The sequence below is a fragment of the Vipera ursinii genome, assembly GCF_947247035.1.
Source record: "Vipera ursinii genome assembly, chromosome: 2".
In the NCBI taxonomy this organism is placed as follows: domain Eukaryota; kingdom Metazoa; phylum Chordata; class Lepidosauria; order Squamata; family Viperidae; genus Vipera; species Vipera ursinii.
Genome location: NC_139513.1, coordinates 261034470 through 261095417, shown reverse-complemented (window position 1 = coordinate 261095417; position 60948 = coordinate 261034470). Strand labels below are relative to the sequence as shown.

The 60948-nt window shown below is 38.4% G+C and overlaps 1 protein-coding gene across 3 annotated transcripts; it reads right to left on the bottom strand.

Moving 5' to 3' along the window:
• Window positions 1-561: 561 nt before the first annotated feature.
• Window positions 562-49754, bottom strand: TNPO1 (transportin 1; the record flags this gene model as incomplete). Of its 3 annotated transcripts, XM_083357275.1 has the most annotated exons (25): window positions 49657-49754; window positions 49366-49479; window positions 44454-44529; window positions 42427-42576; window positions 40244-40350; window positions 38463-38596; window positions 35439-35520; window positions 34410-34532; window positions 27427-27545; window positions 25147-25207; window positions 24209-24377; window positions 23419-23571; window positions 20874-21099; window positions 20306-20477; window positions 19580-19666; window positions 18986-19093; window positions 18650-18808; window positions 18480-18567; window positions 14191-14289; window positions 13940-14035; window positions 10611-10686; window positions 9627-9726; window positions 9271-9345; window positions 8279-8421; window positions 562-6894 (listed from the first exon to the last, which is right to left on the bottom strand). In XM_083357275.1, exons 2-24 carry the CDS (start codon window positions 49468-49470, stop codon window positions 8314-8316), a joined length of 2673 nt encoding a protein of 890 aa, XP_083213401.1. In that variant the 5' UTR covers window positions 49471-49479; window positions 49657-49754. The 3 variants fall into 3 exon arrangements, with proteins under 3 accessions (XP_083213401.1, XP_083213402.1, XP_083213403.1); XM_083357276.1 differs by lacking the exon at window positions 49657-49754 and having other exon boundaries at window positions 49366-49648; XM_083357277.1 differs by lacking the exons at window positions 562-6894; window positions 8279-8421; window positions 9271-9345; ... (14 more) ...; window positions 34410-34532; window positions 35439-35520 and having other exon boundaries at window positions 38459-38596.
• Window positions 49755-60948: the final 11194 nt, after the last annotated feature.

The window sequence follows — 60948 nt, the reverse complement described above, 5'->3', positions numbered from 1 at the left end:
CTGCCAGCCCCAACTGCCAATCTATTAAACTCTAACAGCCTTCCATAAGCTTTTTTATATATCCTGCTACAACAATTTCCAGTTTAAATTATTCTGATTTCCTTTTGCTGAATTGCATTGTTATTAAGCAAAGTAAGAACAAGATTAATAGACATCCCTAGCTCAGATTTTTTTTTGGGGGGATAGAGCACTTTCAAAATCAATTACCACATCTCACAATATCTAAAAGCCAGCAGAAATCAAGAATGTAGACAAGTAGTTCATAGAATAAAAACAACTGGTCTGCTGATACAAAACTTTAATGTTCAGTATAATTACATCACCAATATTTTAAAGGATTTTTCTGGTGCTATATGTATTTTCTCTATGATGTCTTTACACTGTTAGCTTTTGTAGCTTGAAACAATATAAAGATGCAAAAAACCTGATATACTAGGTAGTTTTTTTTATTATTTTCACTTGTATGTATTTTAACGTGTGCATCTCTGGTAATTTTTTCATTTGTAACTTACAAAAGAGAAGATGTGCTTTTATATATCCACTGATTTCCATCTAAATGGGTTTTGCAAACTAGACTTAATATTATCCCCAATATTCCTGGATATGCCTATCTCAGATTTCATTCCTCTCACTGCCCATTAAAAAGATTTAGCCTTATATCCCAATTTCTAAATAACATATTTATTCATCAACCAAGACTATAGAGTCTTGTAAGGATTACTGTTTAAGGTACTCTGGATTTTTTTTTGTTTTGATTAAATATTCAGGAAAGGTCTATTGAAAAGGATCATCTAGCAGGACCCAGGTTGTAACATCATTCCTCCAGATTCTGGATTGGCCCTGACCCTCTCTGACTTTAGGAAGCTACTGAAGACAAAGCTTTGCCATCAGCACTGGTGGAGTTTTTGCAATGGCTGTGCTGAATTACATTTTGCCACTGATCATAGTTATTTTAGTTTTAAAGTAATATTGAAGGTTTTACAATTCATTTTTCTTGTTTTTAACTGCTGTGAACCACTCAATTACTTAGGTGAGATGAGTGGCTGTCCAAATGGAATAAATAAAAATTAAATAGTACTGCAGTGTATTTTGTATATTTATGAAAATGGCTAGGAAAACTTAATATTTTGATAATCAGAAGATCAGATTATGTACAATATTGCCAATGTATTTTCAGATTCAAACCTAGTTGCTAGCTTGGATCTATAACAAGATCGTGTTACCTTAGGAAGTGCCAAAATGGATATGCAATCTGTGATAACGGAAGAGTACTTTATAAATTGCAATTTATTGGGAAGCCAGACCAGAAATGGAACCTTTTTTTTTTTTAAATGGAACCATTTTTGAAATGCCTTTAAAGATCTGTGGAAAGCCAGACTTTGGACATTCTCCACCTTCTTTTATAGCTCAGAATTCTTTATATGCTTGTACTGTTTTTTAAAGTTTATGTTAGTTATTTAAGACAATAAATGTGCAATTCTTCCTGAGTTATCCTAAAGCTTTTATTTTTTGCAAGTGTCATATTAAATTCATCTATGACAAAACCCCAGTGACTTCATTTAAGTCACTTATTATCTAAGAAATGCCACTGTCTTGATGCCAGATATTAACCATGGCAACATTTCTGTTGCAAATATAAATAAAATATATTAATTTAGTAATTTAATATTCAGTTGGAAAATAACTTTGTCCAGATCCTAAAATAAAGTTCAATTCATATCAAAACCTAGTTGATTTTGCCTATTTGCTGCTACAAAGCCAAAGAAAAAGCAACGTGTATACATATTTAAACATAGTATTCTATGTTAATTAAATCTTTTAAATGTTTTTTCCTGTAGCCAATAATTTCTTCCCAAATATCAAGACAAACTGGAAGCTACATAAATGAATAATTCAATTAAAACAAATCAGTTTTCAATGGCTCCTTCTCTTTTCATTAAGAATCAGAGTGCAGCATCTATTTAAACAAATTTTATTAACATAATCAAGCAGTGATTAACATTCACATCTATTATCACATCATACAAATGTAAATACAAAATTACTACATTACAATATATATTCTCTGCATGATCCAAAATATTTGGTGGCCCCAAAAATTCTTTAGAATTCAGCAGCTTATCAAAAATTGAAACCATATTGTGTTTAAAATGAAGCTTTGTTGGCAGAGGCAGACAAGAAAAATCAACTTAATAAAGTTTGAGAAGTTGCTGAAGGATATGTTTGAAGGGAATATTCTAACACATATGGAAAACACATCCAATTTAATGCTTCCAAGCAAAACTCATACAACCTAAGTTGTCAGCAGAAAGATTTGGCTACTTTATTATTTTAACTATTGTTAGTAATCCAATTTAAATAAACAACTTTATGACGAAGTAGATTAGGAGAAAAAGTGTAGTATCTTTAGGGGAAAGAAGACAAAAATGTGCCATCCAAAATGTTTTAAATGGACACACAAAAGTAGTACTGATTCTAAAATGAACTGTCACACAAGAATCAAGTTATTAGGTTGGAAAAGTTAGGGGAAATACCATATCATCAATACTATAATTAATTTGTAGTTTAACTGTCTTGTTTAAAAGTGCATCTATCCAGCAAAATAAGATTGAATAATTACTTTAATATAACCATTAAAGTTTCTCTGTTAGGTTTTTCACTCAGTCTTTTAGTGATGAAACTACACTATATGCCCTTATCAAAATTTCAGTCAGGACAGCTTAAACAGATTTGATTTGACAAGTAAGTATAAAGAGTATAGCTTAAACTGCAGACATTTTTAATTAAGAACATCAGAAATTTTAATGCAGTATTAAACTGTATTTAAATGTCAAATTGTTAATCTAATCACTTCAAAATCAAAATATCCTAAAGAGCCAAATGCTTACCACAGTACAACATACGTATTAAACAGCAATGTTAATTTAAGAGATTACTGCTTGGCATGTAGTAGTTTACAGCAGAAAAAAAGGATAATTTTTGTGTTTATTCTCTAGGCATTCATTATTCCAAAAAAGCCTAGGCTACTTAGATATGAACATATTCCAGGTCATAATCTCTTTTGTTTTACATCAGAAACATAACTTTGCACTGCACAATATAAAGTCTTTTTTATGGTGATAATTGGGTACTATTCATACAGATGCACTCATCTCTTAAAAAGAATGTTATACATCCTTGTTAATACATTCAATATGAATAAAATAAGCAATTGCTGTCCCATAGTAACTCAATTTAGATATGAAAGTTTAAGACATTAGGCAGTTCTATATGAACAACAAACTGGTACTCTTATGAAATAAGCCTCTATCTAAACAAAAGGGTACAAGATTATTTACCTGAGATAAAACTAGTATGAATATTTCTTATCTAAATAACAGAAATTTCAGCTTTGGAAATCCTCTTACAATAGTATAAATCTACAGTATTTATGTAGCTTAAATACTTCAATGCCAATGCTAAAGAAAAAAGTATCACAGTGTCAATATTGTTTATTACAAAAGTAACATTACTTTTAAAAAACCTATTGGCTATGTATTTTATGAATGTTATCATGACTTCATCTTCAGCATGGCAATAAACAAAGACTACAGTCCTAAGCATACTTACTTGGAAATGAGCCCTCTGAAATGTATAGTACTTCAAATTAAATACCATTAAACACTGAAATCTAGATCAAAGACCTGATTTCTACATACCAGCTTAGAAAAAAATAAGATAAAAATTTTACAAAGTGTTATCCATTCCCCTTCAATTGAAAGAAATGCAACAAAGACCTTAGGTAAGCTTTTTTCCCCTTAATTGTCACAAACTCAACAATCAAAAACTCTTTTCTACGTTAGCCAAGTTGAACTGCAAAGGAGATACTTTTATTTATATTTTTTTAAAATATACTTTCTGTTACCAACTTAGGTTGATTAGCAGCTTTGTTCATTGTTAGAATCCTTCAAAAAGCAAAGGGGCCTTCAACACGAAAACCAAGCCATATATAAAACAGTAAACACTGACCTCCTGAGGTTCCTACAACAAAAATATTCAAGTAGAAAATCTACATCACTTAGCAGCGGCTATTTCTGTAGTTTAGCACACTAAGCACTTAATTCACTGTGTAAGGAGAAGATTTAGTTAAGCCGTGCCTATAGCATGCCAAGAGGCAGAGAACACTGGAATGTAACAAAGACAAACATACAATTCTACAGAATAACATTCAATCAACATTCAAAACTGTCAAGAATACACAAAAAGAATTAAGATGTTTTATATATCCCATGATGCAATATATTTGATTTACAATTTAGTGTTGTATTAGAATTACTTCAAATTCTATACCAAGCAGCTTCTGCAAGTATATTGTAATTTTACTATGAATATGGTTTGCTATGAAGCCTTAATTTGTTAATTCTAACTACAGTATTGCTTTGTTATTTTTCTGCGAAATCAGTTACATTACAATAAAAGTCATATCCCTTTATATTAACCCATGTAATAAAATTATCTCTCCTATATAAGTAGCTTCTATGCACGAAACTTTAATGTTATCGGCAACTAGAGAAGGGCCAAAATAAATAAAGTTTTGTCTTTGAGAATTCCATATAGAAATGTAAACTCTTGCCAAAAGGCAAGTTCTGGCCTTAATAAATGTTAAGATTTACTTTCTTTGTAATTCGTATCTACTTCCTTGATTGAAAAAGCTACAGCAAACGTCAGCTGAAAGTTCTGGTTTTCAATACAAGAAATTAGTTGAAAGTAGATCACTCTATGCAATTTTATTCCAGTGGCTTTAATGGCATAGTAGCATAAACCTGTTCATAGACGTTTATACAGGACATATTGTAATAAATCATTTTCAAACATACTTGACCCCAATGAAATTTACAAAGGAAAAAAAGGAATGTATAGGACTTGTGCATGCTCCCATGCATTAAAAAAGCCTGAAATAAGATTTAATAAATTCACACTCATACAAGGTTGGTGTTCAGTGCAATGGCTAAATCGTACAATAGACCTTAAAAAGAATCAAAATCATACAGTCATTCTCTACAAAACGGTTATCCAGTATGTATTTTTTTCAATGTAAAGATGAGAAGCTAAAATGTAAGGCGGTTGTTATGGCTTTTCTTTTCTTTTTTTGCACAGATTATTAATTTTGCAGCACTTAAGGGAAAATGGAAAAGTGTGGCTTTATCTCTGACCAGCAGAGTTATTGTCTTTCCATTTTTCCTTTATCATCATGGGATACTCTTTATGCAGTCTAAATTAATCACACTTTCACTTTTATAGTAACACAAAATCAAGTGTACCAGTTAGATTTTCACATTCACAGTACATAAGAAAATACACATGGAAAGAAAAAGTAAAAGGTAAACTTAACAAGGATTTATTCACAGAAATACAAGCAAATAGAAAAGGGAAGCAGAAAAGCTAAACAAATGAAATGAAAAGGATCCAAACGAACATTCACTCTGTAGCTTTTTACCTGCACCCTTTTGTGGTCTCCCTAAGACACAATGGGCCCCCAACATGCGCTGACACTGTGTAGACACCCTGCTTTACATATACTAACTTATGTATCTCTTAAGATCATGCTTTATGGAGGAGAGAACAATAAAATATGTTGGGTGTGAATAAACACTGAAATGTAGCAATCATGTCATCAATTTTCTACAATTGTTTTTAGGCATCAACTAACATTTATGTAACCTTTAACAGGTCTTACCTTATAACTCATTTTAGAAGATTTGATAAAAATCACTAATAGTATAACCATGCAGAAAGCACATCACACTGACAGCACAGAGGCAATACTTCGCACAGCTATATCTGCTTTCCACATTGTGCAGGTTACACATTACAATATCAATCATATTCCTAAGAGATCCTAAAAATTATTTTGAGGCCTAATTGTCACTACAGTATTTTATACTTATATCTTAATAGAAATAAAATCCACAGAATTTTAAAGGAATTTTAAATGCAGGGTTATACTGCACGAATTGGTAAACTGCAACACAAAACTGGCGCAAGGTAAGTAATATTTACCACTCTCACTCCTTGATGCAAGCATGCTACTTTCCCACTAAAAATATGCTTGATCACTAGGACCCAAAATGCATGCCCGAACCCTAAACTGCACATTAATAATTATGCCTTACTCTAGAAATTAAATCTAATGAAGCACAACCATCAAATCATATCTACTACCCTTTAAATGGAAAATTAAAGATTAATCTTTTCTCTGAAATGCCCGTTTCCCCCCCCCCACTAAAAATAAAAAGGAGCGACTCATTTGGCATCTTGCAGGTTGCTTCATTTGTTTGCTTTAGCCTTTATTACTTCATTATGGGGTTATTTAAATTTGTATACTGCAAGTGCTTACTCCTAATATAGGTAGCAAGCTTCACCTTAACTGTACTAACTTCATTTGTTTAGTTCTTCATCAACATGCAATACTTAGGAATCCCATCAAGATGAAACAATACAGAAACCCCTTGTTATCCCTTTAACTGTCTGTAATTGCCATTCTTCTGTTTCCTTTATCGCATGAACACAATGTATTTTCTCTTTACATATCCCCTATGGATCTATTTTATAATTTCATTTTGGTACAATTCCCCATAATATTGCAGAATGTGCTGTTGTGAACAAACTTTTTTGCGCATCTTCACATCCAGTGCAGAATTGTAACAGGAGACAGATTTCCACCCACAAAAGCTCCAGATGTTAAAACATTTGCCAACATCGGCTTAATACAGTGACGGCAACACCTCCCTCCCGCCCCTCCCAGTAGGCTTGGGATTGTACTGTATTCCCTACTGGTTTACCCTTCCCCCCAGTAAAGGGTAACATTTTTCCCTGGGTGCAGAGGCTTCCTCCCAGTCTTCCAGACTGAAGGACCTGAAAGAAACAAATACAAGTTTTTATTCAGAAAGCAAATTGTTTAATAATTTTATGATTAATACACGCTTCTTAACATAGATAGGAAATACAAATTAGTGTTGCTCTGTAGTATGCAGCATAACAGAGCACCACTGTAGTATTTTTAGAGTGAAGTTAACTGCTATTTCTTGAACATTTTTTGTATTAATTTTTCATCAACAGACCTCATGTTTCTAGTTCCATTTATACCTGAAATAATAAGCTCAATTAAATCATACAAATTACTAATATTTAGGTACAACATTGTGTAGGTAGGCCCGTTGTCTCTGCTAATGTTTATTAAAAGCTTATGTAATGTGCAGAAATTACAATTCAGGTATCACTCTTTTACCTCCCAAAGTCAGTTCTACAAAACTAATAAAGTACACACAAAGACAGTTTTAATTATGCAAAAATTATACAAAAATTTGCTGATGATTGAAATCTTGGTCACTGAGTGAAGCAGTCACTAAGTAAGACATCACATGACCGTTTCATTCAACAACTGTTACCCTGTTACGATTTTGTGGTTGTTAAGCGGATGGGTAAGGACTGTGGGATGCCCCTGGAGGCTGAATGAACATCTTTCTGCTCAGGAACTCAAAATCTTCTCTGCCAAAATCCAAGCAAATATTCAGCCTCTGAGCAGATATACTTATGCATGGTCTGCCCTAGGCCCCCAGGGCCCCCACCCCACCTTGGAGACACCTTGCACTCTGTACCTTACTGTTGCCCCTCTGCTCAGGAGATGAAAATCCAAGTAATATTTGCTTTGAGAGACAATTATGTGCTTGGGTGTCCTGAAGCATCCTGCACTCCTTTCTTTACTGTGTGCATCTATACTCAGAGGCTGAAAATCTTACTTGGATTACAACTTCCTCTCACCCCTTAGAGTTGGCTGAAAGAACTGTGTGCCAAAGGATTTCAATTCTGTGCCTGCTTGGATTTGAACAGGGACCTCTTTCAGCCAGCATCCAGATATGAGTAGGAGTCCTCTTGGCAGGTAGCAGCAGCTTGCAATATTTCCTGGCAGCTCCCCCACTTGTTTTTCTTTTATCGAGGCTGATAGTGAAGATTGCAAATGGTGATCCCGTTTTCAGGCCGCTTGGCAACTGATCACAATCACATGACCACAGAGGCATGTGTGTGTGTTCGCAATGTTTTGTGAGTTAGAAGTGCTTTACAAACCATAAAATACTCTTTTTGAGGCCATCACTATTTCAAACCATCATTAAACAGTCTTAAGTTGAAGACTATCTGTAGTTAAATATATAGTGTGCCCAATAAAAAGACAACAGAACAATTCATGTATTGGAAAAGACCTAAAGGCAGCTCATAAATAGTTCAAAGATAAATAATTTACCTCTAATTATGGTACTGCAGCTTGAATACATGAGGTTAAACTCCATAGTAAGCTGCAAGGCGCTCTTTTAGAGGAACAGGAAACTGGTCTGAGAAACGCCTCCAATTTTCATCTCCCACTTGATTTTTAAATCCATGAAGGATCTGAAATTTAACTGAAATTTAACTTTTTTCAAAGAGACATTTGCAAAATAAATGCCCAAATATTAGGGGCTTGTAAATCCTTTAGAAGATATGTTTTGGAATGCATGACAACAGATACATTTTAAAACATCCAGTAATTTTTGCAGATTGCTATAGCTGTTTGGAAGCTGCTCTCAGTTATCTATGCATATGCAAACACAGCCATTCTGCTTTAATATAACAAATGAAAAAGCTGGTTTTCAAATGTTGCCCTTAGAAATAGAATAAAACCACAGTGTCTTGAAATGATGAATTCTAAAGGTGATTTTCCTCTGAACTTAGATGAATACCTTTTGTATACCTATACAATCTCTCCAACATGGAAGATGAGTAATAATGAAATATTTTATTTAACCATTCTAACGTGTCCAGAGAATGTGACAGACTTTCTGGGCCATCATAAGCCATGACAGTCCCTTAGAAAGAAGAAAGGAAAGGAAAAGACAAATTGTAGCAAAAAAATTGAAAAGGAATGGAGACAAAAAGTAAACAGTAAAATTTCTCCAAAAGCTCTAAAAAAGGTAGCACCAAGGATCTAGTGGGAAATGCTGTTTGTTGCCACCTAAAGCTACAAAGGAAACATTCTTTGTAGACATTCTTTGGTCCTGCCTAGTGGTGCAAGGAGAAAAGCTAGCTAACTGAGGAACTTTTAGCAACAGCAGGAGGAAAAATGGAATCTTCTCAAATTACTGACCCACAAATAACATACGGTATTTGCATCAAAATACAGTGGCTTGGAACCATATAAAACACCGTTACCTCACTTTTTTTTTAAAAAAAAAATAATATATTCCTTTTTAAAAAAATTACCTTACAGAACATGTCTCGAAGATCATCTTTTGGGCTAATCCATGATGCAACAGCATCACAAAAAAATATAAAGTCCTGCAAATGTTTATAGAAATTGAAAATTAGAAATGTTCATTAACAGAAATGCAATAAATTATTTCAAAAATAAGTATACTTTTCTGCCCCACAAAAATACATTCCAAATAAATTGCAATTATCTTTCGTATTGATATCTTATATAGTTAGCACATTCCCCTTTCCAAACCTTAAGTCAGATCGTATATATTTATTTCTTTGTTAATCAATCATATTTGATTATTCAAATATTTAAATTCAATTCAATTCACTTTTTTTATTAAGACCAAAGTAAGACTTACTTGGACTACTCCACTAGGGTTGACAGTAATCATGGTACAAATCCCACGGAATGCTGAATCCTTTTCCTCGTTGTCCCTTATGTTTCGCAGAGAAGTGCACCTAATACAACAAAAAACCCAGTTTTAGATTATTATTTTTTGTTTTTAATTTAAATTTTAATAGTATTTGATGGAATAAGTGTCACAGTGAAGACTTAAAAACTAAGTAATGCAACCATCATTAATCTTACATACTTTCTACCTTTTTTATATATTAAGTCCTATTTATTTCCCCAAGGGTTGTCAATATAAATCAGCTACTTTTCTATGTTCCACAGCTGATATTGAATGTGACCTGTATTCCATTAAATACTTCTATTAACATAAATGTGTGTGTGTGTATATATATATGTGTGTGTGTGTGTGTGTGTGTATATATATACACACACACACACATACATATACACACACATATGTATGTATGTATGTATAGAACTGTCCCATCACTAAAAGCAGTATATACTGCAACAATATAAAAATTATAATGTATCATAATGTTTTTAACTTGTTACAGCAGCAAGCAAGCAATTTGGTACAAATCTAGAAACATGTACCTCAAACAGCAAGTCAAATTGCAAATGATTTGAAGTAATGTAATGCGGTGTTTCATGTTTTATGCTATTGGCATGCATATTACCATTCTGGTGGATTTTAAATGCTTTTTTAATAATCAAGCTTTGACACATCAAGCATGTGACAATCTTATCCCATGCATCAATTAGTTGTTAGCTACAACATGAAATATATACACAACAGTACTGCTAAAAAAACCTCACAAACCTGATAGGACAAGATTAGTCACATGGTTGGCAATGATTAAAAATAGTGATATTTGTAACCAACTGAAAAGTATATCTAGAAGTGAGAATACAGGAAAGAAAGGAAGGAAGGAAGGAAGAAGAAATTGAAGAAAAATGAATTAAAAAAAGATTGAATAATACACACCAGGGTCTTATAAACTGCTGTAGCATGGGGGCCACCTCTTGAGGACAAACGTAACCAAGACGACCAATTGTTATTGCTAAGGTAACGCAATCACGGTTATACACCACCAAACGCCAACCAAGACATGAGCAAATGAGGGGGGAAGGAGAAAAATAAAGAAAAAACAACAAATAACTCAGAAACAGAAACCAACAGAACCTGTGTATGATAATAAACATAAGATTTCACCAGTGCTGTTCATTACTACCCCTAAAAATAAGGGGCAGCAATATGTGGCATACTATTTGGCGGAGGGCAGGGAAATAAAGGAAAAAGGAATAAAGTGAATGAGAGAACACCAAAATTATGATTAAAATCAAATGAATAGTCTCAATCAGTATTTTAATACTGTTTAATTGCAACAACTATTTCTATTTAGGGAATTTGAAACATATTTATTAACACAATGAATATTTCTGTGTAATATTTCAAATTAACATTTAATGGGGTAAATATTTATTTGAAAATCCGAACAGAATTATATCAGAAGCAATTAGTCATTTCATAATGCTATTTCTATTATTTAAAATTAAATAGGAAAGAGGATAGTATGCGCATAGCTTCTCACAGTAAAATTTGTTTTATTAGATATTACATCATTTATCTCTTAAGAAGAGTTTCAGAGCTAAAGATATGACAAAATGTAATAAGAGCAACCTACTATCTGAATATTTTCATGTCTTTAGTATGAAAATTTGCCTTGAAAGGGGCCATAAAAATGTTTTAATGGTGTTCTCTCAGCTCACAGAGCAATTCTGCAGAAAGGGGAAAGTGTGGGTATGTTTAAGGATTATTTGAAGCAAACTACATGAATACTAAAATCCAGATTTGTATGAAGCAGAGAAGCCTATGCTTAAAAGACATTATGCAACACTCCAAAACAGGCATTTGTGTGAACAAATCTCATGAACACATGCAGTAAAGCTGATGATGCTCTTTTTCACTGTAAGGTTTGGTGTAGGATATGCCAACATTATAAAAGACAAATTTTCTTATAAGACTACAGTATATGGATAAAATTAAATATTTAGCTTTGTTTATTATTAAATCAAACTGTTCATGAAACCTTGGTATTAGTAATCAAGTTGCTTTTTTGTTCAAAAACCAAACTGGATAAATTTCTTTACAGTAACATTGGTCAAAATTTATATACTGGCTGAGATGTATGCACCACTTATGTTTAGCAGGTATTATTACTTTGTGTAATTACTGTATTGTGCCAGGATAACTAAAGCTAAGAATTCTGAATTGTGATTTCAGTATTATATTATTTTAACAGAATATCCCACAACAAATCTAATGTGCAACACATTCAACATTTATTTATAGTATATAGTATGTCTGGGGTGTCCATTTTTGAAAATTTAAATTGTAATTTTCAGGAAACTGATTTCTTTTAATTTCTGCATACAGAAACCTAGTGTAGCAATAATGGTTTAAAAAGGGTATAGTCTTCATTTCCTGTAATGATTTGGGATATTTCTTTCATTCAAAAGGATTATTCCAAAAGATAGAATTATTGAAAACACTCTTACTGAATGCTGCAATGCTTATAGGGTGTCAAATCACAGGAATAATTCGTTTTCATTACAGAAATAAATGTATCATTATACTACATCTTTCCATTGTAAGTTTAATAAACATGCATAGAATGAAACTTGACCTACATCCTTAAGTCAGCCAAAAATGGTTTAAACTGAAACTCTGATAGCCATTCATTTCTATAACAGACTATGACTTTAAATACACATTTAGAGTGGGAGTTTGGTTTGGTCCTGCCTTAGCTAGGAGAGCCAGCTGGGTGACTTTGGGCCACTCATTCTGTCTAGATCAGGGGTGTCAAACTCGCCACATCACGTGATGTGTTGCGACATATCGTGACTTTTTCCCCATTGCCTGAGCTGGGGTGGGCATGGTTTCGGCATGACGTATCTGGCCCGTGGGCCAGCAGTTTGACAACCCTACTCTCGATCATCCCAACTCACAGTTATGTTGGAGAGAAGCTAGGAGAAGGAAGGTGTATTATGTATGTTCACCACTTTGAGTTAATTATAAAGTTAAAAAAGGGGGGGAATCTAAATAAAAATAAACAAATAACCATTTGTAGTCTAGCTATCAGACTACAATGCAGACATAGATAGCCAGAAAGGTAACCAGAAATTTCTAGAACACAGGAGAATTTGTTAAAAACATGTTCCACAGGGTATAGGACAAACGTCAATTCCACTGTAGAGCATCCTTCAGTTCTAATACCATAATACACATCAACCAAATGGTATATGTTAGAACAATGTATAATGTCCAGCCACTTAAATCTGTTTGGTTTCATCATGTAGTCCATTACAACTATGAAGATTTCAAGTAAGCTACATGCAAAGGACTAATAATTTGTCTCATATAAAAAGAAGTCTAGATTATTTTAATTATAAATATAACTCAATTTCAGTAATTTAGCTAAAATTGTTGAGGTCTTATGCACTATTACAAAATAGCCCTACTGGAAATGAGATTTTTGGGACAAAATATTGATAATTTCATGCCCGCAAGACAAAAAAGAACAAATTTGCTCTTTCTTAATACAAAACAAATATCTTCCCATTAGTTTCAATTGTACGGAATTAATTACCCTAGCTCCAAATTTGCCCCAAACCTACTACTCTTGTGGGAGTGCTCTTGAAAAATTGTTCATTAATGGAAGATCCCTCCCCAACCAACACAGCTCCAGAATATCTCATTTGCTCAGTGTTAGAATCCCAACTTCAGAGAAGCAAAAGCAACTAAAGCTAATCAATCTGGCAGGAGTTGCTTATAGGTAGTCAACATATGACCATAATTGAGCCCATAATTTGTATTGCTATGGAACACAGTCATTAAGTGAATTTTGCCCCATTTTATGTTCTTTCTTGCCACAGTTGTTAAGTGAATCACTACAGATGTTAACTTAGTAACACGGTTAAGATAATCTGGCTTCCCCATTGACTTTGCTTGTCAGGAGATTGCAAAAGGTGATCACATGATCCCAGGGTACTGGAACCATAATAAACACATGCCAGTTGCCAAGTTAACAAATTTTGATCATGTGACCATGGGGATACTGCAATGGTCATAAGTGTGAAAAATGGTCTTAAGTAACTTTTTTCAGTGCCGTTGTTAACTTCAAATAATTGTAAGTCAAGAACTACCTGTAATAAACAAACTGGATTGAACAAACACCTAAACTTCCTTTTGTTTTTAACACTGATGTGTAATACATTTTTAAAGTCACTGCAAACAGATCAGTTGTTGGGTACCTGTGTTTTCTAACAAAGTCTTTGGTGTGTTGGGTCTGTTAATAATTTCTACAAGCTGGTGCAAAACCATAGGGATGTAAGGCTGCATCTCTATACCTAGAAAAAAACAACAGACAAGTAATACATTAAAAATCACTTTTCATTATGGCACATTAATACAGCTGACAGAATTTATAAGTGGCTACAAGACCAAAACATAACTACACAACTGAAAATTCAAACTAGCATTTTTTTAAAAAAGCCAATCTCACCCATCTGAATAGAAATTTCTCCAATTGCCCATGTGGCATTGTTACACACAGAAATGAACTCTGGGTTTAGGTTTGTTCCCAAAATTGGCATGAAATCAGCTGAAAAAACACAAAATAAGTCGTCATTAAAATTTATCTTTTGCTAGAACATAGCATAAAACTTCAGCATAATATAATTTTAGCAGAAAATTCTCTTGACATTTTAACCCCCCATTATTTATAAAACCATACCAACAAAAAAGTTCAGAATCCAAGCAGGAAAGTTCATTATAGATATATCAATGTATTAAAATTAATCTCCCTTCTAGACTATGGGCATTTGGATACATTTGTCATAGGAACCTGTTTTTAAAAAAATATGCAATAGCAATTTCTGAAGTGAAGTAAGCATAGTATTTATTTAGGATCCAGTCAGAAGGAGGTAGTAGATGAAAATTCTAAATCTGATCAAAACAGGCATTTACAATCTAACTCATAGCAATCCAAAAGGAAAGATAAGTGTATGGAAATGAGAGAACAGAGATTTAAATATTAGTCACTACTAATGGAAATAGGGTAGGGTATTTTAATCTGAATATGAGGAAAAGGGAACAATGAAGAGTCATTTTCTAAAATGGACAGAAGATATCTTGGAAACTGGGTTGCTCCTCCCATTTGTTCAACAGGCAGGACTAACAACATTTTTTAACAATACTAGAGCAACAGGAAAAAAAATCCTCTGTTGGGCAGACATATTGGAAAAGGACACCAATATAAAGAAAAGCAGTTAGAGACAAGCCTGCTAGTGACTGCATCCATGGTGGCAGAAAACAGACCGATCATTTGGGTTATTAAGGATTCCTGAGATTGCAAGAAGAGAGAACCAACACTCAGAATATTCACACCAACTGGAACTCTTGCCATCAGCTGCAACCTCCCTTCCCTTCCCTTCCCAACTGACTGTTTTCTCCTTCCATTTAAAAATCTCAAAATACAAAGGAAAAAAAGTTCAATCTTCTCAAGGGCCTTGTGACAAGATGTGCTGCCTGATTATGACAGTATTGTAATTTGTCTCAAGCTGGAGTTTTGTCTTTTTGCCAAATGCACTGGAAGTGCCGTACACATTTAGGAACCTCTTGGTGTAATCAGAATACCTGTGAGCAGTCATATCTAACTTGAGGTGAAGCAAGATTTCTATGAAGAAATTGTCAAGCAAAGCAGGTTTTTTGTTTTGTCATTTCTGCTATGTGACTCTGAATCAACTGGAGGTGTGATACATGCTTTCAAGAAGCAGGATGGCTGCTGTCACCAAGAAACAAAACAGGATCACCAGAGGAAAAGAAACGGAATTGATGACCCAACTGATGCATACAGAATTAGGAAAGAAGAACTGCAGAGCACTAGTTGGTAAAAAAAATTGAGCAACAGAGAAAAGAAGTTATGACAAAACAGAGAAGTATGATTATAGTCAGTGTGGCTTTCCAAGAAAACTTGGCAAAGTTATTTTTCTCTCCTCCTCACTTCTCTTCTAACTTAGGAAAGACTAGAAACAGGGGGGAAAATTAAAGCAAAGCTATTTAGAGGAGTTAACATACTAGGAGTCCAATAATCAGGTCTAAACATTGTGTGGAAAAGGGATGAACCAAGTGAAACAGTTATGTAATTATTGTAAAGAAAACATTAAAATAAATAAACAAAATTGTATGTTCTTTAATTAAGATATATCCACACCCATTAAAGAGATAAGAGTAAATGGAAATGTAAGCACTAATTATTTATTTTGTTTTGGACAATAAACACCACTATAGATGGAAGAAGTACACTGTGTTTATGCTTGGATTTATTCCTATTCACTTCTCAGTCTTCAGCAACCCCAGGCATTGGAACCTGGCTGGCACAAACCTAACTGAAAGAAGGAGTTGGTTCTATCTCATTTAGCAACTGTTAGCATCTCTTACTAATGCCTACTAGAACAAGTGAGAGGAGCAACCCTGCTTTTAGGATACTTTCCGCCACTGAAAAAAAATGTTATTCTCAAACTATGTAACGTGACAATTCACATAGCCCATGCCTCACTCTTCTATTGCCAAGAAAAAACTGTCAGCAAAATGATACATCCATCTCTATCAGAAATCTTCCTGAACACATGACCTATATAAGCTGGTGGACCTTTAAAAACTATTTATAAACTTGCTTGTAATCCTTAAGAACTATTTCTAATCTTGCTTGAAATCAGTGCCGGGACCTGCACTGAGATCAGAGTTTCATCCAAATCTTATAAGAGATTCTGGTTAACATACAACCATGCAAAATAATGCCATGCCTTCACCAAACACACAGAGCTAACATTCATCATTTACATGGAAAAATATGTGAAATTCTATTAAGCAAATTGGGTTGCATGTACAAGTCAATCGGATGATAATCCAGGTTAAGAATGAGTAGGTCTCCTCATTAAAACACACACACCTTGAATTCCACTATTGGAACCTGCTCTTCACAACACACATTTTTATAAGTGAATTTAGTCCAGTCAAGGGCTAAATTTAGTCAAGACAGAACTCTGTGGTGTACCACAATGCTATGGGAGATTCCCATACCAAAATTAGAGCAAAGGATCAGCTGACCAATTTTGTACTGTCATATGTCAGATCTGACGTCAACTGTTCATAAATCCTAGGGAAACACTGAATAAAAGTTGTGTGACTGGGAGGATATCTGGGAAGAAAGAATATTCTTCAGAAAACTGTCACTGATCTCAACCAAATTATACCTGGATGACTTAACAGGCTCCTGAAACAATAATTTGTGAATAGTTGAGATTAAAATGGAATATTTGGACATGAATTGTGAAATTATGTCTGGAGAAGATGAAACTGTGTTCCACTGAAAAGGTGTCATCTGAATCACATAATAATAATATGGTGGAAATGCCATGATTTGGGGAGGCTCTACAACCTCTACAAATGGCTCACAAACACTGAAGGAACAATAGATTCTGGATTTTACCAACAAATTCTACAAGAGCACATCAGTATATCTATGAATTGAAGTTTAAATGAATGGGAGTTACACAAGAGTGATTCTATATGCAAAAGTTAAACCAGAATATCAAAGGCAGAAGAAATATTACATTTGGAAATATCCAAACAAATGCCTCAGCCACATTCCAATTACAACACTGCAGCAAATTCAAAAGCAAGCAGTTCATGCAAGGCTGGCTTTAGATTTGGGTTGAGTATGCACTGTTCTAGGGCTTCAAAACTTAAGGCACATACTCTGAGCCATTTGGTGTAGTGGTTAAGGTGCTAGCCTAGAAACCAGGAGACTGTGAGTTCTAATCCCGCTTTGGCATGAAAGTCAGCTGGGTAACCTTGCAGCAATCACTCTTTTTCAGCCCAACCCATGTCAGAGTTGTTGTGGGGAAAATAGGAGGAGGAAGTTCACCACCTTGAATTATTTATAAGAAAAACAAAGCTCTGAATTTGTGCAAGGCCACATGAAACAGCAATGAATGGAAATAGTTTTTAAAATGGGTCAAAATACCATAAGGCCAATGTGTAAGAGTGCTCAGCAGGTACTGTATAGAAAATATTTTGTTGAAATAAACTAAAGCTTCACAAAAGTTTTCCAGCAAAGATAATGAATATTACATATTCAATAAACACATATATAGAACACCTTGTGTGTTGTTTGTTTTATCAGAATTTATTTACTTATTAGCAGGATGCAGATGAAACAAAGATTACATTGTAATCCACAGTACTTCAGGATAACAGACAGTTTACAATCATTATATGGATTACGGGATAGGAAAACTTTACAGAGTTGAAGAAAATACGCATCAGTATTAAACTAGATTTCCTTAAGCCAAAGCAGAAAGACTGTGTAAAGCAGGGGTGTCAAACTGGCGGCCCACAGACCAGATGCATCACACGCAGGCCAGGCTCACCCCAGCTCTGCAAAGGCAAAAAATGTCACAATACGTCACAATGCACATGTGATGCATCGAGTTTGACACCCATGGTGTAAAGCAAACAAATAGGAAACAATCACTTCTTTCCCATTATTCTAGGTAAGAAATTGTTCAGTGAAATAATCCATACCATGGCATATTGGTAACAAAAACACTATAAACAGGTCCAAGCCATAAATATACACATATATTTATGGCAATTTTCTATTACTCCAGCCATCATTATCAACTTACAATATAAAGGACTTATAATATCAAATTAAAAAAACACAACAAGTATGAGTTGGCAGTTCAAACTATACATGATAACTACTTGCAGTATTAAGTTACTTACCAATGCAGGTCTTCACATGCTGAAAACATGCCTTTGTCAAATCTCCTAGCAAGGCAAAAGAACTCTGTCGTACCTCAGGCATTTTATCCTAGGAGAAAAGAAATAAGCTTTTGTTTTTATTTAGAAACTAAAACAGTACCAAGGAAAGAGAATGAAATTATTTATCTCACCTGCATACACTGGTACATCAATGTCAGGATATTGCTCCGAGCGACTAGTTGTTCAATGTTGCCTCCAAGTCCTTCAGCTAAACCACTAAGTAAATCAAGAGCCACAATCATGAAGTCTTTATCTGGAGCCTCATACTGGTCTGGTTGAGCATTATGCAACTAAGAAAAGACATAATCAATATTTAAGATTTAAGTATGCAACATTACAGTGTATAATTTTCATTACTTCTATTCTCCAAACCAGCAAATTGATCAAAGAATCTTATAATCAATTGGAGTTTAAATTCTACTAAAGCTACATTTTCTAATGCTATGAAAACTGGTAACAGAAAATACCATGGCTTGTGCAAGAGTCTTTTGTACCAGGTTCACACAGCGCTGGTAGACAGGTTCACAGTAGGGAAGGAAGCCAGATTGCAAGGCAGTGGCAACCGAAGACAGGCACTGAAATACAGGAGACACATTAAGTAACATGTGTACCATTATATAGTATGTCAAAGATATTTGCTACATTAATTCTGTTTAAAAGGGCACATTTAGAAAGATAAAATAAGCTCATATATTCACAGATTAAGAAACTTAACAACAATATGGGGACATCATCATAATGTTTGAACACACAAGACCACAGGAACTCCCCATTGATTCTTTGCAGCCTAATCCTACAACTCTTTCAGAAACACATTCTTAGAAGTTGACAGAAAGCTAATTCCTAGAAAATCCTCAGAACCGCCATGTTATGGTGCAATTATATTTCGTCTTGTCAAAAGAAGGTCTTCATGAAACGAATGGGGTTTATTCCTAATTATATGGATGCAGAATTAGGAAGCTTCAATTCCCCTATTAAAAGCTGACATTATAAGGAAGAAAATTTAAAAAATGATGATTTATAAAGATCAAAAAACTATTTCCAACAACAGCAGCAATTACCTCTAATAAAGGGAAAAGATCTTTATCTTCATCCTTTAACATGTTCCATTTTTGGATTAATGGAGGCATAAGCATCTGGATAAATTCCTGTAGACAATAAAAATTTCAATGAATGTATGCTCTATAAAACTTAGTTTTAGTATTTATGTAGATTGCCTTGAATTGACCACAGTTGAGTGCCCATTCCCCAACAATATTCTTAGCAATTTAGACTCTAGAGTTCTTCTCCCACTCCCAAATTAACAGATATTTGACAATCACTTGTTGACCCTGGGCACAAAAGTTATGTTTACAAAATGGTCCTGTTCCAGGAATGACTGGAATAGGAATCACCAGGAATCACTGGTTCCTGCCTTGCTGGCTTTGTTCTTGTAGTTATGATAAAATAATGGAAATACTATGATTGAATCATTTGAATAATTATAAGGAAAACATCTAGGCATGGTTTTTAAAGCTTTAGGTATGTAGTATTTTATTCATGAAGTTTCAAGTAACATTTTATAATGTTTCTTAAGAGTCAAATATAAAGCAAAAAAATGGAATATTCATAAATAATAAATAACTTGGGCAAGAAATCTCCAAAAATACTTATCTAGAATAAATGCTTGATAAAGAAGTGAATAAAAAGTCAAGTTTTTTTGTAGAATTAAGAGATGCAATTTATTTATTTATAAAATATATAGACACCCCCCCTCTTATCTCAAGGTAACTGTGGGCAATACTTACTGGTTTATTTAGATGATGGCCTACAGAATCTGCCAGAGTTCCTATGGCATCATAAAGAATGAGCAGATTCTTATGTTGGTATTTACTAAATGCAAATACCAAAGTATCAAGTATATAAGCAAGATGAGGAACAAGCTCTGTACAAGCCTCCTCTTCTAGAGTAGCAAAGGCACTAAAAAGGAAAAGGCAAAAGATTAGTCTACAGAATGAGGGAATGTATTTCTCCCTCTTAAATAAAATAAATCCTTAAATAAAATAAATCCTAACGGACATGAGGAATTATTGTTAAGACTTCTATTGAATATATTCTTATTGTAATAGCTAGAATAGGACTTATTTATCTAAAACTTACCGTAATCCTTTTATATATTTAACAAAAATAAAAGTTATATTTTTCTTAAAAAAATAATACAATGTAGCTGTTAAAAGCAAATATAATTACAGTAGAATGGCTAAAAATGGCTTTTCTAAACTAGAAAGGAGCTACCCAACAAAAATAAATAAAATAATACTGTAGTCTTCAGTATGTACCCTGAGAGCCATGGCTAGTATTTCTACACTTACGTACCTGCAGGCAGCTTCTTGTACTCTCTTGTTACTATCAAGGATACGCTTTAGCAATTCAGTCATTAATGGCTTCAAGTATGTGTCTGGGGGTTGACTGACTACCCAATGTGCATAGCGGCTAAGAGTCCAGCAAGTAATGGAGCGCACAAGAGCCTTTTTATCAGAGAGGCACTGAATAAGGTGAGGGATGAGCTCGGGAAGATATGGAATCATACCCTGCATGCAACCTGTTAGAATAAGAAAGGAATAAGAAATAGTTTAGCAATCTATTTTCCCACGATTTTCAAAGGAATAATTGCCCTGCAATTATCAAGTTGGGATTGTTCCATAGTTAAGTTTGTTATGTAGTAAGAACTGAAATGCTACTTTTGTTCCATTTTCAAGAGTGCCATGCAGCCTTCAATACTGGAAGTACAGCACAACTATTTCTGACAAAAAGATCCAAGCCCCTACTGTGATCTCAGATGAATCACATAATATCTTTCTAATTGTGCCTATAGATTTTCTTACTGAATTTTCTAGACAATATGAAGTAAAAATATATGCCAAATGATATTCTATCACAGCCATAATTTTTAGAGAGAAAAATATAGAGGACTGTTGAAGGAAGGAAGGAAGGAAGGAAGGAAGGAAGGAAGGAAGGAAGGAAGGAAGGAAGGAAGGAAGGAAATACACAGCTAAGCAGTTATTAAGCAAATCCTGCTTCCCCCATTGATTTTGTCTGTCAGAACCCTACTGGGAAATTTGAAATGGTAATCACATGATCCTGCAATTGTTGCCTGTTGCCAAGCACCTGAATTTTGATCAAGTTGGGAATGTTGCAACGGTCATAAGCAGAAGCAGTTGTATACAACTTTTTTTCAGTGCCACTGTAACTTCAAATGATTGTTAAACAAATGGTTGCAAGGACTGCCAGCTTAATCTCTTGTAATCCCTTTCTCTCCAATGAATATAAACATAAACATTAATTCTCTTCTTGCTAATTATCCAAGCACCAGGATAAGCATTCCAAAGGGCAATAACAATTTGGGTTCAAGGTCAGACATTCTTATACCCAATATGTCTTCCATTTTTCTAAAATGGCAGACCAACAGTTCCAATATGAAATTAAAACTCAAGAGATAAAGATGACAAATTTAATAAGATGCCTGAACAGATGAAGGTACAATTGTTTATAGCAAATGAAGCCCATATTGATTCACGTAATAAAAATGCAGGAAATCCATACTTAAAAACTTGTTTCAAAATTTCAATTCAATCATATCCAATGCCTCTTTGGCATCCAACAAGCCTACCAATGCTGATTTAAATTATTCTAAATGTACATCCAGAATGTCAGTTAGTAATCTAAATAGAGACGGGAATAAAAGATAATTGTCTGTAATCTGCATACCAAAGAAGGGGTCATTGTCCACATTTTTGCATCATCAGTTATAAAAATATCAGCTTGCACAGATTTGTAAATTCTAATTTTAGTTTAGGAACAAAACCAACTGGGTAATCTTAGGCAAGTCATTTTCTCTCAGCCCTAGGAAAAGAGCAATGGCAAGCTATTTCTGGAAAAAACCTTGCTAAGAAAACTGAAGGGACTTGTACGAGAATCAGACATGATTGAAATGTATTAATCCACATTAACCCATTACGCACAGTTATATTTATTGATATCTACAACAAAGGATCAAAATGCTGCAAAATAACCTAGTTGAAAACAATTTTGATGTGGAACTGGGGGGGGGGGAAGAAAATTGCTTCTTTTATTTTTTTGGATTTTTCCCAGCTTCTAGACTTTAGAATTTTTACATTATTTAGAGAAGTGAAAATTTTCCTGCTAGATTAAACTAAAGGTGGGGACTCATCTTTTGACTAAGGTAGGTGTTTCTTACAAAAGGGGACCATGGAGAACAACATTATTAAAGAGGCCTTCCTTATCAGGAAGAGTTGGCAATAAACACTCACTCTTACACATTACCCTGCACATTCACTCACATCTAAACAGACGTGCATGTATCAGTTCAGCCAACACAAATAACTTGCTTCCTTGTCTTTTGTGCATTTCAACTGGCGGAAAACAAAAGTAGCCAAACTGCAGAGAAGAGGCACATGGACCCAAGTACATTTGAATGTCCACCTCCAATGCTTATTGTTTTCACATAAGGTATCTGGTACGGGGCATTGGAGTATGCATGGAGGGGAGTGTAATTTAAAACAGAAGAAATTCCATATGCCTAAGAAGCTCTATGTCAGTACAAACTGGTATTTTAGAATGAGTCTATTTAACTTCTATCCATCCACAATAACTTTCAAATTTGTTTCCAAGTAGATTTAGGATTATCTCTCTTAGTATCTCACTAAAGTGTAAATAAATTATATATAATATATATAATTGAAGCCATGATATCACTTATTCTTGCATGTCTCATTCTCATATTTCTTGCAGCAGGAATATGTTCTATTTAGATTTATGTTCACCATGTTTAGATTTATCATAGTTTCTTACTCACTATGAACAGTAACAGAATACAACATGAACCTCAAACATCATTTACCTTCAGCAATTGCTCCTAGAACAAGGATGCCTGATTCTTTCACCACCCATTCTGGATGAAAAAGCAATTCTTTTAGAAGGGGCAAAATATGTGGCAGCAGCTCATCACGGAATACATTGGCAAGAACATCAAGGGCAGCAGCTGAGCATTTCCCTAAAGAAATGTAATATATACATATTTTGGTATGGTCTATTATGCTTTCAAAACCTCCCTCCACTTTATTTTGCAGTATTACTGATAGCATGCTATTTGTTGAAAATTATGAAGAAACTGTAACAAAGAATAAAATACAAAGGACTTAAAATTAACCTACCATACTAAACATTGTATGAGGAGGCCTTTTAGTCTGTGCTGGAAAAACATTCAAAAGGAATATGGAAGCCCATTTCCAGATTACCACATTTTATTAAATGGCAACAAAAAAGGCACAAAGCATATGCCTTTTAAATATTGTAGTTGGGAAAAGTGCTTCAGATTTTTTGTTAAACGAGTTTAAACCCTTATAACTTTGCAATCAATATTCTATTTATTTAACGACCAGGTACCTTTCTAACTGACATAAATCTGGGCAGTATACAATGAAACCAACAATTACAACCCTGTAATCCCTTAATTCAGGGTAGAGTTGGGGAATTAACATGAAATGTAAATAAGATTGTGGCACCCAAATCTCATATATAATGCATCCATGTAACATACCTAACTTCTGAACAATTACTAAACTAAACTTAATATGATAAACAGATATATTCACATGTTTTACATTATTTCAGCTGGAAAAGTGGCATACTTAAATTCCAGTCAGAAATAGTGTCATCATCATCAAGCTCATCTTCCTCATCGTCTTCATCTTCAATACCATCTTCTTCATGCTGCTGAGCTACTGTTCGTGAACGGTGAAACCGAGGCCTTATATCTTGTTCACTGTCTGGAATTGCTTCATCTTCCTCAACATCTCCCTATTATAAAAAACAAACAGCAAAATATAAAGAGAGAGAGTGACATGTTTCAACAATACTTTGGCCCTTTCTATGCTATATCAATGCTTTTTTAAAAAAAATTATATGCTCAGTTAAAACACCAAATATGTTTAAATTTGCAATGATTAAGAAGTAGAAAATAGCAAATAACTTACCAAAATGTGTTACAAAAAACACTAAGAATTATTAATAATACAATTCTACACATAAAGTTATAGGCAAAAATTTGGACAACCTGGTCAGATTATATATTTCTGATAATCCCTAAATCAGGGGTGTCAAACTGCCAGCCTGCGGGCCAGACGTGTCACACGGAAGCCATGCCCACCCCATTGCCGGCAATGGCAAAACTGTCCTGATATGCTGCATGTCACGTGACATTGCAAGTTTGACATGTCTGCCCCAAATGAATCAAAATTGGCACAACCTCTACATAATATATATTATTTATTTTACATTTTGTAAGTAACTAAAAAAAATAAGTATGCAATCAAATTGTTAGATATTGTGTTTCACTTTGTATCACACAGAAGCTACTTAGGGAATCATTGAATCATGTATTTTAATCAGAAGTTATTAATTTCTACATACAATAGTATCTATTTCAGAATCAAGTTTCTTTGGGCATATAGGTGCTAATTTCAAAGAAAATGGATATAGCTCTGTACTGAAACATGTCACATTTTACTCGATGTACAGAAATAAAAAAAAATCATGAGTATCAGAGGCAAAGTATAGTTATTCCTACCTTCAGCAGAATGATATCTATTTCTGAATATTTCATACCATTTACAAGGACAGGTATCAATCTACATAGAAAAAAATTAATCAAGTTATGGAATATTAATTAATTAAAATTAGCATGTATTAAATCATGAACTATAAAATTTTGAATATTTGAAACGTAAAATATTCCACAGGATGTCATTTCAGCATACTAAAGTGTTTCTTTGATTATACATATGCATACATATCACAGCCAAATGGACTATACCATTTGATTGTGCAATAGCAATCATAGTCATTTAGCACCATATTGCAGGCCCCATATTTGCTTCTAATTAGTTGATAGGTGCAATTCAAAGTGCTAGTTTTAATTTATATATCCATGTAAAGCTTGGCTATCAGTTGTTTTCAGGACAATTCCTTTCAGATGTAATCTTTCTAATATGCTTCTTGCTGGATAAATTATTAATAAATCTACCATTTTAGAAAAGTGAGGGAGAAGAAAGGTGCAGCAACAGGGCTTTTCAATGATGGCCCCTATCTCTTCCTTTCAGATATTCATCCAATGGTTTTCCAATAACTAATAAAGATGAAATTGTCCTGGAGAGCTTTCAGGGAAAGAAGGAAATTGATACTTTGGCTTGATTGTATTTACTGTTAAGTTTGATTGAGACTTCATTTATACTGTTAACCACCAGGAATTACACATTTGCTAAATAAATAGTGAAAGAAAATTTGACTCCCTCACAAATATGGCTTCTTTCCCTGGACAAAAGAAACAATTACACTAAGTTTATACAACACAAAAATTTTGAAACAAACGAGAGCTAAGTGGTCTGCAGTTGTGTTATATAACATGGAAAAAAGCATGAAGTGTTTTCATGGAGAAACAGACATTCCTTTGATTTGTTGTTGTTGTTAGTTGCGAAGTCGTGTCCGACCCATCGCGACCCTATGGACAATTTTCCTCCAGGCCTTCCTGTCCTCTACCATCTTCTGTAGTCCATCTAAGCTCACACCTACTGCTTCAATGACTCCATCCAGCCACCTCATTCTCTGTCGTCCCCTTCTTCTATTGCCCTCAATCTTTCCCAGCATTAGGCTCTTCTCCAGTGAGTCCTTCCTTCTCATTAGGTGGCCAAAGTATTTGAGTTTTAGCTTCAGGATCTGGCCTTCTAAAGAGCAGTCAGGGTTGATCTCCTCTAGGACTGACCGGTTTGATCGCCTTGCAGTCCAAGGAACTCGCAGGAGTCTTCTCCAGCACCACAGTTCAAAGGCTTCGATTCTTTGGCGCTCAGCCTTTCTTATGGTCCAGCTTTCACTGCCATACATTGCAACTGGGAAGACCATAGCCTTGACTATACGCACTTTTGTTGACAGGGTGATGTCTCTGCTTTTTAGTGTGCTGTCTAGATTTGCCATGGCTTTCCTTCCAAGGAGCAAGCGTCTTTTAATTTCTTGGCTACAGTCCCCATCTGCAGTGATCTTGGAGCCCAGGAAAATAAAATCTGTCACTACCTCCATTTCTTCCCCATCTATTTGCCAGCAATTGAGAGGGCCAGATGCCATGATCTTGGTTTTCTTAATGTTTAGTTTCAACCCAAGTTTTGCACTCTCCTTCTTCACCCGCAACACGAGGCTCTTTAGTTCTTCTTCACTTTCTGCCATTAGAGTGGTATCATCTGCATATCTTTGGTTGTTGATGTTTCTTCCGGCAATCTTAATTCCAACTTTTGATTCATCTAGCCCTGCCTTTCTCATGATGTGCTCTGCATATAAGTTAAATAGGCAAGGCGACAGTATACAGCCTTGCCGGACTCCTTTCCCAATTTTGAACCAATCAGTGGTTCCGTGTCCAGTTCTCACTGTTGCTTCTTGGCCCGCATATAGATTTCTCAAGAGACAAATAAGATGGTCTGGTATGCCCATCTTTTTAAGGACTTGCCAGAGTTTGTTATGATCCACACAATGAAAGGCTTTAGCATAGTCAATGAAGCAGAAGTAGATGTTTTTCTGGAACTCTCTAGCTTTCTCCATGATTATGCCACATGAAAGTTCTCACTGATATTACTAGCTTTTACACAACTTTCATAAAAACTATTTTAGCATGCAAAACTATGTATCAAGTTACTATGCGTCCATGGGTAAGTACATAGGTACAATTACCATCTCAATTTAAATGTTCCAAATAATGACTAGACAGGATTCATGAAACATGTTTAAAAGTTTTTAAAGACATGAGATAAACGTGCACATACATTTCCAATTAGCTAGAATAATATTAAGGGGAAAATAAACTTACTTAGTAAGATGCCGATACAATACATCTTTACAAATTGGCTGTTCAGCCAAAGTCAACCAGAATTCACAAGCCTCCAAAGCCACATTTTCATCTTGGTCCTGAGTCCTTTGCAGCATATACTACATATTATGGTAAGAAAGTAAAAAGAAACAGAAGCTCCATTTGAAAATACGATGTAACTAAAACCCTTTCATGTAACATTCTATTATCATATGGGTAATTTGGAAAAATGGGTGTTTAATATATGAATAAGTATAGATCGCTTATTTATTGATTGATTGATTGATTGATTGGGATTTATATGCCGCCCTATCTCCCGAAGGACTCAGGGCGGCTAACAACAATAACATACAATAATCCAGAAGTTAAAAGAAAAATTAAATTAATGGCCCTGTAGAATAAATTAAAATTAAAATTAAAATAAGTTAAAAATTAATAATTAAAAATTAAAAACATAATTAAAATCCCTGTCAGTCCAGGTCAGCCTGGTGGAAGAGGAGTGTTTGGAGGCCGCGGCGAAAGGACTGGAGATCTGGGGCCATCCGAAGCTCAGGGGGGAGCTGGTTCCATAGGCCTGGCGCTCCCACAGAGAAGGCCCTCCCCCTGGGGGTCGCCAGCCGACATTGTCTAGCCGACGGTACCCTGAGGAGGCCTTCTCTGTGTGAGCGCACTGGGTGATGGAAAGTTGTTCCCAGCAGCAGATGGTCCTGCAAGTATCCCGGGCCTAAGCCATGTAGGGCTTTATAGGTAAGTACCAGCACCTTAAATCTCACCCGGAGGACAACCGGTAACCAATGCAGCTCACGCAGGAGGGGTGTAATATGGGAGTATCGGGGTGCTCCCATCACTACCCACGCGGACGCACTCTGCACCAGTTGAAGCCTCCAGATGGTCTTCAAGGGCAGCCCCATGTAGAGAGCATTGCAGTAATCTATACGGGAGGTTGTTGTGACTCAGGGCCAGCCTGTGGGTCCGACAGCCGGGTCCGATGTATCGGAGGACTCAGATGTGGGGGAGGAGGGAAACGAACCGGCTGATGATGATTTGGAGACTTTGCAGAGTCCTCAGCCGGGAACCTCTTCTCAGCTGTGTGAGCCCGAGAGTGCGGAGGATGATGACCCACAGCTGGCCCTGTTCAAGGACGCCCGACGCAGGAGGCAGACGAGCAGGGACAAACAAAGAAAGGCTATGGGACTCCTCGGGAGGAGGCACAGGGAGACCACGCCCTGAGCTCTCTATAAAAGAAGTGTTTGGGGAGGGGCTGGTTGCTGAAAGCAACTTTTCCGTTTGAGAAGTCAAGCTCTTGTATTCTTGTAACAGTGTAATTAAAACTTGGCAGAAGCCTTTTGGTCTTGGACGCTTTCCAGACTCTTCTTTTGATTAGGGGTGCGAGAAGAGGGCTGGTTCAGAACAGTTTGCTTTCAGCCACCCACCCCTTAATACTACGATGGAGCAGCTTCTTGCCGAGAATGCCCAGCTCAACCAGCAACTCACCTTGCTGGCCACTCAGGTGGCACAACTGCAGGCTCAGGTACATGCTGCCCCCCCACCCAGGAGGAAATGTCAGATAGCTATGCCGGATAAATTTGCTGGTAAACCAGAACTGTTTCCTGCCTTCCTGGGACAATGCCAGCTTTATATCAGCGTGAGAGCAGCTGATTTCCCCACTGACCGAGATAAGGTGGGATTCGTATTGAGCCTTCTGTCGGGAGATGCAGCTCGTTGGGGCACGCCTCTGTTGGCACAGCCTAGCCCTTTGTTGGATAACTTTGGGGGGTTTTGTGACCATATGCGCCTCATGTACGAGGACCCGATTAAGGCGCAGACGGCCACCCGACGCCTGAAAGCTTTGAGGCAGGGTCAGCGCCCTCTACAGGCCTATATCAGCGATTTCCGGCTGCTTAGCCAGGATTCCGCCTGGAATGAGGCTGCGCTCGTGGATGCCTTTCAGGATGGCTTGTCAGAGGAGATGTTGGATGAGCTGGCCCGCGTGGACATTCCCTCAGACCTGAATGGGCTGATCCATCTTTGTCTGCGGATCGATGCCCGGCTGCAGCAGCGTAAGAGTCGCCGTGCCACCCCACAGACCCCTGCCGCCCCTGTTGTGCGTGAGCCCCCAGTCCAGAGGGAGGAGCCAATGGAGCTGGGTGCCGCCAGGTCCCGTCTATCGGTGACGGAAATAGACAGACGACGATCGGAGGGGTTGTGTTTTTACTGTGGGGACCCTGGGCATTTGGCTGCTTCTTGCCCGAAGAAGCGTCAGCGGGCGTCAGTGACCAAGCCTGCCCCGAGAAAGTCCCCTGCTTTGCTATCGGGAAACGGCCCGAGCCCGATCTAGACGGTGTGAAAGATCGGGCGACCCACAACATCCACACCGAGCGACGTTGTTCCGACGGTGCCTGTGAACCTCCACGGCATTTGATTTTGGAGGCACGTCTGATCCTTCCTGGCAAGCCAGAGGGGATTCCAGTCCATGCCTTAATTGACTCTGGGGCTACCACTAACTTTATGGATTCGGCCTTTGTGGCCAAATGGGCTGTTCCCCAGTGTTCAGTGGATCCGCCCATGCTTGTGGAGACCATCGATGGTCGAGTGCTCCTGTCCGGGCCTATCACGGCCGCCACGCAACCCGTGTGTATGGCCATCAGTACCCATGTGGAGGCCATTCAGTTCTACGTCACTTCGGATCTGCACTTCCCCGTGGTCTTGGGACTGGCGTGGCTCCGGGCGCATGATCCACAGATCTATTGGTCTCAGAACTTGGTCACCTTCCCAAGTTTGCAGTGCGTGGACCACACCCGCCATATCTGTGCCGGCCAGGTGGAGGGTTCCCCAGGGGTTTCCTTGCCTCCCGAACTGTCCGACTTTGCTGACGTGTTCAGCGAGTCAGAGGCGGACCAATTACCCCCGCACAGGCCCTACGACTGCTCCATTGACCTAGTCCCTGATGCGCCTCTCCCAGTGGGGCGTTTGTACTCCATGTCGGAGCCCGAGTTGGCTGCATTGCGGGACTTCCTGACGAAGAACTTGGCTCGTGGTTTCATCCGGCCCTCGTCCTCGCCAGTGTCTGCGCCCGTGCTCTTCGTCAAAAAGAAGTCGGGCGAGTTACGGCTTTGCTGTGACTACCGGAAACTCAACGCTATCACGGTGCGTAACCGCTACCCGCTGCCCCTCATCCCCGAGCTCTTGGACCGACTCCGGGAGGCTAAGATCTTCACGAAACTGGACCTGCGTGGAGCTTACAACCTCGTCAGGGTTCGGCCGGGTGATGAGTGGAAGACGGCGTTTGGTACTCGCTATGGACATTTCGAGTACACGGTGATGCCGTTTGGCCTGACCAACGCCCCCGCTGTGTTTCAGCATTTTATGAATGACATCTTTCGGGATCTGTTGGACCAGTTTGTTGTGATTTACCTGGACGACATCCTGATTTACTCCCCGTCGCGTGAAGCGCATCATCAGCATCTCCGTCAGGTCCTGCAGCGCCTCCGGAAACATCGGCTGTTTGCCAAGTTGGAGAAGTGCCAGTTCTACCAGGTGACCATTGATTTCTTGGGTCACCGCATTTCTCCTGAGGGCATCGCCATGGAACCGAGTAAAGTTGAGTCGTTGCAGAGTTGGCAACCCCCGCGTCGCGTGAAGGATATTCAGCGACTTCTTGGATTTGCCAACTACTATCGGACATTCATCCCTGGCTTTGCTGCCTTGACAGCCCCCCTCACCCGGCTCCTGCAGAAGAAGACTCGGTTCCAGTGGAACGCCCCCGAACAACAGGCGTTCCAAGCTTTGAAGGACGCCTTCATGAAGGAGCCCATCTTGAAGCATCCTGACCCGCAACGGCCGTTTGTCGTGGAGGCGGACGCCTCCGACATTGCCATTGGGGCCGTGTTACTCCAGGCAGCGACGCCCAACGGTACCCTTTTCCCTTGCGCATATCACTCACGGAAATTGAATCCCTCGGAGCGCAACTATACCATCTGGGAGAAGGAGCTGCTGGCCATCAAGGCGGCGTTCGAGGCTTGGAGGCATCATCTGGAGGGGGCGCGGCATCAAATCGAGGTCCGGACGGACCACAAGAATCTGGAAAGCCTGCAGACCGCTCGGAATTTGAACCAACGCCAGATCCGGTGGTCCCTCTTCTTTGCGAGGTTTGACTTCCGGGTGCGGTACATACCAAGCGGGCACAACCAGAGAGCGGATGCTCTGTCCAGGAAGCCCGAGTACACCCGAGTGGAAGACAAGCTTCCGCCCAGGACAGTGATCCCCGTCGAGTCTTTTGCTGCGGTGCGGGAGCCGGTGGATATACGGGCTCGGATCCGGGAGGCGCAGCAGCAGGAGGCGTGGGTGGCTCAGCGGAAGGAAGAGGTGGGGCCAGATTCGCCTTGGTCGGTCACGGATGGACTCCTGTATTATCGTGACCGGCTCTATGTTCCAGGAGGGCCACTCAGGGGACTCGTCCTCAGCCAATGTCATCAACCCGGTCGCCTATCGTTTAACTCTGCCACGTTCCCTGCGCGTGCACCCCGTCTTCCATCGGTCCTTGTTGGTCCCCGAACAACCGGCTTGTCCACTTCGCCAAGCGGAACCTCCCCCATCAGGACCTCGTGATGGCGACAGCACCCCCGAGTACGAGGTCGCCAGCATCAGGGATTCCCGCTGGCTGAAAGGTCGCTTCCAGTACCTGATCGAGTGGAAAGGGTACGGGCCGGAGGACTTCACATGGGAAGACGCGACCGCCGTTCATGCCCCTGCGTTGGTGACTGCGTTTCACGAACAGTTCCCATCCCGACCGCATCCGGATCGGCAGACCCGGGGGAAGGGCCCTGCGGTGCGGGATAGTGTTGTGACTCAGGGCCAGCCTGTGGGTCCGACAGCCGGGTCCGATGTATCGGAGGACTCAGATGTGGGGGAGGAGGGAAACGAACCGGCTGATGATGATTTGGAGACTTTGCAGAGTCCTCAGCCGGGAACCTCTTCTCAGCTGTGTGAGCCCGAGAGTGCGGAGGATGATGACCCACAGCTGGCCCTGTTCAAGGACGCCCGACGCAGGAGGCAGACGAGCAGGGACAAACAAAGAAAGGCTATGGGACTCCTCGGGAGGAGGCACAGGGAGACCACGCCCTGAGCTCTCTATAAAAGAAGTGTTTGGGGAGGGGCTGGTTGCTGAAAGCAACTTTTCCGTTTGAGAAGTCAAGCTCTTGTATTCTTGTAACAGTGTAATTAAAACTTGGCAGAAGCCTTTTGGTCTTGGACGCTTTCCAGACTCTTCTTTTGATTAGGGGTGCGAGAAGAGGGCTGGTTCAGAACAGAGGTAACGAGTGCGTGGGTGACTGTACGTAGGGCATCTCGGTCCAGAAAGGGGCGCAACTGGCGTACCAGGCGAACCTGGGCAAATGCCCCCCCTAGCCACGACTCCAATATGATCTTCAAAACTGAGTCGTGAATCCAGGAGGACGCCTAGATTGCGTGCTCTATCAACGGGAGGTAACACCTCTCCTCCCATAACCAAAGATGGAACCTCTTGGACTAAACGAGATGCTGGTACGTAAAGCCACTCAGTCTTGGCTTTATATACTATTCTCTATATTCTGGCTACTTAAAGATTAACTCTCCTTTTGCCTTATGCAAATTTATCCTAGTAGAATAATATTTTGACATCCAATATCTCATTTCTAAACATTTAATCAAATTTTTATTTTCAGAATTCTGCCAATTTTCCTAGAAACAGGAATCATTATTGTTTGTTTTCCTAGACTCCCACCATTTTATTACTGAATAATCAAATACCGATGTGCCCTGTACTGTATTGGTAATTTAGAAATATTTGTTATATTACAAACTGATTTTCTCGACTACCTATTTGAAAAATGGAATGTTTTGTGCTGATTCACATACAGGTCGGTATTTGTTCCTCTAGTTTTCCACTTTTAAACTCAAGTAGTTTGTCTAATTTCCAACTAAGAAAAAAAACACATATTGAAATGTAAATGGATTTTTGTTTGTATTTCAATTTAGCAAGTTAGGAAAGTTTACCTTAAACACACAAATTAAATGAATTTCTCATCAACCTTAACATAAAGCAGCCATCTATTTTCACAATGTTGTCACTAATAATTGGAAACATAATTGCCGTGGCTATAGAAATAACTGCTAATCACTGCAGACTGTAAACTATGGCTTAGCTCACAGCAAGGTTTTTATTCTGCAATTTAGTACGTTAAAAAATAAAGCATGAGACAATGTGCAGGCAATATTTAAATCTGTGTATTCACAGTAACAACTTGTAATGTTTTATATTAAAGTAGTCCTTAGGCTATGACCACTTGTTCATTAACAGTTCAAAGTTATGACAACACTGAACAAGGGGGACTTATGGCCCAATTATCAGAATTCCATTGTCACAACATCCCTGTCTACATACTTGTGATCCAGGCACTTGACGCCCAGCTCAAGTAAGCTGAAGAACAGTTAACAGAGCACAAGACAAAGAAATATGAAAAGTATGCTCATCACTTTAAAAGCAATTCCCCATAATTTATAAACTTTTAGAACAACCAAATTTATGCATATAAAAACTTCATTCTATATGTCTACTGGAACTTTGGGGAGCTGAAGCAAGGATATATTATTTAGAATCAGGCAGTAGCAGAATGAATTTTTTTTAGAGATTCACATCAGACTTAGCTTGAAAGTTCTAATACACAATGCGAAACAGTGCTCAATGTTCAAGATGAAATGTCTGTCCACAGTCTGTCCATACCTTAACATTCCTAAACAACCTTTAAAACACCAAGCAAGCTCAATGGTAAATTGTAAACACAGTTGCAAGAAAAAGTATGTGAACCCTTTGGGATTACGTGGAGTTTTGCATGAATTGGCCATAAAATGCGCTCTAAACGTCATGTAAGTCACAACAATAGAAAAACACAGTCTGCTTAAAATAATACTACACAAACATTAGCTATTGTCACGAAAAGTGTTACCTCAACAATACTAATCATATGAGGAAGTAAACGGTCCATTCTAACTTCCAGCAGCATTACCAGAGCCCGACAAACATTTTTACGTACTTCAGGCTCCTCATCCCCAGCCAATGCAAACAGATTCTGTTAAAGGGGAATCCAAAAAACAAGAAGTGTTTAATAGATAGATAGATAGATAGATAGATAGATAGATAGATAGATAGATAGATAGATAGATAGATAGATAGATAGATAGACAGACAGACAGACAGACAGACAAGACAGAGATATAGATCACTACGGATTAATTTTCAGATTACCAACATGATTCTTTCAGTAGTCTACATTATTTGGAAGCAAAAAATGATGGACCTAAGCATTTTCTAGACTTCACTGTTCTAGAACAATATTCACACTTTTAACAATGCAGACATTTTTATTGCATTATAAACGTAACAAAAGCTAAACCATGGATAAGGCTTTCTTAGCTTAGATACTTTTAGTAGACAAGACAGAACTGTTTTAGTTTGTACAGGACGTCCTGACTCTTCTAATGCTCAACATCATTCAGATCAGTTAATTACAAATAAAAGTGGTTGCTATGTATTGCAGATACATTTATTTACAAGCAAACAGCTATACCAATCAATCCTGCCAAAGCAGAGAATAGGGAGTTTAAAAGTAGACAAAGTGATGTTACCTTTATTACCCTCATCAACCAGACACCAGCATAGCTGGAAGTCAGACAAATAGATAACTACTTAGACCATTTGTTTGACTAGACATTAATAAAAAGTAAGAAAATTTGGGCCCTGGAAATGTCTGAAAAAGCAACTCAATTATTAACTGAAACAAAATTCTCAATTTTTATAGTTACTGGCTTGGGCTTTTAAAGTAGTTTTTTTGTAAATGTTGTCATACTTTATAAAGGAAAAAAATATATTACTGTCCACTTGCTCTCTCTTCAATCCAAATGGAAAATGGCATTCGGAAAAAGAGGAATACATCATAATTATCCACAAGAGATACACTCAAATATGAATTGCTCACCTCAATAAATCCATCGATGTGCAGCATAAGGGCTTGAGTTCTACTAATGATAAACTGATTGACACAAGCAACTGCATGGGACCTATAAACATATTAAAAAAAACTTTAAACATTACTTTAAAAAGTCAAACAAATACATTTGCCACTACTTAGATTTAAACTCAACATCAACCTCTTTGCAAAAGGAAAAAATAGCTTGCTATTTAATACTATGAATAAAGCACGTGGGTATACAGTATTGCATACCTGGAACAGCTTCAGAAATGTCAAAAACATTCTGTACCAGTTATACAGGAAGTCCTCACTCAACGATCATTTGTTCAGTGACCAAACTTATGGTGGCACTGAATAAAGGAGTTACAACCAGTCCCTGAAGTTACGACCATTGCAGCAACCTGTGGCCATGTGATCCAAATTTGGGCACTTGGTGGCCTGCCTGCACTTACAACTACACATCTCCTTAAACTCCCCCCCCCCATCGTCTTGCTCCATCTATGCTCTTTTGGTACCCTGCACTCCATGCCACCCTAGCTGACCTTCACAGTCTTCTTGCTCCTATTGCTGACAAGCATGCCTAGTCTGGCCCTTCACAAGGCAGCTGCTGCTTCACAAAGGGCCAGGGGAAGCAGGCCTTGTCAGCAGAGGCATTGGGTTGGGGGCTGCAGCTCATACTACTTTGCTGGGACAGGCTGGGGCTTCCTGAGTCGACTGCACACCTCACCATGCTAGTGGGCCGGGCTAAGGCGGTTGAGGCTTCTAGGGAGGCTGGAATTCATGCTTTGTATATGAATTTTTTGCAGCCCCAGAGCTGCAGTGAACCAAGAAGCCTGAGCTGCAGAGTGGCAAACAGAGCCACAGCGATGAAATTCTGGCGCTGCTTGCTGCCCTGTAAGGCAGGGTGCAGGGCAGTCAAAAATTCATAGGTGGGAGAAATAGGCAGTTGAGGGGATTGGAAGGAGAGGCAGTCCTTATCTTGGAAAAAAACCTGCAGCTCAGGGGTTGATAGGGACTAAGCCTGGAACAGCTTGGATTTGGGTACTGACTGATGGAATTCAACTAACAGCAGCAATGAAAACTCCCTAGAATCGTGGTTAAGTGATGCGATCATGAGATGTCACACTTTATAAGTGCATCTCTTATTTCTGTATTAAATTTATATGCTTAACTATGGAAATACAAAGCCTAATTTCTGTTGTAACTCAAGGACTATTTGTAGTTTTATAGCCATACTGTTATTAGGAGAGCACCTCTATGATATTAGACTTAGAAAAAATTCTAGTTGGATACCTTCCTTTTTTTCAAGTATTTATTGATCTCTAAGGGCTAGTAAAATGATAAGTGCTGTCATCTAAAATTCAAGCTATTACTGATTCATAATATCCAGAATGCAAAATTTAGTCAGCTTTCAGATAAATAGCTCAGTATCACGTCACAAGAATAACTTGTGGCACACAAATTATCTAAGTCTAAGACAAAAATGAAATGACCTTTCCAATTCAGAAAAAAAACGTTAAGTCAATAGAAAGGGCCTTTTTCCACAATGTGTCAAAATCTGAAAAGTAAAAGCAAAGAATTAAATTCAAGGCCCAAAACCTGGAGTAAAATAAGTCAGATTATGCAAAGAAAGTAACTCTGCTATGAAAAATGTATAGGTTATTATTGGGTTTATAGGTACAATTCAAAGTGCTGATGGCTATCTAAAAAGCTCAGCATGACACAGGGAATGGATATTTCAAGGATCACCTGTCTCCAATTGTCTCTGCCCATTTGGTAGAGATCCAGTAGGGTAGGTCTTCAAATCCCATCTATTAAAAATGTCATCTAATGGAGCACATTTTTTGTTGTTGTGAAGACTGCCCTCTAGAATACCTCTTTCCTCCAAGGTCTACATAGCCCTATGCCGGTTTGCCTTCAAAAGAGTCTTGAAGACCCTGCTCACACCACAGGTCTCTCAGCCCACTATTTGGTTTGCTTGGTCTTGCCATTTCTTTTTGTGCTTTAACTGATTCCTACTTTTTTCCCCCAACCTTTGTAAACTACCCAGAGTTGTGTATAAATGGATGATCGTAGAAACTAAAATACCGTATATACTTGAGTATAAGCCGAATTTTTCAGCCCACTTTTTGGGCTGAAAAATTCCACTTCAGCTTATACTCCAGTCAACAAAAAAACTTACCGAGGACTTGTGCGCGGCCGAGGCTTTGGTGCTTCCGGGATCGCGCGCACCTCTCCCAAGCCACCGCCGTCCGGAGACCTGCCGAAGTTTGGGGAGGTGCGCGCGCACCTCCCCAAACGTCGGCAGGTCTCCGGACCTCCGCGCCCTGCCTGCCTGCTTCTTTCCGCTGCGGAAAGAAGCAGGCAGGCAGGGCGCGGAGGTCCGGAGACCTGCTGACGTTTGGGGAGGTTTGGGGAGGCGCGCACCTCCCCAAACCTCCCCAAACGTCGGCAGGTCTCCGGACGGCGGCGGCTTGGGAGAGGTGCGCGCGATCCTGGAAGCACCGAAGCCTCGGCCGCGCGCAAGTCCTCGGTAAACTCCGGGCGGTCACTTGCTTCGCGTCTCCTGAGGGAAGGGGGGGGCGACTGGAGCGGGCGTATTTCCTCGCCTGCTGGGCGCCGCGATTTGCCCGGGGAACGCGCGGGCCCCGAATGGCAGCGTGGAGCGAGGAAGCGGACAGCGAGGGCTTCCCCGAGAGCCGCGGCCACACAGGGTATTCCTGTGTATTCAGGCTTGCAAAATGGCAGATCGAGCCTCTGCTGGCGGCAGAGGCTTGCAGAGCGCGGATCCAGCCTCTGCCGGCGGCGGAGGCTTGCAGAACGGCGGATCGGCTTATACTCGAGTCAATAACTTTTTCCAGTTTTTGGGGGTGAAATTGGGGGTCTCGGCTTATACTCGAGTCGGCTTATACTCAAGTATATACGGTAAATAAATTTCAACAGTACACTCATGTTAATTATATTTAAAACGCTTCCCTGAAAATTCTGTAAACAAACTTCAAATAATTGGTAGAGAACTTTATTTCTTACCTTATTTTTGGACTGCTATGTTTGAAGAATTGTAGAAACTTAGGGATCATGATATTAAGGGGACGATCTAAAGCATCACTGTCTAAAATTTCGGCTGAATCTTCACAGATCTTCTGAAGAGCTCCAAATGCACCCTGTGAGATAATTTTTTGTCTTTTTTTGAAACTTATGTAACATCAGACTCATTATTTTAAAAAAAAATCTCATCTCACTGCAGGTTGAATTCCAAATACAGCTGACATCTTATTTACTTAAAAGATCTGTATGTCTAGTCCTCTTACAACAGAATTCTGAACAGCTCAAAACAACAATAAAACCAAAAACAATAAAAACTATAAAACCAAAAGGAAAAGGCATTCAGCCATCTCACTTGGATGCCTCCAACAAAACCATCCACAGGCTCACATCCTACCTGACCCCAGTCCCTGGGAAGAACAAGCTTTTCAGACTTCCAAAAGACTAAAAGGGTGAGGACTACCAGATCCCCAGCAGAAGGATGATCCACAGAGCAGGAAAAAGACAGAGAAGCCATGCTACGTCCCATTAGATGACAACATTTAAGTGAAGGAGCTGAAGAACACCCACCCTATCAGACAGGGTGAGGCCAGCAGACACTCTCAGGGAAGAGCAGTCTCACAAATAACCTGGCTTCATGTCATGTAGGGCAGGGGTCCCCAACCCATGGTCTGCAGCCCACTACCAGGCCTTGAGCCTTTTGGAACCAGGCCGCGGAAGTGGTGGAGCTGGGCATGCACAAGCTTGCCCACCATTCATGAGAGACCATCCCATCTCCCCGTGCCAGTCTGCAAAGCCAGAAAGGTTGGGGAACTCTGATATAATGCTTTAAAGTGACAAGCAGCTCCTGAAAAGAAATTGGGAGCCAGTAAAGCTTGTGCTACATTAACATATGGGTAAACTGAGAGGTGGCCAACAGTGTGTATGCCATCATATGCTGAACCAATGTTAACTTTCAGAATATGTTGCATTTACCCAACAACTTATAAAAACAATACTGTTTTCATTTCAGAAAATACTAACAGAAAGATCAAATAAGACATTTTTCAATGTAAAGGAAGAAAAGATAAATAGGAATGAAGTAGGAATTTGTTTCTAATCCAGTCGCTAGCTGAGTAAGTCTTTATTTTTACAACAATATGCTTTCTTTAGTTAATCAGCTAAGTTTTCTCCTAACTGCAGAAAATGACCAGGAAAAGGCAACATTTTCCAGTTATAAAAGGATGAAACAATATACCTTCTTTAGCACAGATTTTATGATATTTTACAATAATGTAGGGGTATTATTAGGAAAAGTTTTCCTTTATATATTTTGTATCTGCTTATATTATATTGTATTTTTATAAGCCAGTCATTAACTATAAGCTTAACATATACATTAGATTTTAAGTTTCAACCCTAACTTTAATCCCTTTAGTATTATAATTTTGTGGAGATTTTTATGACTTTGGGGAGCTTTTTTCCTTGTTTTGAAGCCTTTGGTATTGGAACACAGCCCTAATCTAGCTGTGCTCTTCTTGCTAACACATCTTATTTTCTTCAATAAGAATTGTAGAAAGTTAACCAAAAAGGCAAAAATAGCTTAATAATATACAGAACATTATGACCATTTGGGAAGAAGCTGCCTATTATTTAATTTCCATCATATGAGGGCATCTCACAGTTCCGTGTAGAAAAAAATAAAAGTAGTAAAAATAATAATTACCACACTGTTGACCTATTCCAAATAAAAAAGGCATATTTAATTAGAAAAAGCAAACTCTCACCTCACAAGTATTGTAGTCTTCAGAATCAAGCAGGCTACAAAGCTTTGGTAAAAGTTCAGGCCAGTTCTGCAATTCTCCTTTTGAGGCAATGGTTGTAATCAAGATACCTTGAATTTTAAAAACATTATTGATAGTAAGTTGGTTTAATGTAACAACATAAAAAATTAATACATAAATAAGGATGGCCAACAGAAAAGATTTAAAATCATCTCTTTAAGGGACTAGATAAAGCATGTCTATGTTTGTAAAGATGTATATACACACATACATTTTAGACATAAATATTGACTGATATTCAAGCTGAGAGGAAAGCTAATCTGCAAAGAAATGTCCTTGTACTCTTCTCAGATTTCCTCAAGACATAAAACATTACCTTAACATTAGACAAGTCGATGACATATGCAATTCTACTTATAGGGTTAGAATATGCACTTAAGGAAGCACTATTGGGAATGGGAAAATCTGCTCAGTGGCTGAAACTAAGAAGGCAATTCTTTGGTGATCAACTTTCACAGTTCAAATATATCAAGTCTCCAATTCTACTATCTCTAATTGGTCACATCAATTGGAATTGATTTAATATAACAGCATCTGAATGGTCAACAGTTGCCTTTCTCATCTACTCTATATTCTGGAGGTAGAAACTATTATGACAATGAAATAAGCATATAAAGTATTCTGTTCATGCAACAGGGATTTTCCTTGTTGTTATTCCCCCATGCATATCCAAATTTGCTCCAAAGTACCTTACTCTCCTCAAAGATTTGGGAATGTTTAGGAGGATCTGCTGACACAAATAGAGGAGAATACTGTTGCTCATTTAGGACAAGAGTGGATAACATATTTATTTATTTATTTATTATGGGACTTATATGCCGCCCAGGACTCAGGGCGGCTAACAACAATAAAAAACCAACAGTACAAAAGTTAAGAAAAAAATTAAATAACAGCCCCAAATATTAATTACACAGTTAAAAATTAAAACTTTTAAAAACCCATCATCAATCCAGGTCAGCCTGATGGAAAAGGAACGTCTTGAAGTCGCGGCGAAAGGACCGGAGGTCCGGGGCCATCTGAAGCTCAAGGGGGAGTTGATTCCAAAGGGCTGGCGCTCCCACAGAGAAGGCCCTCCCCCTGGGGGTCGCCAGCCGACATTGTCTGGCTGACGGCACCCTGAGGAGGCCCTCTCTGTGTGAGCGCACTGGGCGATGGGAAGTCGTCCCCAGCAGCAGACAGTCCTGCAGATATCCCGGGCCTAAGCCATGTAGGGCTTTAAAGGTAAGTACCAGCACCTTAAATATAATTTTCATGTATTGCAAACTAAACTTCCTTATTATCAATGAGACTGGAAGACACCAAGTTGAAATATAATAAAGAAAAAAATAAAGATTTTGCATGAAAACCACAGCATGAATTCCAAGGTAGCAACATTAAAGCTAATCTTTGAATCTATGTTTGTAACAATTTTTTTCCTATGTTTTCACATATTTTTTCAAGGCTTTTCTATGTTCAAATCATATTCCTTAAAGCAGAACAGTGATCCTGTGTCAAGTAAAGGTAAGGTATGTCAACTTTTTATTACTGAAGATATTTTAAAATTAAAAATATTCTTTCTGATAATTTGCATGAGGAATTCATATTGGCATATTATCCTACATCTAAAGGAGCTAAAATAATCACCCACACTTTTATCATGAAACAAATTAAAAGCAGAAGACTTGGAATATATTTATTAGAAATATTAAATAAACACATGATTATATGTAATAGTATAACAGCCATCTAATATACTTATATCTGAACCAATCAATTACCCACACAATTATTTCTGAAGAAAAGGACGGAGTCCTTTAGGACAGGGCTTTTCAACCGGTGGTACGCATACCACCTGTGGTACTTTGCCACGTGGCAGGTGGTATGCGACTGCTAGACAAGTGCAGCAGGGGAGGGGAATAAGCCGAAGCGAGCCAAGCCTGAGGCAGAGGCAGCTGCAGCTGCAGGACTGTCTGGGCTGGGCAGAAGCCCCAGGAGCTAAAAAATATCCTAAGTGGTACAATCTATGATAAGGTTGAAAAGCCCTGCTTTAGGTCACTACACTTAAAAATTGTTTGTTACCAATTGTATTTTACTATTTGTTTATTTAGCATAAAGAAACAGAATATAAATAAATAATCATGACTCACCTACAGTGGCTCTGATTAGTGGAGAGGAATCACCAATATTGTTTAAGCATTCACTTTTAATGAATTCAGTTACTCCATTAGGAAAGTTGTGAAAGTGAGCTTTGACATTATTCTTCAAAATAAGACCACTCAGTGATCTAGTTGGTTCATCTGTAATAAGTTTTAAAGAAAAGTCATTTAGGCTATATCTTCCATATACCTACTTGGGAGCAAGCACAACTCAAATCATAAAATGCTTGATTTCATGAAGTGTAAGAGTGTGTGTGTGTGTGTTTGTGTGTGTGTGTGTACACACACACACACATATACACATACACGCACACTATATATATACATATATATATACACACACACACAAAATTTATTTATATGTAATATATGTATTACATGTGTAGATTACATATATGTATATAGTGCAAGTATATACATATATTACAAATAGTGCACATATATACTTGCACTATTTCATATTGCAATATAATATTAAATTGTATGACTCCGTAAATACTGCTTGCTAGTATCTCCAAAATTATGTTAATAGAGGAACCTGACAGGAAAACCTATAACCTCTAAGATTATTATAGCAAAAAAGCAAGTTAGAAAATTTATTTTTTAAAAAATAGAACATTTTCGTCTTACAATGTACTTTCTGCTGTATCAAGGTATTCTGTGTCAGCATTCATACTACCAAGCACATACAGTACTGTTTTTCTGTGGCAGTTTTCACTAAAGAATAGGTGTACTTTTTTTACTACAGTATCAGCTGAAAAACAACGCACTATTCATAATTTGAGGTGCAGATAGCATTTCAAGCTTGAAATGGAGTAGTTCCATTCGTCAGGATTCTTGCAAATTATATTCCAACCTAAAGTTGAAGCTCCAAAATTTTCCAGAATGGTTGCAACAGAATCAGGACTTCCAGTAAAGTCAAAAGAGCCATTTTAAACTCCAATTCAAAATCAAGTCAATATGCATAATGCTATACTGATTTTTAAAAAAATACAATTAAAATTCAATTTTCAATCATATACAAAGAAAAAAAAATGCAATTAAGTTTCAATTTACCACCATCTTCAAATGGAATGAACTATTTTTCACTGATTTAATTCTTTTTTATTTTTTATTACTGTAACATTATATAAATTATTTCATACATACATTACACAAATTATATTAAATGACACAAATGACATTTTTATAATGGCATTATCAGGTTATACGAATTGTGGCATGCAGGTTCAATATCATTTAATGTACATAATCCAATTTAATGTATATGAAAATTATTATATATCTAATAAATTAATTAAACTGTAATTTTAGACAGCCTGAGCAAAATAGACTAAATTTGAAAATGTTCAAGATTTGAACAGACTCAAGCTACAATAGTTAAATTTAATTCCTCCTCCTCCATCACCACCATCATCATCATCTAAAACCACATCCATTAGAATCTATTTTCTTGTATAACAGGAACAATATGGTTTTGGAATACATCCAGGATTTTAGAATACCTGAGTATATATTATATGTTGAACAAGGAGATAAGATACATAAGCGAAAGATTAATTTTTGAAGAAAGTACAGCATAATTCACCCTATTGGGTATTAAACTACAGTGGAATAGACAATCCAAAATAGGCATGAAATAGTCAATTGACAGTGATGATTTATGCAAAACCAATTTCAGAACATAAAATGTTTGGCATACCATTTTAAAGATATTGTGGTCATGTTAAAGTATGGAAGGATATTTTAGCACAATTTTAACAACTATTTGAATTTATGTTGGTACTGTTTGATACATTTATGATATTATTCAACAGATTTATTTGAAAAGAAATTCCATTTATTTCTGAGCAAATGTTCTAGTTCACAGAATAAAGAAAAAATATTCTAGTGGAATCTAGTCTGGTGAACTAAACAATCAATGAAGTCTTGATGAACAAAATATCCAGAAACCTTTGAAATTCTGACCCAATATATCTAGCTATGTAATAACTGGATACAATTAACATAAAACTCACCTTCAGTTTTTAGCTTTGTAAGAACAAATATCAGGTAGTTATTGAAGTCTGGATATTGATTGAGTTGTTCCAGTTTCTAAAGTTTTGTTAAAGGTATTTCATGCAAGATACGAAACAATGCAAAATTATATTAAACATGAGTGAAACTAATTTTTTCAAAATATCACTACTAGAAACTCAACAATCTAATTGATCCCAAAACTATTATTAACGCTAGAAATGGCAGAGTTCCAAGCAGAACGCACAAAGGATTCTGCATCTTCTTTTTCCTATGAAGATTTACCTTTATAATTAGTAATAGCAACAGCACTTAACACTTATATACCGCTCCACAGTTCTTTACAGCACCCTCTGAGCAGTTTAGAAATGTGAGCATATTATCCCCAACAATTTGGGTCCTCATTTTACCAACCTTGGAAGGATGGAAGGCTGAGTCAACCTAAAGCCTGTCAGGATCGAACTTCAGGCTGTGGGCAGAGTTAGCCTGCAATACTGCATTCTAACCCACTTTGCCTTCAGGAATTCAAGGTAGTATATGTAACTCTTCTTCCCAATTTTCCCTGCAATAACAATCCTCTAAGATAGAGTACGCTGAGAGAGTGTGACTAATCTAAAAACATGCAATACAGCTTTCACGGTCAGATTTAGATTAGAACCAGGGTCTCCCTACTGACAATCCCATGCCTTAACCTCTACAACACAGCAGCTGTCTAGTATAGCACTCTTTTCTACTGGATACACATAAAATCCTTCTCAATTACTTCTCCCACTTAAGATGGCAGACATATTAAGGGAACTTTCAAGCAGAATGAGATTTAATATAAATAATATCAATCTATCTGCTGCAATACAATCTTAGATAAAAAGTTATTAGCTTTTAAAGTAGTAAGCTGTACTAAACTGATTCTTAATTGCCTCCTGGTACAGACACTGGTAAGGCTTGAGGAACTTTGTAAATATGTTAATATTTAATATGTTTACATTCCATGATATTCATATACTGAATTATCTTTTAGCTCTGTCTAATGTACACCTACTCAAAAATGAGATTAAGTGCAGATAGATATTTGTAATATTAGGCTGCAATCTACTATTATCATAGCTGTATTCAGCAAGACTAGGTAAATGTCTAAAATTACTATCTGAAATTCAAACATGGAGCAAGCTAGAGTCTTTTAGATAAAGTCCAATTTGATATAATGCTGTGCTAACTTAAATGCTGTGATTCTATAAAGCCTTATAGAGGTAAGAATTCAAATGAAGTTACTCTGGAGCAAACATCAATGTGTGTATTTATAATATATACATGATTACAGTACTTTCTGAACCATGTAACCAGAAAGAAAAGGCATGGCTACTTACTCTTTCAAAACAGCAGTTTAGTATATTGAACAATAGCATATCAAACATATCTTTAGAAACACAGATTGGGTTTAAATACTGAACTAGCTTGGTTTTATTCAACCACAAATAACTGAGATATATATTTTGGATTACAAAATATAATGGACAGATTCCATTAATATGCTAAACCAAAACCAAGCAAGTCACACTATGACTTACTGTAGTATATAAATCCAGCCTGTGGATGAAGACAGATAGAACATGTCTTCTATGATAGTAAGCTGCAGACAATAAAGTATAATTTTTCCACTGATAAGCAGCTCAGAATACAGACATAAGCTGCTCTAAATCAAAGGAGAAAACCAGTCTAGCAAATAAGTTGGACTCAAGACAAGTTTAGTATAAAATTTTTGAAGTCTGGATTTTAGTAACAGAAAGTATCCTGACAGAAGATTACTTGAGAGCATGGTCTGCTATATGGCCTACCAGGCCCTCGCTATATTAAATAATCAAGGGGTAAAATATGTCAACGTATCTGGCATAGTTTTTTTTATACAGGGGGCATATTACATGTAACACATTCTAAGCTATTTCTAGAACATAGAAAGTCCTTTACTGTAATGAAACCCAGAATTATCATTATACGTTATGATTGTTTTTAAGTCCAGGAACCCTGATTTTATGACCTCTTTTGTAGCAGTCTTTAAGCAAACTCTGTGGTTGTTCTGCGAACACTGCAGTTGTTCAATGAATCAATGCATTCCTGTAGGCATGTGACAACAGGCTCCACCTCCCCTTCCCATTCTCTGCTTCCCATTCATTCATCTTTTTTTACTAGCTATATTGATGTATTTTCTTTGTTTTCTTTTTATTTATTGTTCTATTATTTTACTTTCACTGTTTAAACTTCCTTTTTATTTCTTCATTTTTTATTGTCATAAGCCACTTAGAGTAGGCTCAAGGTAAGATAGGCAGCAAATTTAATAATTAATAAAATATCCATTTAAACAAAATTTAGCTATGTAGGTAATTTTCTACTTACAACCACAATTGGAACCAGAATTTTTGGCTGCTAGGCAAGGTGGTTTTAAGGGAGTCATGTCCGATTTTTCAGCTTTTTGCCAAACTGCAAATTACTGCAGTTATTAAGTGAATCATTCAGTCGTTAAGTGATTCTTGCTTCTCCCATTGACTTTGCTTGTCAGAAGCCAACTGGGAAGGTTACAAACGATGATCTAATGATCACATGATGAAGTGGTATATAAGTCTAAGTGCTATTTCTATTGCTACATCTTGGTACAGTGCAACTGTCATAAAATACATGCTAGTTGCCAAGCGTCCAAATTTTGATCACATGACCATGGGGATGCTGCAATGGTCATAAGTGTGAAAACTGATCATAAGCTATTTTTTCAATGCCATTGTAACTTTGAATGGTTACTAAACAAATAGTTTTAATTTAGGACTATCTATATAAAACTGGGACGCGATGGCTCAGTGGGTTAGGACGCTGAGCTTGTCGATCAGAAGATCGGCAGTTTGGCGGGTCGAATCCCGAGTGCCGCGTAACAGAGTGAGCGCCTGTTACTCGTCCCAGCTTCTGCCAACCTAGCAGTTCGAAAGCACGTAAAAATGCAAGTAGAAAAATAGGGACCACTACGGTGGGAAGGTAACAGCGTTCCGTGCACCTTTGGCATCTAAATCATGCCAGCCACATGACCACGGAGACGTCCTCGGACAAATGCTGGCTCTTCGGCTTTGAAACAGAGATGAGCACTGGCCCCTAGAGTTGGAAACGACTAGCACACATGTGCGGGCGAACCTTTACCTTTATATAAAACTCAGTAAATATAAAGCTGCTAAAAATATCCTTTTCAAGATATATGCTGGGATGATTAAATTAAAAAGTAAAGAACAGTACTTTATACAACAGGAAAATCTGTGTTGTACTGTACATAAAGTAAGACAATAGTCTTATTTAAGAAAGCCTAAAAAATATTATGGCCATGCAATGCTTTAAAAAATATGGCACAGGAGTGCAAATAAATTGTTTCTTTAGATCTTTAAAGCAGCCATGTCTTTTGCATAGTTGTTTTAACAGCTCTTCCAGCTTTCTTCATATGGTTATGCAGACACATGCACTTTAATACATATACTGTAAAGCATCTCTTTTGAATCTTTGCAAAATCCTATTAATTTTGTATTCCCATCAACAGCCTATGGAATATACGCTAGAAAAAGAAAAATGGTAAATAGTAGGTCATACCATATGACATGGGAGAACGACTAGATGATATTTTTATACTTTTGTATTTTCCTGTGCATTGACTATCTCATATTCACACTTAATTTCATTTTAAACTACTTCTTTAGGATGTGAGATTATTCAAATGGAATTTCATTTAACATGCTAAGGAGTAAAAATAAGATTCAATAACTAAAAATTCAAAGATGCCTACTTAGCATTACATCTTTTTAAAATTAAACTACCTGGCTTTAAAAAAATGTATGCATAAACAATGCACAGTATAATCACTGATACAGAAGAGGAACTTACATCTAGTTTGTACCAAAATCTGTGCCTCACAGAGCAGCAAAAACAATTTAGATCCTAAAATTCTATATACTCATTATAGCACTCACCAACACGTAAAAATTACATGCCTGAAACGAGTAACAGCATCTTTTATGTGAATACTTTCAGCATTTACCAATAATAAAAAAACTATTTTCTATATACAGAAACTTAACACTTCACTAGCTTCCCTACTGCCTTCGGAGTCAATGCACCAAAAGAAAACAATGTTAAAAGCCTAAAGATTCGTTTATTATTTTCCTTATCCTGAATATGATCCAGTATGCAATTGAGGGACCAACAAGAAACTCAGGTGGTTAAGAATGATTAGCTCTCTGTCCGTTAAAATGTCCCAACAGAAAGAGATCCTTAACGGTACAAAAGACTTATTTTCCGCCAGGTTTCTAAATGGTCGACAAGGATCATTCGAGAGAAAAGGAGCCAGCTGGAATTTTCCGAAAGGAATTTAAGGGCGCAGATGGCCGGATCTACGGCTCCACCAAGACCCAGCTTGAGACACAGGCCTAGGGATAGCGGTCGAGAGCGAGTCTGGGAAAGGGAACGACACCGGAGCTGCTAAAGGCGGGCCAAGCCTTGGAAAGAAAAACGGGGTTTGGCGCCACACTCGCAACAGGTGCCGGGCCTAGGTGCGGGGGGGGGGGAGGCAGAGCGAAGGCTTTGCCGCCGCCTACAGGGCTTCCTTCGCGATTCAAAGCCCGCGCCAGGGCAGGCGGGGGCTGGGCCTGGATTACCGCTACGGCCGGTCGCCTTAGCGGAGGCCCAGGGGCGTTATCCTCTCCAGGCCGTTACGCGGCGAAACCCCCTCCCCGACCCCGAAACAACAACAACAACAAAGCGGAGCGGACCGCTTTGCCTTAAGCGCTTTGGCCTCCCGCGGGGTCGGAATCCTGCGGCAAACCGACCCAGCCGCTGGGCCTCGCTTATCTCCGGAGCCCGCTCGCCCTCCCTGCCCGGCTCTCTTTTGCAGGATACTTGTTGCACGGCTCTCTGCGTTGTAGTGTCCGGGGACTGCGATTCTTTGAGCAGCTGTAGAATCTGCTGAAGCCCCTGCTCGTCGGGTTTCCACTCGTACTCCATCTTGGCGTTCTGCAAAGACAACAGGCAGGAGCCGCCGTTAGCGGCAGTCGCGGCGGTGACGCTAGGCCCAAGCTAGAAGGGAAGCGCGGCGCCTGGTCCTTCCGGTCCTCTTCGTTACCCACGCCCAGCCGGCCTCCCCACCCCCACCCCTAAGATCGACCCGTTGTTCCCGCGTGCCGAACGGACCCGCTGCTCGGTAGTCTCCCTTGCCGCCGCCTACTATGAGCTGCGCGGACCGACTGAGTCACGACGAAGAATTTGCAATCTGGCTCCCAGAGCCCGGCTGCCCCGTGTTCCCCTGGGTCCTAGAGCCGTTCTCAACCACCCGTGGTGGTTCGTCCCTTCAGCTGCGCCAGGGTAGGCTGGCTAACGCAGCAGCTCGGGAAGGGAAGCATCCAAGCCGAAAAGAGGCGATTGAATAACGCGCGCGCATCTTTTTTCTTCACAACCGGGGAAGGAAGCCTATATAAGTCGTTTGAACGAATGCCACCTATGCGTGCCACAGCCCTGGCCGTGGGACTCGAGCACTGAGACTTGTGGCAGGTTCAGTGGAAGAGAAAGCATTTTTTTTTCTCACGCCAGTTCTGCCGTCTTCTCCAGCAAAGTCTTTCATTTTATTGTGAAATTAATAATTCAATCCCGATAGGGAGAACACTTTTCTTTAATAGAGCGCTCAGATTTTTAACTCTTTCCTGTGCAATGCAGTTGACTGCTCTGTGGGCCGCATTGTGTTCTGTGTGACCTGCTTCCATAGAAGATCATAATAGTTTATTAAATTTATACGTCGCCTGACTCCCAGAGATTCTGGATGGTTTACAATTGCTAAAAATATTTAAAACTAAAAAGCAATACAAAAAATATAAAACAAGACTGAATTCCAGATTTATTTTAGAGGTTTGGGGAAAAATGGTTACAGACCTTGGGCCTTTATGTGTTTCAGCTTACTGAAAACTATCCCTGAAGTAAAGTGCTTCTTTCTGGCTATACTCACACTGGATCTGTCTGTAGTCCATTTAACCTTTATGAATGAACCTTTATTGTCAAAGTACAACCATGTATAAATTGAGACTGGCTGAGTCTCCCTTTGTGCCCCCACCCCCAACTTAGTGACACAAACCCTCCATCTTATTACACCATGTGAGCTAATTGCACAACACACTGGCCTCGCAAGTCAATTATGCATAAAGTTTATAAAATAATATCCTGTTCAAAAGCCTAACAGCCCATGGATAAAAGCTGTTTTTCAGCCTGTTGGTACGGCTGGCTATACTCCTATATCTCCTACCCGATGGTAGGAGAGTAGTAAAGAGATACCGTCCAGGGTGTGAGTCATCCCTGAGAATTTTCCTCTTCCAAGGCAGCGACCCTTGGCGATGTCATCCAGTGGTGTCAGGGGACAGCCCAAAATGTCTTGTGCTGTGCTCACCACCCTCTGTAATGCTTTCCTATCTGCGGCTGTCAGACCAGCATACCAAACCACAATACAGTACGAGAGGATGCTCTCTATAGTAGACCAGTAAAAGAGGGTCATAAGCCGTTGTTCTACCCTGTTCTTCCGCAAGACCCTGAGAAAGTGAAGTCTCTGTTGGGCCTTTCTGGCCACCTGGGTTGTATTAACTTTCCAGGTAAGATCTTCGCAGAGGTAGACTCCCAGAACTTTAAAGGTGGAAACTCTCCACACAGTCCTCCCCAGTGTAAAGTGGGGCAGGTTCCTCCTTTTTCCTCCGGAAGTCTAGCACCATCTCTTTCATCTTGCTGATGTTCAGGTGCAAGTTGTTGTTACAACACCATATGGATAATTTTTGTACCTCTGCCCTGTATACTGTCTCATCCCCACCTGTAATAAGACCCACCACGGTAGTATCATCTGCGAACTTAATTTTTTTAAAAATTCCATTTATATCCCGCCCTTCTCCGAAGACTCAGGGCAGCTTACAAGCTTAGCAGTAACCTTCATTCTATGTATATGCCTGCTTATTAGGGCTTTCGCCCCCCCCCCCAAGCAGCATTATTACAAAGTCAGCTTAATTGCCCCCAACAATCTGGGTCCTCATTTTACCTACCTCGGAAGGATGGAAGGCTGAGTCAACCTTGAGCCTGGTGGGATGCGAACCTGCACTAATTGCAGGCAGCTGGTGTTACTTAAGGAGGCATTAGCCCACTGCTCCACCAAGGCTTGGAGGCTCCACCAATTATCGCAGTAGATGGGTGGGATGATACACAGTCATATGTGTACAAAGAATACAGATAGGGGCTAAGCACACAGCCCTGTGGTGAGTCGGTGCAAAGCTTCAGGGGGATGGACAAAGCAGACCCGGCCCTCACTGTAACCAGTCCCTGAGAAAGTCTTGAATCCAATCGCAGATGGAGGAGGAAAATTTCAAGTCAGTCAGCTTCTCGATGAGAGTGCTCGGCAAAATGGTGTTGAGTCTATTCAACTCTAAATTCTCCATTTAAATAACATTTTGAAGCACAAGCCAAGCATACCAACAGAGTTCAACAACATAGTTTGCTATGTACAGGTAGTCTTTCTTTAGCTACAGTTGGGACTGAAAACTATGTGAGACAATGAAGCAATTGCTACTTGAAACTATACTGCTAATGATCTTGCTTCAACTTTCCTTTGCTTTAGGTAAAAGGTAAAGGTTCCCCCGCACATGTGTGCTAGTCGTTTCCAACTCTAGGGGCCGGTGCTCATCTCTGTTTCAAAGCCAAAGAGCCAGCGTTTGTCCGAGGACGTCTCCGTGGTCATGTGGCCGGCATGACTAGACGCCAAAGGTGCACAGAACGCTGTTACCTCCCCACCGTAGTGGTCCCTATTTTTCTACTTGCATTTTTTACGTGCTTTCGAACTGCTAGGTTGGCAGAAGCTGGGATGAGTAACAGGCGCTCACTCTGTTACACGGCACTCGGGATTCGACCCGCCAAACTGCCGACCATTTGACTGACAAGCTCAGCGTCCTAACCCACTGAGCCTTTGCTTTACAGACCTACAAAGGTCATAAATGCAAGATTGGTCATAAAGTTTTTCATTATAGTTTTAACAACAGTCACTAAGCAAGGACTACCTATTGTAATAAATTTTACTTTATTTTGGATTGCATTTTATAATGATTGTCATCCATTTCTTAATTATATGTCTTATAGATGTATTTTTCTGGATTTTTTATTAGCTTGTTAATTTATTATCCCACCTTTCCTTCGAGAGTCAAAGTGGCATAGCACTCCTCCTGTTTTCCATTTTACTCCACAACCTGGTAAATTAGGTTGGGCCCATAGTTTCCCAACAAACTTGTAATTTGCTAAAGTTAATTTGAACCTGAGTATCCCCAGTGCCAGTCCACATACCCAAACTAGGGTTGGTTAATTACCTCAACAAGATTTGAAAATTCTGCCTTTCAAATTTGGCAAGTCAAGATACCTCAAATGAGCTAGCTTACTGAATGAATCCAAAAACTGGGAGTCATGACTTCCATGAAATTGAAATTTGGCAAATTTTATAAAACATTTTATGCCCTAAAAGTTATCATAAAAATTTATGACATAATACAAATTATGATTAAACATTTCCTGTGGTCAACTCCTAATGTTATACAATTCAATAAGGACCACTTTCAAGAAAGATACATCTCTGAATATCTCCCCAAATTTTTAAGAACTTTTCAACTACATTAGAAGTTCTGCCATTATTGAAGACATTGAAGAATCTGGTAAGGGCATTTCTTTGAAACAATGACCCACTAGATCATGGGTTGTTTAGTAACAATTTTAAGGAAGGAACCTGATAATAAGCAAGATGAATCTACGATATAGCTTAACTTTTACAGATGTAATTCATTCCATAATATTTTTGGAATGGAGCCAATCTGGTGTATCTACATTTAAAAATGTTTTAGAGCTTCAAAATGACATTTTTCTAAAGTTGGAACCAAGAATGGGATAGAAAAAACATTTGTCAAAACATGCATTTTTAAACTAATTTGTTGAATACAGAAAAATTGTTGCAAGATAAGCTTTGTTACAGATACGAGTGTTATTTCAAAAGGGAAGATGAAAGTGGTTGCTTTTTATAGGAATCTCTGGAGAAAAGTCATCTTCTGATTATTCTGAACCATGAACAGTTCTTAGTAGGAAAAGACATTTCATGGTGCCATAAGTGAGACACATGCAGTGCTTGCTGATTCTTTCTCCCCACAGAACCATATACATAATCAAGGACAGCTGGTCACACTCACTGTTGCATCTTTCCACAAGTCATTACCTTGGATGCCAACTCCTGATCTGATGGAAAAACATCGTCTTTGGCCAGATGATTCCCAAACATTTTTATGGATCTTCAATTAATGTAACTTGCCTATGTAGGACTACACCTACAATGAATTCTATATTATAGAAAAATAAATAAATACTATAATCTCTTGTAGTACAGCAGATGGGAATTATTTTGAATAATACAGTATCTTGAACTAAATGATTTTTTTATATTACTTTAAATAGTAACTTATTTTCAGATCCTCTGCTAAAGGAGAAGAGTGCATTCTTCTGCATTTTTAATACTGTAGCATTCACTTGATCAGCTAATAACAGCAACATAAAAATAAGGACTAAGTACATTGTATAGATAATGAAAAGTATTACTATACTTCTGAAAATTCCAAAAATATGTACACGCATCAGTAATTTTCAGAAATTATTAGATATAGCCAAGTGTGATTTGTACAAAATATTTCTGATAATGTATTTACGGAATACACTTAATATACATGTATACAGAATAAACATAATCTCACCTTTCCCCAGCTTGGCAGTTTGTCCTCTCCAGTGTTCAGTAAGCCTTCGTGGTGTACTAGTTTCATGTTCTTCACTGTCCCTCAGGTATTCTTCCAATGCCTTTTTTCCTTCTTCAAGTGTCTGGTGTACTTGCAACATTTCACTCACCTATGCTCCTTGGTACATAGAATCTGTTAACATAGCTGCATGGAGGAAGGGCATGATTAATTGTCATTATTTTTGTGGTCTTCCTATCCAGGGCTTCCAGTTCAGGTTGCATCCATTTCACTATTCCAGCTATATATCTAATGACTGAATTGCACAGCTGTTAACCATGATCTTCACTTTTTGGATGTTAGCATGAAGAATGCCTAGGAATTTGTTGAGATCTTCTTCATCCAGATTCTAGATGTTATTTCTGTAGTGTAGGGCATCTTGATTCCTTCAGTTTTCACTATTTTTCCCCGGTTGATGATAAAAATGGCACGTTTATCCAGAACAAACTCCATTGCAATATCTTAGCTATATACTGTATATGGATGGTGTTAAGCAGTGATTCCATTGTTTTTTTTCATACAGCATCAGACAGTCCATGTAAACGAGGTGCGATACCCTAGCAGATGCTTTTGGTGTTTGATAGCCATGTCTTGACTTGTTCAGTATTATTGATAGTGGAATCAATGCAATGACAAAAAATAGTGGCCAAAGTTAAGTGTCCTTGAAAAATTTATGTCTTGAAGTTGATCTCTCCCAGATGTCACCATTGACCAGTAACTATGTCTTTCATTGTTACACAAAGCTTCTGATATTTGTACTGGCACCTGTAATTTATAGACATTTAATTATTCAGTCAAATGGCATAGAGTCAAATGCCTTCTTGTAATAAATGCCCTGTAAACCGCCCTGAGTCCTTCGGGAAAGGGCGGTATATAAATCTAAATAAATAAATAAATAAATAAATTCAAGCTACATTCATTTGGTCTTCCTTCTCTTACAATTTTCCAATAGGAGCTGATCTTTTGACCTACTGCTGTTCGGCAAAGTTTCCTTTCAACAGGGAGAAAGATGGAAAGAGCTTGTTTTCAACTAGATGCTGTTGGACTGCATCAGTTACCATAACCAGTTAGCAATTTGAAAGTTGTTGGTAAGCAGCTAATTTGCCTGCAGTTGCCTGGCAGTCTCTTTTGCTGGACCTTTCATTATCGGGCAGGTTTTGCCATATATTAACCAATCTTCAATTTCATCTCCTTGCACTATGTTGTTAAACTGCTTGGCAAGGAGCTGCACAGACCACTCAAATGCTTTAACCAAAAACCATGCAGTTCTTCTTCACCTACCGTGTTTCCCCCAAAATAAGCCCTAGCTTGAGTTTCGGGGGTGAGCCTAATATAAACCTGAAAGTAAGCCCTACTTAAGAGCCTGCGTATCTGGCCAAGCACTGATTCCATCTGGTTGCTACCATACCATAGACACGGGGGGGGAGGGAAACTGCCAGTGCCGCTACCATGAGGCTAAGCCACTGGAGAGGGAAATCTGACCCACACATCCCACTTCCTGGTTCCCTGCCACAGCTTCTCATGCTGCCCCACTTGTTCTGCGGCCACTTTTGGCCACGTCGCACCACACCCACCAAAGCCGCTGCCAAGATGCTTAGCAGATCCCCCCCCTCCGATCGGACCCACAGGGCACCTTTCCAGTTTTGATGCATTCCTCTGTCACATTTCTCTGCCACCATGTGCAATCCAACAAACAAAAGACATTTGTGGGACTTAAAAAAAAACACAAATTCAATCAATTCCAACTTTGCAAGATTTTTTTTTTTTGAATTGATTGAACTTTTTTTTAGAACAAAAGTTTGTGGGACTGCACACGGTGACGGAGAAACGCAACAGAGGAATGTTTGCCGCCTGCTGTAATATTAAGACATCTGCTGAAAATAAGACCTAATGGGTCTTTTGGTAAAATATATATATAAGACCCAGTCTTATTTTTGGGGAAACATGGCAGTACTGACCAATTGTTGATCTTCCTTGTCCTTTTCTCCATTTCAGCTCTTGTTACAAGTTAGTACAAGTTCTTTATTTTAGCTCCTTTTTATCTATCTCCTTTATCTAAGCTACATTTTTGTTGTATTTCTTTGAGTTGTCCAACAGCTGCACTCTTTTTTCTTTATCAGGGGTTGACTGGCTCATTGCAGTCACTCCTTTCTGATTCAGCTGAAATTGGAGACTGCCTAGAGTGTGTAATTTGAGCTTTGTATCAGCTGACCTCCTTGGCTGTAGCTGTTATTTGCTACTTTATTATTTCCAGTGCTTCCTTAATCTTCCCTGTTTCTAGATAATATAAGTTAATCAGGTATTGTTTGATCTTGTTCTTCAGCTTTTTTATCTGTTCTAGTTCCTTGCATCTAATCTTAGCATGCTGATCTTAACTTTCCAATCTGATGTTCCATTTTGGTGGTCCACTGATTGGCTTTTTTTCTTGTTTATTGATTTGGTATGCAAAGTCTTCAGTTATAACTGGAGCTGTGCTGTAATTAATTTGTTTCTTGCAATGAACTGGTGCCTATATTTGATATTACAATATTGGCATCTTTTAATACTTAAGGTGTTTCTTTGGAGCAACTTCAATGCAGGCAACCTTATTCTGTTGTTTTTGTGTTGTACTTATTTTTCATTTCAGTTCCTTTTGTTTCTCAGTGAAAGGACTTGTTCTTTCTGAGGCAAAGGTAGACAAGAGGATGCCTGATTTGAGAAAGAGAACAATTTAATAAAGATGTGTAGGAGAAGAACAGGCAGAGCTGGGGATGGAAGTCCCCAGTCATCAGCCTAGAATCATTACATTCCCACAAATGGTCAAAGTCCAATTTCTCTTAAGTTCCATTGATCCTTATCTACTACCAATTTAGTATGGAACATTAGTTGACTAGATTCATGTGTACAGGCTTGAGGAACATAATGTATGGTCCTGATTCTTTGCACCTAACATGCTGGTTTCCTCTACTGCTGATTCCTAGTTTGTCTCTACTGTCTGAACTACTTCTGGCAAGGCTTCAGTTTCTTTGCCCTGAATAGACATTTTTAGTTCTTTCAATTCTACTGTGAATATTTTATTCCATATTATAAATCAACATTAATCTGCTATCCTCTGTTATATTGTTTCTAATTCTGGATATTGTTCTTTCCAGTACTGGTGCATTTTTTTCCAAACATCTTCATTGGACTTGATTTGGAATAGCGAATCTTTATTCGTTTTCAGTCTTTGTATATTTGCAAGAAGAAAACAATTTTTGTTCCAGTAGTCCTGCAGCTGCAGGCCTGATTTCTCAGCCAACAGTCCTGAATCCTGTAGCCCACTTGTCACCAGGTGTCCAGGAATATCAACATCTAGCATGGTCCTTGCTGACTCAATCAACAACCAATCCAGTATAAGTTTCTGAAAGGCCTGTCTCACCGTATTGTTTATGGGAGAGGGATTCTTCATCTGGCTCCTCTGATGAGATCTGTCCAGCATGGTTGAGTTTCTGGCATTGCTCTCATGTCCCTCAGAGCCAGCAAGCCCACAGCCACTTCGCATTAGTGTCTCACTGAATGAAATAAATTATTATGGTTGTTCACACAGTCAGCCAGATGTTTAGATTTGATTTGGCATTTTACATACCAGATACATGGTTTTGTTTGTGTTAAAAGTATTGTCACAAAATTTAAGGCATTCTAATTATAATTAGAAGGGACGCAGTGGCTCAGTGGATTAGGAAGCTGAGCTTGTTGATCAGAAGGTCGGCAGTTTGATGGGTCGAATCACGAGTGCTGCGTAACAGAGTGAGCGCCTGTTACTCGTCCCAGCTTCTGCCAACCTAGCAGTTTGAAAGCACCTAAAAAATGCAAGTAGAAAAATAGGGACCACTACGGTGGGAAAGTAACAGCGTTCCGTGTACCTCTGGCATCTAGTCATGCCGGCCACATGACCACGGAGACATCCTCAGATAAACACTGGCTCTTCGGCTTTGAAACGGAGATGAGCACCGGCCCCTAGAGTCGGAAACGACTAGCACACATGTGCAGGGGAACCTTTACCTAATTATAATTATCCTAATATTAGTTTTCAACACACAAAGCTTTTATACTGTTTACTTGTTTGATACTAAAGTTTGCCATTACATTTCTGCTCCATTCATGTATTTCAAGCTAAGCAAGTTTTAATTTTATTTGAAATTTTAAGAAATTTATTAAACTATTACATTTATAATTCAAAAGTGTATCATAAAATTCCTGTAATACGTAAGATTTAAAAATTACAGGACATGATCAACTAAACCTTTGATTAGTAAAGGTAAAGGTAAAGGTTCCCCCGCACATGCGTGCTAGTCGTTTCCGACTCTAGGGGCTGGTGCTCATCTCCGTTTCAAAGCCAGAGAGCCAGCGCTTGATTAATTGATTAGTCCATTTCTAATACTGGAGGCCAAATAAGATTGGCTATCCAGATATGTCAAACTCGCAACGTCATATGACGTTGTGCAATGTATCAGAGGTTTTTTGCCATTGCCAGCAATGGGGTGGGCATGGCTTCCAGATGACGCGTCCGTCCCACAGGCCAGGTGTTTGACACCCCTGGTTACTGACAGGAAGGCAACTTCATGTTTTACTAATGAACATATTGTTTAATTTATATTCTTTTCACATTGAAAAGCACTTTTACTTTGATGATTTGAATAACTTTTTTTTAATCAATTACGTTTTTTTCTGCAGTGGATCTGACTAAAGTATAAATTAAGCACTCAATGCTTCCAATAGAAAAATACTTCTCAGACTTTTAATCAATCTATGAGCAACTGTTGAGACTCACTTTTGGTTGGGATTTGTCTGCTTAGGAGACTGCTCCATCTGTTTTGGACAAAGTTGTTCCTCCCTCTGACCCCCCCAAAAATTAACTGTTGTATGTCACAATAAAATTTACTGTTGTGATAAATCTCCAACTATATAGAATGTGGCATCAACATGAAATGTAACATGAAAATACTTGATAACATAAAACATATTTTATCAGTTTAGACTGCATCCAAAGGTATACATTCTTTTGAAGACTCCCTTGTCAACTAGTATCTAAGATTTCAGTATTGATTTCTTTACTGTGAACAATTTGACCAGGATGCTAAATTTTTGCATATAGCTGTTCTATATACCCTAGAACAGGGACCCACAACCTTTTGATACCAAGGACTGGTTTCACAAAAGACAATTTTTCCACAGACTTTGGGGGAGGGAGGAGGAGCGCAAAACCTAGATCCCTCACATGCTCAGCTTACAGTAGAGTTTGCGCTCCTGAGAATATAATGCCGGATGACCTGAGGTGAAGCTGATGCAGTGATGCTAGTGCTGGGGAGCACCTGCAAATACAGATTTAGGTTTGCTCGCTCACCACTCACCTCCAGCTGTGTGGCCCGGTTTCTAACAGGCCATGCACCGGTACTGGCCCATAGCCCAGGGGTTGGGGACCCCTGTCCTAGAAGATATGCAGGACTACAAGTTTAATTAAACTTTCTTACAATTTTAAAAAGTACCAACATAGTGTTACATATCTGTATTTATAAGGCACAGTGCATAAAGTAATATCTTCTAAGATGGATAGACAAAGCTTCCAGCCCTTATTTTCATGGCTGTCTTCTTTCAGCAGATTTCAAGAGAGAGTAAGAGTAAAGTGTTAAAACTGCCACTTACATTTCCAGTAACATACTGTTGCCTAAATCTTTCTGGACAGATGCAGCTAATGACAACTACAACAGTTTATATGTGCTTATGCTTTTAACAGGACATTTGCACCACCCAGTATGTAAGGTTAAATATTGACTTTAGAGTCCCAACAGTACAGTGCTACCATTGTATTGCTGTACTCCGTATCAAAGTCTAAAAAAATCATCAGTATATATATCCTTCAGTTTGACCTGCTGCTGAACATTTCTGAATAATCCTATTAGCTTAATAGGCTTTCACATGTACAGCAGTCTGCATTAGAGGACAATATTGAGTGAGTCCAGGTCTATCACACTACTGTAGATATGATCTAGAATGAACTTGCTGCTCAGAGAACTGAGGTATCCCCAACTTTTAAAATCTTTGTGCAGGGTTGTTCTCTTTCCTTCTATAGGTAAAGGTAAAGGTTGCCCCGCACATGCGTGCCAGTCGTTTCCGACTCTAGGAGCTGGTGCTCATCTCCGTTTCAAAGCCAAAGAGCCAGCGCTTGTCAGAGGACGCCAAAGGCGCACAGAACGCTGTTACCTTCCCACCGTAGTGGTCCCTATTTTTCTACTTGCATTTTTACGTGCTTTCAAACCGCTAGGTTGGCAGAAGCTGGGACGAGTAACAGGCACTCACTCTGTTATGCAGCACTCGGGATTCGACCCGCCAAACTGCCAACCTTCTGATCAACAAGCTCAGTGTCCTAACCCACTGAGCCACTGCGTCCCTTCTATACAAGTTAGAAATTCTACCTTTTATCACCAGTTAATATTTTCCTGTCTTGATTGAATTGTTGATACATTTTCTTCCTTTTATTTTGAATATACAATCCTTTTGGTTCTTAGCATCATTTGTCAATTTCAGATGCTTCTCAGCTTTTAATTTTTCTAACATTTCTATAATTCTAAGCTTCTTTGGGGCATTCTTAGGTGATAAGGAAAACATGATTCCTTAGTGATTTGTCCTTCTTTCC